Source organism: Leopardus geoffroyi, chromosome C2, assembly GCF_018350155.1.
Source record: "Leopardus geoffroyi isolate Oge1 chromosome C2, O.geoffroyi_Oge1_pat1.0, whole genome shotgun sequence".
In the NCBI taxonomy this organism is placed as follows: domain Eukaryota; kingdom Metazoa; phylum Chordata; class Mammalia; order Carnivora; family Felidae; genus Leopardus; species Leopardus geoffroyi.
This window is the reverse complement of record NC_059333.1, coordinates 81,711,254-81,783,342: the sequence shown is the minus strand read 5'-3', so window position 1 is coordinate 81,783,342 and position 72,089 is coordinate 81,711,254. Positions and strand designations below refer to the sequence as shown.

Genomic DNA, 72,089 nt, shown 5'->3' with positions numbered 1-72,089 from the left:
TCTCTCTCTCTCTCTCTCTCTCTCTCTCTCAAAAATAAATAAACATTAAAAAATTTTTCTTAAAGATTCTTTTTTTTCATTGGTTTCCAGAAATTTGATTATGATGGTTCTTCAGTGTGTTTTCATTAATTTTTATTCTTCTTAGAGTTCTTTGACCTTCTTAGATCTGTGAGTTTTTATTTTGGAAACCTTGAAAAAAAAGGTTTGACCATTATTCAAGTTCCATATTGCAACAAATATTTTTCTGTCTCAGTTTCTCTTGCCTCTTCTTCTGGTCCTTAAATTTCTCATATAGTAGATCTCCTGATATATTGTCCAACAATTGATCCCTGAGACTTTGCTAACAATTTCTAGGCTTTGTTTTCCTCAATGTGCTTCAGTTTGGATTGTCTCTATGATATCTTTAAGTTCACTGATCTTTCTGTGTGTCTCTGTCTGCTTTTAAACCTACTCAATGGAATTTTTAATCCGTATATTTTATTTTTGATTCCTGGATTTTTATTTGATTCTTTGTCGTACTTTCCAATTTTCTATCAAGATTTACTCATTGTTTTTTCATTCTGTTTATTTTTGCCTCAAAATGGTTGAGCCTGTATATAATACTGTTTTTATAATTTTTTTAATTTGAGTATAGTTGGTAAACAATGTTACAGTAATTTCAGTACTTCACCCCTTTTTGTCCATCCCTCCACCCCTCTTCCCTCTGGCAACCACCAGTTTCTTCTCTATATTTATAAGTTCAATTCTGCTTTTTTGTTTGTTTTGTTTTTTAGATTCCACATTTAAGTTAAATTATATGGTATTTGTCTTTTTTTTGGTCTGACTTATTTCACTTAGTTTAATACCTTTTGGGTCCATCCATGTTGTTGCAGATGACAAGATCTCATCATTTTATGGCTGTGCAATATTCCATTGTGTATGTGTATGCCATTCTTCTTTATCCATTAATCTTTCAATGGACACTTGGGTTGCTTCCTTATCTTGGCTGCTGTAAATAATACTGCAATAAACAAACAGAGATGCATACATCTTTTTGAGTCAGTGTTTTCGTTTGCTTTGGGTAAAAACTCAGTAATTTCATCATAGGGTATTTCTATTTTTAATTTTTTGAGGAACCTCTATACTGTTTTTCACAGTGGCTGTATCAATTTACATTTCCACCAACAGTGCACAGGGATTCCTTTCTATCTACATCCTTGTCAACACTTATTATTTCTTGTGTTTTTGTTTTTAGCCATTCTGACAGGTGTAAGGCAATATCTCACTGTGGTTTTAATTTGCATTTCCCTGATGCTTAGTTACGTTCAGCACCTTTTCATGTGTTTATTGGCCAATTGTATGTCTTGCTTGGAAAAATGTCTATTTTTTTGAAGTTAATTTATTTATTTTTAAGTAACCTGTACATTCAACATGGGACTTGAACTCATGACCCTAAGATCAAGAGTCGCATGCTCTTCTGCCTGAGTCAACCAGGTGTCCTGGAAAAATGTCTATTTTAAAGCTTTTGTTGATAATAACATCATTTCCATCATTTGTGGGTATATTTATATTGATTAATTTTTGTCCCAGTTATGAATTATACTTTCTTGCTTTGTCTAGTAATTTTTTTTGTATATGCTGGGCATTATGAATGTACCTCAATGAGTACCTAGGTTGAGATTTTGTTCTGTCATAGAGTTATTGACTTGGCAATTAGCTCAACCTCTTGAGATTTATTTTTAAGATTTGTTAGGGTGGATCTAGAGAAACATTTACTTTTGGTCTAGATTAGTTTTCTCCTAACGTGTGATCTTTCTGAAGCCTCTACTGAGGTATCATCTTTGTAAAGTATTTTCACTCTGGCTAGTTTAAAGTTGAACATTTGCTACCCTGTATGATATTCAGTAGTTATTAGCTCACAGCCTTGTCTTGTACATACAGTTTAATATTTGGCCAGACTCAAGGGGGTCCATATGTACATGTCTGGAGTAGCTTCTTGGTACTGCTCCTTTATCTTTGTTACTTTGCCCACAAATTCCAGATAACTAAGTAGCCTCAGACTCTGCTTCCTATCTGTTAAAGCAAGGAGAATGCTGTGCTCTCTTTAGGTTAGCCTTCCTTAAACCACCATTCAGAAATTGACTCCAGACAGAAAGTCAGGGACTATGAGGCTCACCTCATTTTTTCCCCTCTCTCAAGGATCATGGTACTATATTACCTATTATGTAATATCTGAAAAGTTATTTCATGTATTTTATCCACTTTTATTGCTATAGTGGGAAGACTGGTTGAATATCAATTTCTCTCATGGCTAAAACCATAAGATTTTGCCTCTTGGCTGAATTTATATTCTTGATTTGGGGAGGTGATAGAAATGTTCTAAGTTACGATTTTAGTGTTTGATACATAACCATATACTTGTCAGAACACATTGACCCTTTGGTACACAATTGTGTACGAACAATTGGTAAACTTTATTGTATGTAAATTATACCTCAATAACGCTCATAAAAAGGCAAAATAAAGACTTTTGAAATCAAGTGACATTTTAGATTTTTCAGGCACACATATAAGTGTAGAGAATAGTATAGGAAATGCTGTTATGGTTATCACTCAGATTACAAAATAAGATAATACAGATAGAACCAGAAGCTCCCTGTGTATCCCTCCCTCCCTTGCAGAGTTAACCATTATGCTGAACTCTGTGTTTATTATCCTAATGCTTGTTTTTATCATCTTACTACATGGATATGTATCATCTTACTTTATATGTGTGTATCTTGAAAAATATCTTGTTTTCCCTACTTTTAAATTTGACATAAATGTTTCATCCATCTAGCTATTTTTAAATGCTGTGATAATAAATAGGCATATGCACAAACATAATTATACTTTTATAACTTCTAGCCTTAGGTCTGAAGTTTATACTTGGGTCTGAAATACACAAAGTTTACCAGACTATACATTTTGAAACAACTGCCATTCTTTCAGGAGAGAAAGCCAAGTAAATCACTACCATTTATTCCTCTGCCCAGAGTGGGGAGGAAAAAATTAGTGAACACTCACTCTTGGCAAGTGGCATGAAAGGCAATTTGCAATCCTGGCCATGTTCCAACAGCTGTAGTAAAGACTCATGCGCCCAGGGGTGACAAGGGGTTGGCTGCTCCCATTGCCCTGAGTCAGCAGGCCTGCTGGTGCCTGGTGTCAGCAGTTTCCGGTCAGAGAGTGACTTGCTGGACACCCTCCTACTTTCTGCTAAATGGAAGTAAGTGTCTCAGAAACTTTGATTCCAGCCCTCAGATTCAGGCTGGACCATTAACTCTGTAAATACTATTAATCCCTTAATAAGGGTCAGAAGTATCTGTAATTCCCTCCCCAAGTGACTCTATTTTATGAGGTCTAGCCCCCATGCACTACCCATTCTCCAAGGCACAGGCTCAAAAGGCATCTCCTTCCTCATACCAGGTCTGATTCCCCTAATTCAAAATGATGGCTGCTACTTTCAGCTTTTATCTGTCTCTCTTTTATCATTTTCTACATGTGCCGTATTTCTTTCAGTACCTGTCTTGTTTCCTCTATTAAAGCCGGACACCTACATATGCCAGTTTCTCTTTGTATCCTATCCATTCACTTGCCTCTGCCTCTTACCCTCACTCTCAGTGCCTAGTAAAAGATCTAATAACACAGTACCTGGTTATTGAGTAAATGAATGATTGACTGTAACAGATACTCCTATTTTGTTTCAGTTTATCATACCAAACTTAAAACAACAGAAACCCTTCGCTCACAAAACGACTCTGTTTACAGCATAACATTTGTATTCTCTAGTTTAATCTATAATTCCACACTTTTGGTTCATGTAACTCCTCAAGAGAAGCCAATCACTGCAATCACCAGCAAGACCACAGCTCCTAAACACAGCCAGATCCTCCAGAATAAGTTTTATTTTCTCATAACCTTTGCTTATTCTAAGTAGAGTTTCATTTTCTTTTTCATTGTTCTTTCTAGCTATAACAAGCCCCTCCTTTGTCCATTTCTTGATTTCCCAACAGGTCAGTTTTGATCACTAGCAGGGTGGTTAAGTTTCCTGAAATGCCACACAGCTGAGCCAAAAATTCTCAACAGAAACAAGAGGGACATCAAACAGAGGAGCCTGTTTTCAAAGTTCCCAGACCACATGAAATTTGGAAGCATTAAATAACCTCTTTGTCGGTTAAGGAAAATTTTAATCAGGGAAAGTGATGAAAAGCATGTCTACATTAGCACACATGCACACATTACCACACATACACATGCACTCACTTTTGCATATTTACTTTTCTTTTTGCTTCAAGCCAAACACAATACATTTCTTTATCATTTGCTGAAATCTGTTTCTTCAGTTGGAATGTGTGGAATTCCCATTAATAAGTAAATAAGGGAGGAAGAACATTAACTTGTTTATAATTTATTTTATGAAAGGTATTTTTGTTAAAATATTTTAAAAACCATATTTAATAAATAAAAATTCAGGAAACTCTATCCCTTTCTTCCTCTCTCAGTTCTTGTTCTCAGAGACAGCCACCCACACCCATTTTGCCTTTTTGTTCTAGTATTTCTTCTAGTATCTACCTCTATTTCTAAATATTATGCTTATATTGTTGTTTCTTACTTTCTCAGTTTTAGACATTATCCATTTCTTGTTACAGAAGTTGAGATCTTAGCACCCTTTGCTTGTACATCCATCCTTTTCTTCTTCCCCATCCTCTCAGTATGCAGGCATATCACAATTTTCAGTATATTAATATGCAGTATTTACCTTACTATAATGATGTCAGTATTGTTCACCTCTGAGTCAAGTACTATAATATATTGTGAATGGCTTTTACATTGTCCTGTTTTTTTTTTCCAGCTTTACTGAGGCGTAACTGACAAACGTTGTATGTGTTTAAGATGCACTATGTGATGTTTTGTTGTATGTATTCATCGTAAAATGATTACCACAGTCAAGCTAATTTAGTATATTCAGCGCCTCATAAAGTTTACCTTTCTTTTGTGTGATGAAAACAACTGAGATTTATCCTCTTAGAAAATTTCAAGTATATAGTACATTAATATTAACTATAGTCATCATGCTCTACGCTAGGTCTCCAGAACTTTAAAAAAAAATTTTTTTTAACGTTTATTTATTTTTGAGACAGACAGAGAGAGACAGAGCATGAACGGGGGAGGGGCAGAGAGAGAGGGAGACACAGAATCTGAAGCAGGCTCCAGGCTCCGAGCCATCAGCCCAGAGCCCGATGCGGGGCTCGAACTCACAGTCTGCGAGATCGTGACCTGAGTTGAAGTCGGACACTTAACTGACTGAGCCACCCAGGCGCCCCTCCAGAACTTTTTTAAAATTTAATTTTATTTATTTTGAGAGAGAGAGAGCACTAGCAGGGTAAGGACAGAGAAAAAGGGAGAGAGAGAATCTCAAGCAGGCTCCATGCTGTCAGTGCAGAGCCCGGTGTGGGGCTTCCTCTCACAAACCATGAGATCATTGACCTGAACTAAAATGGAGAGTTGGGTGCTTAAGTGACTGAGCCACCCAGGCAACGCTCCAGAACTTATTCATCTTGTAAGTGAATGTACCCTTTGATCAGCATCTCCCCTTTCCCCCATCCCCAGCCCCTGGTAACCACCATTTCACTCCGTTACTACATTACTATGAGCTTAACATTTTAAGATTCCACACAGGAATGATACCATGTGGTATGTCTTTTTGTGTCTCGCTTATTTCATTTAGCATGTCATTCAGGTTCGTCCATGTTGTCACAAATGGCAGGATTTCCTTCTTTCTCAAGGCTGAATCATATTCCATTATGGGATGCCTGGGTGGCTCAGTTGGTAAAGCATCTGACTCTTGATCTCATCTCAGGGTCATTCATGAGTTCAAGTTCCACATTGGGCTCCATGCTGGGTATGAGGCCTACTTAATATATCTGCCCCTTCCCTGCTGGTTCTTTCTCTCTCAAACTAAATAAATATACTTAAATATTTTAAATATATACGTGTGTGTGTGTGTGTGTGTATACATGTATACACCACGTTTTAAAAAATCTTTCATGTGTTGGACATTTAGATTATTTCTGTATTTTGGCTACTATTAATAATGTTTCAGTGAACATGGAAGTGCAGATATCTCTTTGAGATAGTGATTTCATGTCCTTTGGATATATACCCAAAGATAGCATTGCTGGATCAGATGGTAGTTCTATTTTTACTTGTTTTGAGAAACTTTTATACTGTTTTCCATAGTGGCTGCACCAATTTACATTATTAACAGCAGTGTACAAGTGTTCCCTTTTCTCAACATCCTCACCAAAACTTGTTATTTCTGGACTTTTCCATAACAGCTCTCCTGACAAAAGAGAGGTGATATCTCATTGTGATTTGCATGCTGCTGCTGCTTAGTGTGATGTTAAGTATGTTTTTCATATACATATTGACCATTTAAACATCATCTTTGGAAAAAACACCTTTTCAGAACTTTTGCCCATTTTTTAATTGGGTTATTTGACTTTTTTGCAATTAAGTTGTATGAGTTCTTTATATATTTTGATTATTAACCCCTTATTGGATATATAGTTTGCAAATATTTTAACCTATTCTGTAGATTGTCTTTTCATTTGTTGATTGTTTCCTTTGCTATGCATAAACTTTTTAGTTTGATGTCTTCCCACTTGTTGATTTTTGCTTTTGTTGCTTGTGCTTTTGGTGTCAAATCGAAAAATCATTGCCAAGACCAATGTCATAAATCCTTCCACCCCCCACCCCCAGGAGTGATATAGTCTCAGGTCTTATGTTTAATTAAGCCTTTAATTCATTTTGAGTTGGTTTTGGTGTATGGTGTAAACTGAGGGTCCAATTTCATTTTTCTGTATGCGCATATCCAGTTTTCCCAGCACCATTTTTTAAAGAGACCATTCTTTCTCCGTTGTGCATTCTTGGCACTATTCTTAGTTGACTTGGTATTGTTGTGTATTCTTGGCACCAAGATTAGTTGACTGTATATGTGTGGGCTTATTTCTGGACTCTTTGTTCTGTTCCATTGGCACATATTTCTGGTTTTATACCAGTACCATATTGTTTTGGTTACTGTCATTTTGTAATATGTTTTAAATCAAGAAGAAGTATGATGCTTCCAGCTTTGTTCTTGGTCAAGATTGTTTTAGCTATTTGGGATCCTTTGTGGTTTCATATGAAGCTTAGGTTTTGTTTTTTCTATTTCAGTAGAAAATGCCATTAGAATCTTGGTATAGAGATTGCTTGAAATCTGTCGGCCACTTGGTAGTAATTTGGGTAGTATGGACATTTTAACAATATTAATTCTTTTGATCCATGAACACATGATATCTTTACATTTGTGTCTTTTTCAATTTCTTTCATCACTGTGTTACAGTTTTCAGTATACAAAGCATTCACATCCCTGGATAAACTTGTTTTTTTAATGTTTTTTTATTAAATATAATTTATTGTCAAATTGGTTTCCATGCAACACCCAGTGCTCATCCCAACAGGTGCCCTCCTCAATGCCCATCACCCACTTTCCCCTCTCCCCTACCCCCATCAACCCTCAGTTCTCAGCATTTAAGAGTCTCTTATGGTTTGCCAAACTTGTGTTTTTTTAATGTTTATTTATTTTTGAGAGAGACAGAGAGACAGAGTGCGAGCAGGAGAGGGACAGAGAGAGGGAGACACAGAATCCAAAGGAGTCTCTAGGCTCCAAGCTGTCAGCACAGAGTCCCACATGGGGCTTGAACTCACAAACTGTGAGATTATGATCTGAGCCTAAGTCAGATGCTTAACCGGCTGAGCCACCCAGGCACCCCATGGATAAACTTGTTTTCAAGGATTTATTGATTTTGATGCTATTATGAATAGGATGCTTTTCTTTTCTTTCTTTCTTTCTTTTTTTTTTTTTTTACATAGTTCCTTATTAGTGGATAGAAACACAACAGAGTTTTGTATGTTGATTTTATATCCTGCAACTTTACTGAATTCATTTATTAGTTGTAACACATTTTTGATGAAGTCTTGAGAATTTTCTGTAGAATGCCACATCACCTGCAAACACTAGATGGTGTACTTCTTCCTTTCTGATTTGGATACATTTATTTCTTTTTCTTGCCTAATTTTTTTGGTTAGCATGTCTAGTATATTAAATAGGAACAGAGAGAGTGGGTACCCTTGTCTTGCATTTTTGCATCTATTGAAATGATCATGATTTCTTTTGCTAGGTTTTCAAATGTGACTTTATTTTTTTTTAAATTTTTTTTAATGTTTATTTATTTTTGAGACAATGTGAGAGACAGAGTGCAAGCAGTGGATGGGCAGACAGAGGGAGACACAGAATCCGAACTGGCCTGGCTCTGAGCTATCAGCCCAGAGCCCGACGCGGGGCTCAAACTCACAAACCATGAGATCATAACCTGAGCCAAAGTCGGACACTCAACCAACTGAGCCACTCAGGTGCCCCCAAATTGTGACTTTAAAAAAATTAAGATATAATTGACACATAATATTGTGTGAATTTAAGATGTACAATGCATTGATTTGATACATTTATATATTGCAATGTGATAACCACCATAGCATTAGCTAATCCCTTTATCATGTCACATAATTATTTCTTTTTTGTGGTGAGAAGAATTAAGATCTGCTCTCTTACAAACTTTGAAGTTTATGATACAGTATTGCTATCTATAATCACTATGCTATACATTAGCTCTCCAGAACTTATTTATCTAATAGTTGCAAGTTTGTACCCTTAAACAATATATCCCCAAGTTTCCCCACCCTGCAACCCTGGTAACCACTGGTCTACTGTTTGTTTTTAGGAGTTTAGCTCTTTTAGATTCTACATATAAATGATACTATGCAATATTTGTATTTCTCTGATTTATCTCACTTAGCATAGTGTTTTCAAGTTTCATCCATGTTGTTGCAAATGGCAGGATGTCCTTCTTTTTCATGGCTGAATAACATTCCATTGTATATTTTTACATGATATTCTCTTTATTCATTCATCTGTTGACAGAAGCTTAGGTTGTTTCCATATGTTGCACATTGTGAATACTGTTTTAATATATATGGGAGTGCATATATCGCTTTAATATCCTGTTTTGTTTCCTTTGGGTATATACCCAGAAGTAGGATTGCTGGATCAGGTGGTAGTTCTATTTTTAATTTTTTGAGAAAACTCCGTATTGTTTTCCATAGTGGCTAAACCAATTTACATTCCCACCAATAGTAAACGAGGGTTCCCTTTTCTCCACATCCTTGCCAGAATTTCTTATCTGTTATCTTCTTGATGATAGCCATTCCAACAGATATGAGATGATCTCTCACTGTGGTTTGCATTTCCCTGATGAATACTTGAGCATCTTTTCATGTATAGTTGGCCTTTTAGATGTCTTCCTTTGGGGAAAATGTCTATTAATTCCCCTGTCTATTTTAAAATTAGATTTTTTTGTTTGTTATTGAGTTATAGGAGTTCTTTCTATATTTTGGATGTTATCCCCTTATCACATAGGTGGTTTCCACATATCTTCCCCTACCACAATGTGCCTTTTCATTTTTTTTATTGTTTCCTTTGCTGTGCAGAAGCTTTTTACTTTGATGTAGTCCCATTTGTTGATTTTTGCTTTTGTTGCTTGTGCTTTTGGAGTCATATCCAAAAAATTATTGCCCAGACTAGTGTTTTCTTCTAGGAATTTCATGGTATCAGGTCTTATAGTTAAGTCTTTATTTTGAGTTAATTTGTTTCAGTGGTATAAGATTGAGTTCCAATCTTTCCAAGTTTTTGAATGTTAGCTATCCTGTTTTACCAGCATCATTTGTTGGAGAAGCTATTCTTTCCCCAATGGGTGTTCTTGTCAAATATCAACGAACCATATATGCTGGGGTTTATTCTGAGATCAAGACATGAGCTGAGATCAAGAGTTGAATGCTTAAACAACTGAGCCAACCAAGCCCCCCTAATTACTGTAGCTTTGTAGCATATTTTGAAATCAAGAAGTATGATACCCTCCACTTTGTTCTTCTTTCTTATTGTTGCTTTGGCTATTTAAGTCTTTTATGGTTCCATACAAATTTGAGGATTGTTTTTTATATTTCTGTGAAAAATGCCATTGGAATTTTGGCAGAGATTGTGTTGAATCTATAGTTAGCTTCAGATAGTATATTTTATCAGTGTTAATTTTTCCAATTTTTGAACATGGGACATTTTTTCATTTATTTGTATCTTCTTCAGTTTCTTTCCTCAAGGTCTTGTAGTTTTCATTGTACTCATCTTTCAATTATTTGGTTAAATTTATTCCCAAGTATTTTATTTTCTTTTTGATGCTATTATGAATGAGACAGTTTTCCTATTTCTTTTCCAGATAGTTTATTGTTATTGTTAGTGTATAGAAATACAACTGATATTTATGTGTTGATTTTATATCCTGCAACTTCACTGAATTCCTTGATTACTTCCAGTAGTTTTTTGGTTGAGTCTTTGGGATTTTTTTTAAGTTTGTTTGTTTGTTTGTTTGTTTGTTTAAGTAATCTCTACACCTAATGTGGGGCTTGAACTCATGACTCTGAGACCCAACTGAGCCAGCTAGGGACCCCTAGGATTTCTATACATAAAATCGTGTCATCTACAAATAACAACACTTTTATGTTTTTGGTTTTTATTTAAATACCTTTTATTTCTTTTATTTGCCTAACTGTTCTGGCTAGGACTAACAATATGATGTTGAGTACAAGTGATGACAGTGGGCATCTTTGTTTTGTTCCTGATCTTAGAAGGGAAACTTTCAATTTTTCATTTTTTAGTGTAATATTAACTGTAGATTTGTTGTATGTGGCCTTTATTATGCTGAAGTATATTCCTTCTATACCCAATTTGTTGATTTTTTTATCATGAAAAGATGTTTCATCAAATGCCTTTTCTGCATTTATTGGATAGTTTTATGATTGTTTAAAATGTTTATTTTTGAGAGAGAAAGAGAGACAGAGACAGAGCGTGAGCAGGAAAGGGGCAGAGAGAGAGGGAGACAGAGAATCCAAAGCAGGCTCCAGGCTCTGAGCTGTCAACACAGAGCCCCAAGCGGGGCTCGAACTCGCAAACTGCAAGATCATGACCTGAGCCAAAGTCTGATGCCTAACTCACTGAGCCAGCCAGACACACCTGATAATCATATGATTTTTATCATTCATCCTATTACTATGGTGTATCATATTTATTGATGTGCATATGTTGAGCCATTTTTTGCATCCCAGGGATAAATCTCATTTCATCATAGTGTATAATCATTTCAGTGTATTGTTGAATTCTGTTTGCTAATATTTTGTTGAGAATTTTTGCATCTCTATTCATTAGGAATATTTCCTGTAGTTTCCTTTTCTTCTAGTGTCCTTATCTGGCTTTGCTGTTAAAGTAATTGTGGCTTCATGAAGTCAGTTTGGCAGTGTTTCCTCCTCTTCAGTTTTTTGGAGGGGTTTGAGAAAGATTAACTTTAATTCTTTAAATGTTTGTTATAATTCACCAGTGAAACCATATGTTCCTGGGCTTTTCTTTTGGGGGGAGGTTTTTGTTTCCTGATCCAGTCTCTTTATTCATTATTGGTCTGTTCAGATTTTCTATTTATTCATGGTTCAGTCTTGGTAGGTTGTATGTTTCTAGGAATGTATTCATTTCTTCTAGGCTATCCAATTTGTTGGCCTAGTAGTTTCTTATCCTTTGGATTTATGTGGTATCAGTTGTAGTGTCTCATCTTTCATTTCTGATTTCATTTATTTAAGTCTTCACTCTCTTTTTTTTTCCCTTAGTCTAGGTAAAAGTTTGCCAATTTTATCTTTTCCAAAAGCCATCCTCTTGGTTTTATCAATCTTTTCTATTGTTTTTGTGGTCCCTATTTCATTTATTTCTGCTCTGGCCTTTGTTATTTCCTTCCTTTTGCTTACTTTGGGTTAGTTTGTTCTTCTTTCCTAATTCTTTGAGATGTAAAGTTACATTATATATTTGAGATGTTTCTTCTTTCTTAATGTAGGTGTTTATTGCTAAAAATTCCATCTTAGAACTAATTTTTCTGCATCCCATATCCCATTTTGATATATTGTATTTCCATTTTTGTTTTGAGATATTTTTTATTTTTTTTGTGATTTCTTATTTGACCACGGGCTGTTCAGGAGTGTGCTGTTTAATTTCTGCTTTAAAAAAAATTATTTTAGAGAGATAGTGTGTGAGTAGGGGAGAGGGGCAGAGGGAGAGAATTTTTTTTTTTTAATTTAGATTAAAGTTACTTAATATACAGTGTAGTTTGGTTTCAGAAGTAGAATTTAGTGATTCATCACTTACATATAATACCCAGTGCTACCCAACAAGTGCCCTCCTTAATACCCATCACTCATTTAACCCATTCCCCAGCCCACCTCCCTCTATCAATGCTGTTTGTTCTCTATTTTTAACAGCCTCTTATGGTTTGCCTCCCTCTGTGTTTTTACCTTATTTTATTTCTCCTTCCCTTCCCCTATGTTCATCTGTTTTGTTTCTTAAATTCCACATATGAGTGAAATCATATGATATTTGTCTTTCTCTGATTGAATTATTTCACTTAGCATAATATACTCTAGTTCCATTCAGGTTGTTACAAATGGCAAGATTTCATTCTTATTAATCATCCAGTAATATTCCATTGTATATATATATACCACATCTTCTTTATCCATTCATCAGTCAATGGACATTTGAGCTCTTCTCATAATTTGACTGTTGTTGATAGTGCTGCTATAAACGTTGGGGTACATGTGCTCCTTAAAATCAGCATTTTGGTATTCTCTAAAGAACTCTCTAAAAAATACCTAGTAGGGGCGCCTCGGTGGCGCAGTCGGTTAAGCGTCCGACTTCAGCCAGGTCACCATCTCGCGGTCTGGGAGTTCGAGCCCCGCGTCAGGCTCTGGGCTGATGGCTCAGAGCCTGGAGCCTGTTTCCGATTCTGTGTCTCCCTCTCTCACTGCCCCTCCCCCGTTCATGCTCTGTCTCTCTCTGTCCCAAAAATAAATAAACGTTGAAAAAAAAATTTTTTTTAATAAATAAAATAAATAAATAAATAAATAAATAAATAAATAAATAAATAAAAAATAAAAAATACCTAGTAGTGCAATTGCTGAGTTATAGGGTAGTTCTACTTTTAACCTTTTCAGGAACCTCCATACTGTTTTCCAGAGTGGCTGTACCAGTTTGCATTCTCCCCAACAGAGCAAAAGTGTTCCCCTTTCTTCACATCCTCCCAACATCTGTTGCTTCCTGAGTTGTTAATTCTAGCCATTTTGGCAGGTATAGGTGGTAGAGAGAGAATCTTAAGCAGGCTCCACGCTCAGCACAGAGCCCCGTGCGGGGCTCAATTCCCCGACCCTGGGATCATGACCTGAGCTAAAATCAAGAGTCAGATGCTCAGCCAACTGAGCCACTCAGGGGACCCTAATTTTTACATATTTTTAAAATGTCCACTTTTCCTCCAGTTACTGATTTTTAGTTTCATACCAGTTGTGTTTAGAAAGACACTTGATATGCATTTCAGTCTTTTAAAATTTGTCAAGACTTGGGGTGCCTGGCTAGCTCAGTTAGTAGAACATGCAACTCTCGAATCTCAGCATTGTAAGTTTGAGCCCCACACTGAGTGTAGAGATTACTTAAAATCTTTAGGGGTGCCTGGGTTGCTCAGTCAGTTGAGCATCCAACTCTTGGTTTCAGCTCAGGTCATGATCTCACAGTTCATGAGTTCAACCCTTGCGTTGGGCTCAGTGCTGCTGGTATGAAGCCTGCTTGGGATTCTTTCTGTCTCCCTCTCTCTGCCCCTTCCCTGCTCTCCCCCTCTTTTCTCAAAATAAACAAATAGACTTAAAATAAAAAAAATAAAATCTTCAAATAAATTAATAAATAAGTAAGCAAAATTTGTCAGGATGTGTTTTGTGTCCAGGGGGCCTAGGTGACTCAGTCAGTTAAGCATCTGACTCTTGATTTCAGCCTACATCATGATCTCATGGTTTCATGAGTTTGAGCCGCACATAGGCTCTGCACTGACAGTGCTGAGCCTGCTTGAGATTCTCCCACTGTCTCTGTCCCTCCCCCATTTGCTCTCTCTCTCTCTCTCTCTCTCTCTCAAAATAAACTTAAAAAAAAAGATTTGTTTTGTTTCCTAGCATATGATCTGTACTGGAGAATATTTCATGTGTACTTTAGAGGAATATATATTCTGGGGCACCTGGTGGCTCCGTTGGTTAAGTGTCCAACTTCAGCCCCAGTCATGATGTCACAGTTTGTGAGTTTGAGCCCTGTGTAGGACTCTGTGCTGACAGCTCAGAGCCTGGAGCCTGCTTCAGATTCTTTGTCTCCCTCTCTCTCTCTGCCCCTCCCCCACTTGTATTCCGTATCTCTCTCTCAAAAATAAACATAAAAAAAGGAAGAATATATATTCTGGTGCTATTGCATGGAATGTTCTGTTATATTCATTTGGTTTAAAGTATGGTTCAAGTCCAATGTTTGTTTATTGATTTTCTGTCTGGATGATCTATGCATTGTTAAACATAGATAATTGAACTATTATTGTATTTATTCTCCCTTCAGTTCTATTAATATGTCCTTAATTTAGGTGCTCCGATGTTAGGTGCATATATATGCAATTGTTACATCCTCTTGATGAATGGGTGAATGGCTTTCTTATCTCTTGCAAATTTAGGTTTTTATCATGAAGGTGAAAATCATTTTATCTTTTCATTTTCTAAGGTCTTCGTGTGCATATAATTAAACTTCCTCCAACTATTTGGGAAAATAACGAATCTGTTAAAACTCAATATTTTTCTGAATGTAAAAAACATAATTTAATTTTTCCTATAGAGACTTCTCTCCAATGTAGACTTGGGCATCTCTAGACAGGGCACAGCTGTCATACTGGGCTTCCCTTGTCTGCTTTTCTGGCTGGGATTCTCAGTCTCTTGGATCCTATTCCTTCTGCTTTCCTGAGTTATGCCTAATTTTGCCGAAGTACACCTTCTAGGAGAATCCTTAAAAATCCTGTAGGAAAAATATATTTTTTAAAGAAGGAAAGTCTTTGCATGCTTGAATATATTTTTATTCAATCCTCATATTTAAGTTTGAGTATAGAATTTTAGGTTGAAAATAATTTTTCCTCAGAATAGTAAAGGTATTTCTTCACTCTTTTCTAGCATCCAGTGTCACTTTTGCAAAGACCCATGTTATTCTGATTCTGTTATCTGGTTCTTTGGGGTTTTTTGGCTTTTCAATTATTTTTAAATAATCTCTACACCCAACATGGGTCAAACTCAAGACCCCATGATCAAGAGTCACATGCTCTGGCGGGGGGGGGGGGTGGCAAACCATAAGAGACTTTTAAATACAGAGAACAAACTGAGGGTGGAAAGGAGTGGGGAAAACTGGTGATGGGCAATGAGGAGGGCACTCGTTGGGATGAGCACTGGGTGTTTTATGTAAGAGATGAATCATGGGAACCTACTCCCAAAGCCAAGAACACACCATATACACTGTGTGTTAGCTAACTTGTCAATAAATTATTTAAAAAAAAAAAATCACGTGCTCTACCAATTAAGCAGTGAGGCACCCCTGTTATCTGGTTCATTGAATGAGACCTGTGTTTTCTCTATTTCTGTCTCTATCTCTTCCCCCTCTGCTTCTCTCCTTCCATCTCCTGCCTCACTCCAAGCTTTTTATGATATTTTCTTTAGTATTCTTTAACTTTCATGACATGGATTTGTATGCGGGGTACTTAGCAGACATTTTCAATATAGAGAAGTATCTGTACTTGATCTTAAACAATTTTCTCCCCTCCATATTCTTTGGTCTTTCTTTCTGCAAATTCTATTTTTCCCCATCTCCTAGAATGCTCTTAATTTCTTTTACTCATACTTTCTACCTTTTGGTTTTTGTATTATACTTTCTGGGGATTTTTTTCATCTTTACCTTTCACCCTTTTATTGAACTGTTTACTATTCCACCTGTCATGTTTTTTATATAAATTTTTTAAATTTTATTTATTTTTAGAGACAGAGAAAGAGTGCATGCGTGAGGGGAGAGGCAGAGAGGGAGAGAGAGAGAGAGAGAGAGAGAGAGAGAGAGAGAGAATCCCAAGCAGACTCCATACTGCCAGCGCTGAGTCTGACGTGAGGTTCAAGTCCACAAACCGTGAGATGGTGACCTAAGCTGAAATCTAGAGCTGGATGCTCAACCAGCTGAGCTACCCAGGTGCCTCCAACCCATCATGTTTTTAATTTTGAAGACTTTTGTCTTGTTGTCTAATTGTTCTTGGTTTTAGGTATAATATTCTTATTCATATATGTAATACTTTAATACAACATTAACATGTTAAAGATAATTTTAAAATATTTTCTTCCGTCCCCTGTGTGGTTCATCTTTTATGTAAATCCTCCCTTTTAGTTTAAATTTTTTCTTCTTAATGTTTGTTTATATTTGAGAGAGAGAGACAGAGTGTGAGTGGGGGAGGGTCAGAGAGAAAGGGAGACACAGAATCCAAAGCAGGCTCCAGATGCTGGAGCCCCTCCAGGTGCCCCTGATGCAGGGCTCAAACTCACAAACCGTGAGATCATGACCTGAGCTAAAGTCAGACGCTTACCAGACTGAGCCACCCAGGTGCCCCTAGTTTAACTTCTTAATTGAGGTATAACTTACTGAAATGTATATAGAATTTGATTATACAGCTTGACGAATTTTGCATATGAATACACTCCTGTAATGATACCCAGATCAAGATATAGAATATTCTAGTAACACAAAATCCTCCCTCATGATTCTTCCCAGGCAATATAACCCCCTAAGACGTAATCACTCTTTTGATTTCTATCAACCACAGTTTGTTTTATTTGTTCTTGAACCTCTTCATATCAATGGAATCATCCAGTATGTGCTCTTCTGTGTCTGGGTTATTTCATTCAACAACATTAAGCCTGTTTTGAATCATCCACATAATCAAGGTAGTAGTTGTTAATTTTTTTATTGCTGTATAGTATTCCAAGTATTCCATTGTATAACCAGTATGGTTTATTTTTGTATAACTATATTAGTTTATTTATTAACTCTTGAAAGGCTTTTGAGTTGTTTCCAGTTTGGGTCTATTATGAATAAATCTACTATGAATATTCCTGTACATTTTTTTAAAAGTAGGTTTAATGCCCAGTGTAGAGCCCAATGTGGACCCTAACCTCACAACCCTGAGATCAAGATCTGAGCTGAGATCAAGAGTCAGATGCTTCACCAACTGAGCCACCCAGGCATCCCTCTTGTACATGTTTATTATAGATGTAAGCATACAGTTCTCAGAGGTATATGTTCAGGAGTGAAATTCTTAGGTCATCAGGTTTAAAAATATTTAGCTTTAAAATACATTGCCAAATAGTTTTTCAAAGTGGCTGTACCAATGTAAACTTCTGCCTGCAATATATGAAAGTTCCAGTTGTTCTACATACTCATCAACACTTGTTAATGTCAACTTACAAATGTTAGGTATTCTAGGGGCGCCTGGGTGACTCAGTCAGTTAAGCATCTGACTTCAGCTCAGGTCATGATCTCGCAGTTTGTGAGTTTGAGCCCCATGTCAAGCTCTGTGCTGACAGCTCAGAGCCTGGAGCCTGCTTCAGATTCTGCATCTCCCTTTCTCTGCCCCTCCCCTGCTTCATGCTCTGTCTCTCTCTCTCTCTCTCTCAAATATAAATAACCATTAAAAAAATTTTTTTTTAAAAGTTAGGAATTCTTGTGGGTATATAGTAATATTTCATTGAAGTTTTAATATGAATTTCCCTGCTAAGCTTATTAGCTATTTGCATATCTTTTTTTGTTACATGAAATTTCTGTTCAAGGCTTTGTCCATTTTTTAGAAAATTGTGTTGTATATTATCTATTCTGAGTAATAAATTGCCTCAAGACATACTGGCTTAAAACCCCAGTGAACATTTATTATCTTGGTTTCTGTGGGTCAGGAATTCTGGAGTAGCTTAGATGGATGCTTCTGGCTAGGGTTTCTTAGAAGTTGCGGTCAAGAGGTTAACTAGGACTGGGCACTTAGGTGGCACAGTCAGTTGAGCATCCAACTTCGGCTCAGGTCATGATCTCATGGTTCATGAGTTTGAGCCCTACATTGGGCTCACTGCTGTCAGTGCAGAGCCCACTTCAGATCCTCTGTCCCCCTCTCTCTTTGCCTCTCCCCCACTCATGCGCTTGCGCTCTCTCTCTCTCTCTCTCTCTCAAAAATAAACATTTTTTAAAAAGCCAAAGAGGTTAACTAGGGCTGCAGTCATCTCCAGGCTTGAGTAGGTATGGAGGATCCACTTCCAAGATGGCTTACTTACATGGCTGGCAAGTTGGTGCTGGCGGTTGGCAGGAGACCACAGTTCCTTGGCATGTGGACTCTTCATGGCATGGCTTGAATTTTCTCACAACATTGTTACTGACCTTGCCCAGAGCAAGTGACCCAGGTGAGAGCAAGGCAGAAGCTTCCATGTCTTTTTTGACCTATCATTTGAGGCTACATTTTGTCATGTCTGTAACACTCCTGCTTGCAGCATTCTTTCTAGTTCAATATGGAAGAGGACAAACTAAACAAGGGTGTTTTGCTTCCTGATGCAAAGACCAAAGGGAACTGTTTGGGGAGCTGGCTTCCACAGGTTGTCTGCCCTTTCTACATATTCTGGTTAGAAGTTCTCTATCAGATGTAGCAACTCTGTCACAGTGACTTGCCTTTTCACTCTCTTAATACTGCCTTTTGGTGACTAGAATTTAACAGTTTTATTAAGATAAAATCTGTCCACTTAAATTGCAATTCAATACCTTTAGTATATTCACAAAGTTATACAGCCATCACCACAATCAGTTTTAGAATTTTTTTCATCATCCTCAAAGGACACCTATTACCAGATTCCTTCTGCAAACTCCCAGCCCTAGACAACCACTGATCTACTTTTTCTGTATATAAAATTGCCTGTCCTGCATATTTCATGTAAATTAAATCGTACAACATATGTTCTTTTTTTGACTGGCTTATTTCACTTAGCAAAACGTATAGTAAGTTTATACATATGTAGCATATGATAGTATTTTATTCTTTTTTATTGTCAAATAATATTATGTTATATGAACAATAATATCACATTTATCCATTCAAGAGTTGAAGGGTCATTTGGGTTGTTGGATAGTGCTACTATCAACATTCATGTATAAGTTTTTGTATAAATCTATGTTTTCAGTTACCTTGGGTAAATAGAAATGGAATTGTTGGGTTTTGTATAACTCTATCTTTTTATTTTAAGACCTTATTTTTTAAATGTTTATTTATATACTTTGAGACAGAGATAGAGAGATCATAAATGGGGCAGGGGCAGAGAGGGAGAGGGAGAATCCCAAGCAGGCTCCACGCTGTCAGCCCAGAGCCTGATGCAGGGCTTGAACACACAAATCATAAGATCATGCATGACCTGAGCTGAAATCAAGAGTGGAATGCTCAACCTACTGAGCCATCCAGGTGCCCCAAGACCTTCTTCTTCTTCTTTTTTTTTAAGAGCAGTTTTAGGTTCACAGCAAAATCGAGAGGAAAGTACCAAGATTTCCTATATACACGATGTCTTCACACATGCATAGCCTCTCCCATTATTAACATCCCTTACCTACCAGAGTAGTATATTTGTTACAATTGATAAATCTACATTGAGACATTATTATCACCCAAAGTCCTTAGTTTACATTAGGGTTCACTGTTGGTGTTATACACTCTGTAGGTTTAGAAAAATGTATAAAGTCATGTATTCATTATCTGTCATATAGCATACTTCCTCTGGCCTAAAACTCCTCTGTACTCAGCCTATTCATCCCTCTCCCCCATCCCCAAACCCTGACAATCACTGACATTTTTACTGTCTCCACAGTTTACCTTTCCCAGAATGTCATATAGTTGACATAGTGCAGTATCTAGCCTTTTCAAATTGGCTTCTTTCACTTAGAAATATCCATTTAAGTTTCTTTCATATCTTTTCAAGGCTTGATACCTTGGCTATTTTAGTGCTGAGTAATATTCCATTTTCTGCATATACCCTGGTTTATCCATTCACCCAATGAGGAACATCTTGGTTGATTCTAAGTTTTGGCAATTATGAATAAAGCTGCCATAAACATCTGTGTGCAGGCTTTTGTGTGGACATAAGTTTTCACCTTCTTTGGATAAAGACCAAGGATTGTGATTGCTAGATCATATGGTAAGAATATGTCTACTTTTCTAAGAAGCTGCCAAACTGTTTTACAAAGTGGCTGTTCCATTTTTCATTATCACCAGCAGTGAAGGATACTTTTCTGTTGCTTCACATTCTCATCAGTTTTTGATATTGTCAGTGTTCTGGATTTTGCACAGTCTAATAGGTAATCTCATTTTTGTTTCGATTTGCATATCCTGATGACATATGATGTGGAAATCTTTTCATATGCCTTTTTTTCATACACCCACTTACCTGCTGTTTATCTCTTTGGTGAAAGTGTCTGCTGAAGTCTTTGGCTCATGTTTTAATTGGGTTGTTAATTTTTGTATTGCTGAGTTTTACTAGTTCTTTGCAGGGGTACTTGGCTGGTTCAGTCGGCTGAGCGTCTGACTCTTGGTTTCGGGTCAGGTCATGATCTCATGGTTCTTGAGTGTGAGCCCTGCATTGGGCTCTGCGCTGACAGCGCTGGGCTTGCTAGGACTTTCCCTCTCCCTCTCCTTGCCCTCGCTCTCTCTCTAAAAATAAATAAATAATTTTTAAAAAGGAGTTCTTTGTATACTTTGAATAGCAGTCCTTTATCATATGTCTTTTACAAATATTTTCTCCCAGTCTGTAGCTTGTCTTCTCGTTCTCTTGACATTGTCTTTAATCAAGTAGAAGCTTTTAAATATAATGAAATCTACCTTATCAGTTAGTTTTGTCATGGATTGCTCCTGGGGTGTTAATTCTAAATAATCATCACCATATCTAAGATCATCTAGATTTTCTCCTATGTTATCTTCTAGGGGTTTTATAGTTTTGTATTCTATTTTTATTTATTTATTTATTTTTAAATTTACATCCAAAGTAGTTAGCATATAGTGCAACAATGATTTCAGGAGTAGATTCCTTAATGCCCTTTACCCATGTAGCCTGTCCCCCCTCCCACAATACCTCCAGTAACCTTGTTTGTTCTCAATATTTAAGAGTCTTTTATGTTTTGTCCCCCACCCTGTTTTACTTCCCTTATGTTCATCTGTTCTGTGTCTTAAAGTCCTCATACGAGTGAAGTCATGATGTTTGTCTTTCTCTGACTAATTTCGCTTAGCATAATACCCTCTAGTTCCATCCACGTAGTTGCAAATGGCAAGATTTCATTCTTTTTGATTGCCAAGTAATACTCCATTGTGTGTGTGTATCTATATCTATGTCTATATCTCTATATATCTATATCTATGTATCTATATATATATGGATATATATGGGTATTTATATATTTTATCCATTCATCCATCGATGGACATTTGGGCTCTTTCTATATTTTGGCTATTGTTGATAGTGCTGCTATAAACATTGGGGTGCATGTGTCCCTTCGAAATAGCATACCTGTATCCCTTGGATAAATAAGTAGTAGTGCAATTGCTGGGTTGTAGGGTAGATCTATTTTTAATTTTTTGAGGAAACTCCATACTGTTTTCCAGAGTGGCTGCACCAGCTTGCATTCCCACCAACAATGCTAAAGAGATCCTCTTTCTCCGCATCCTCGCTAACATCTGTTGCTGCCTGAGTTGTTAATGTTAGCCATTCTGACAGGTGTGAGGTGGTATCTCATTGTGGTTTTGATTTGTGTTTCTGATGATGAGTGATGTTGAGCATTTTTTCATGTGTGGGTTGGCCATCTGAATGTCTTCTTTGGAGAAGTGACTATTCATGTCTTTTGCCTATTTCTTCACTGGATTATTTGTTTTTTTGGGTGTTGTTTGATAAGTTCTTTATAGATTTTGGATACTAACCCTTTATCTGATAGGTCATTTGCAAATATCTTCTCCCATTCTGTCGGTTGCCTTTTAATTTTGCTGATTGTTTCCTTCACTGTGCAGAAGATTTTTATTTTGATGAGGTTCCAATAGTTCATTTTTGCTTTTGTTTCCCTTGCCTCTGGAGACATGTTGAGTAAGAAGTTGCTGTGGCCAAGGTCAAGGAGGTTTTTGCCTGCTTTCTCCTCAAGGATTTTGATGGCTTCCTGTCTTATATTTAGGTCTTTCATCCATTTTGAGTTAATTTTTGTGTATGGTGTAAGAAAGAGATCCAGGTTCATTCTTCTCCATGTTGCTGTCCAGTTTTCCCAGCACCACTTGCTGAAGAGACTGTCTTATTCCATTGGATATTCTTTCCTGCTTTGTCAAAGATTAGTTGGCCATATGCTTGTGGGTCCATTTCTGGGTTCTCTATTCTGGTCCATTGTTCTGAGTGTCTGTTCTTGTGCCAGTATCATACTGTCTTGATGATTACAGCTTTGTAGTATAGCTTGAAGTCTGGGATTGTGATGCCTCCTGCTTTGGTTTTCTTTTTCAGGATTGCTTAGGCTATTCTGGATCTTTTCTGGTTCCATACAAATTTTAGGATTATTTGTTCTAGCTCTTTGAAGAATGCTGGTGTTATTTTGATAGGGATTGCATTGAATATGTTGATTGCTTTGGGTAGGTAGTATCGACATTTTAACAATATTTGTTCTTATCCAGGAGCATGGAATCTTTTTCCATTTTTTGGTGTCTTCTTCAATTTCTTTCATAAACTTTCTGTAGTTTTCAGTGTATAGATTTTTCACGTCTTTGGTTAGATTAATTCCCAGGTGTTTTATGTTGTTGGTGTATAGGAATGCAACCGATTTCTGTGCGTTGATTTTATATCCTACAACTTTATTGAATTCATGAATCAGTTCTAGCAGTTTTTTTGGTGGAATCTTTAGGGTTTTCCATATAGAGTATCATGTCATCTGTGAAGAGTGAAAGTTTGACATCCTCCTGGACTATTTGGATGCCTTTTATTGTGTTGTCTGATTGCTGAGGCTAAGACTTCCAATACTATGTCGAATAACAGTGGCGAGAGTGGACATCCCTGTCTTGTTCCTGACCTTAGGGGGAAAGCTCTCAGTTTTTCCCTATTGAGGATGATATTGGCGTTGGGTCTTTCGTATATGGTTTTTATGATCTCAAGGTATGATCCGTCTATCCCTATGTTCTTGAGCGTTTTTATCAAGAAAGGATGCTGTATTTTGTCAAATGCTTTCTCTGCAACTATTGAGAGGATCATTTGGTTCTTGTCCTTTTATTGATGTGATGAATCACATTGATTGTTTTGCAGATATTGAACCAGCCTTGCGTCTCAGGTATAAATCCCTCTTGGTCGTGGTGAATAATTTTTTTTAATGTATTGTTGGCTAATATCTTGTTGAGGATTTTTGCATCCATGTTCATCAGGGAAATTTGTCTATAGTTCTCTTTTTTAGTGGGGTCTCTGGTTTTGGAATCAAGGTAATGCTGGCTTCATAGAAAGAGTTTGGAAGTTTTCCTTCCATTTCTATTTTTTGGAACAGCTTCAAGAGACTAGGTGTTAACTGTTCCTTAAATGTTTGGTAGAATTCCCCTGGAAAGTCATCTGACCCTGGATTCTTGTTTTTTGGGAGATTTTTTATTACTAATTCGATTTCCTTACTGGTTATGCGTCTGTTCAAATCTTCTATTTCTTCCTGTTTCAGTTTTGTTAGTGTATGTTTCTAGGAATTTGTCCATTTCTTCCAGATTGCCCATTTTGTTGTCATATAATTGCTCATAATATTCTCTTATTATTGTTTTTATTTCTACTATATTAGTTGTCATCTCTCCGCTTTCATTCTTGATTTTATTTATTTGGGTCCTTTCCTTTTTCTTTTTGATCAAACTGGCTAGTGGTTTATCAACTTTGTTAATTCTTTCAAAGAACCAGCTTCTGGTTTCATTGATCTGTTCTACTGTTTTTTTGGTTTCAATAGCATTAATTTCGGCTCTAATCTTGTTATTTCCTGTCTCCTGCTGGTTTGGGGTTTTATTTGCTGTTCTTTTTCCAGCTCTTTAAGGCGTAAGGTTAGGTTATGTATCTGAGATCTTTCTTCCTTCTTTAGGAAGGCCTGGATTGCTATATAATTTACTCTTATGAGTGCCTTTGCTGCGTCCCAGAGGTTTTGGATTGTGGTGTTATCATTTTCGTTGGCTTCCATATACTTTTTAATTTCCTCTTTAACTTCTTGGTTAGCCCGTTTATTCTTTAGTAGGATGTTCTTCAGTCTCCAAGTATTTGTTACCTTTCCAAATTTTTTCGTGTGGTTGATTTCGAGTTTCATAGTGTTGTGGTCTGAAAATATGCATGATATGATCTCGATCTTTTTGTATTTGTTGAGGGCTGATTTGTGTCCCAGTATGTGATCTTTTCTGAAGAACATTCCATGTGCACAGGAGAAGAATGTATAATCCACTGCTTTAGGATGAAATGTTCTGAATATATCTGTTAGGTCCGTCTGGTCCAGTGTGTCATCCAAAGTCATTATTTCCTTATTGATTTTGTTTAGATGATCTGTCCATTGCTGTAAGTGGGGTGTTGAAGTCCCCTACTCTTACGGTATTATTATCAATGAGTTTCTTTTATTGAGTTATATATTTGGGTGTTTCCACAATTCGAGCATAAGTATTTACAATTGTTAAGTTTTCTTGGTGGATAGACCCCTTAATTGTGATAGAATGCCCTTCTGCATCTCTTAATACAGTCTTTATTAAAGTCTAGATTGTCTGATATAAATATGGCTACTCCGGCTTTCTTTTGTTGACCATTAGCATGATAGATGGTTCTCCATCCCCTTACTTTCAATCTGAAAGTGTCTTTAGGTCTAAAGTGGGTCTTTTGTAAACAGCATATAGATAGATCTTATTTTCTTATCCATTCTGTTGCCCTATGTCTTTTGATTGGAGCATTGAGTCCATTGACGTTTAGAGTGAGTACTGAAAGATATGAATTTATTGCCATTATGTTGCTTGTAGAGTTGAAGTTTCTGGTGGTGTTTTCTGGTCCTTTCTAGTCTTTGTTGCTTTTGGTATGTATGTATGTATGTATGTATGTATGTATGTATGTATGTTTTCATCTTTTCTCCCTTCAGAGAGTCTCCCTTAAAATTTCTTGCAGGCCTGGTTTAGTGGTCACAAACTCCTTTAAGTTTTGTTTGTCTGGGAAACATTTTTTATCTCTCCATTTTGAATGACAGCCTTGCTGGATAAAGAATTCTTGGCTGCATATTTTTCTGATTCAGCACATTGAATATATCCTGCCACTCCTTTCTGTCCTGCCAAGTTTCTGTGGATAGGTCTGCTGCAAATCTGATCTGTCTTTCCTTGTAGGTTAAGGACTTTTTTCCCTGTTGCTTTCATGATTCTCTCCTTGCCTGAGTATTTTGTGAATTTGACTACAATATGCCTTGTTGATGGTCGGGTTTTGTTGAATCTAATGGGAGTCCTCTGTGCTTCCTGGATTTTGATGTCTGTGTCTTTCCCCAGGTTAGGAAAGTTTTCTGCTATGATTTGCTCACATAACCCTTCTACCCCTATTTCTCTCTTTTCCTCTTCTGGGACCCCTAAGATTCTGATGTTGTTCCTTTTTAATGAGTCACTGATTTCTCTAATTCTTAAATCGTGCTCTTTTGCCTTCATCTCCCTCTTTTTTTTCTGCTTCATTATTCTCTATAAGTTTGTCCTCTATATCGCTGATTCTCTGTTCTGCCTCATCCATCCTTGCCGTTGCGGCATCCATTCGTGTTTGCAGCTCAGTTATAGCATTTTTTATTTCATCCTGACTAGTTTTTACTTCTTTTATCTCCACCGACTTGAGCATTTCTTAAGCTCAGAGATTCTTTCCTCAGCTATGTCCTATGAATAAGTTCATTAAAGAAATTCATTTCTGTTGGTGTTTTTGATCTCTAGCATTTTTTCCTTAAAAAAAATTTTTTTTTAATTTTTAAAAATTTACATCCAAGTGCAATAATGACTTCAGGAGTAGAATCCAGTGACTCAGCCCCTACATATAACACCTAGTGCTCATCCCAACAAGTGTCTCCCTTAATGCCCCTTGCCCATTTAGCCCATCCCCCACCCACAAGCCCTCCAGCAACCCTCACTTTGTTTTCTATATTTAAGAGTCTCATGTTTTGTCTCACTTCCTGTTTTTATATTATTTTTGCTTGCTTTCCCTTACGTATGTTTTTTATCTTAAACTCCACATGAGTGAAGTCATATATTTGTCTTTTCCTGACTAATTTCACTTAGCAGAATACTCTAGTTCCATCCATGTTGTTACAAATGGCAAGATTTCATTCCTTTTGATTGCCGAGTAATACTCCATTGTGTATACATACCACATCTTCTTCATTCATCTGTGAATGGACATTTCGGTCTTTTCCATAATTTGGCTATTTAATGCCAATAACGCTGCTATAAACATTGGGGTGCATGTGCACCTTTGAAACAGCACAGCTGCATCCTTTGGATTAATACCTAGTAGTGCAATTGCTGGGTAATAGGGCAGTTGTTTTTTGAGGAACCTCCATACTGTTTTCCAGAGTGACTGCACCAGTTTGCATTCCCACCAGCAGTGCAAAGGGGTTCCTCTTTCTTTGCATCCTTGTTAACTTCTGTTGTTGCCTGAGTTAATTTTAGCCATTCTGACTGGTGTGAGGTTGTATCTCACTGTTTTTTTAAATAATTTTAACTTTTAAATTTTGTATTTTTTTTTAATTTACACCTAAATTAGCATAAAGTGCAACAAAGATTTCAGGAATAGATTCCTTTGTGCCCCTTACCCATTTAGCCCATCCCCCTCCTGTAACCCTGTTTGTTCTCCATATCTATGAGTCTCTTCTGTTTTGTCCCCCTCCCTGTTTTTATATTATTTTTGTTTCCCTTCCCTTATGTTCATCTGTTTTGTTTCTTAAAGTCCTCATATGAGTGAAGTCACATGATTTTTGTCTTTCTCTAATTTCACTTAGCATAATACCCTCCAGTTCCATCCACGTAGTTGCAAATGGCAAGATTTCATTCTTTTTGATTGCCGAGTAATACTGCATTATATATATATACCACATCCTCTTTATCCATTCATCCATTGATGGACATTTGGGCTCTTTCCATACTTTGGCTATTCTATAGTGATGCTATAAACATGGGGGTGCATGTGTCCCTTCGAAACAGCACACCTGTATCCCTAGGATAAATGCCTAGTAGTGCAACTGCTGGGTCGTAGGGTAGTTCTATTTTGTTTTTTGAGGAACCTCCATACTGTTTTCCAGAGTGGCTGCACCAACTTGCATTAATGTCACTGTGGTTTTGATTTGTATTTCCCTGATGAGTGATGTTGAGCATCTTTTATGTGTCTGTTAGCCATCTGGATGTCTTCTTTGGAAAAGTGTCTGTTCATGTCCTATGCCCATTTCTTTACCGGATTATGGTTTTTTTGGATGTTGAGTTTGCTAAGTTCTTTATTTTTGGATACTAGCCCTTTATCTGATACCTGATTTGCAAATATCTTCTCCCATTCTGTCATTTGCCTTTTAGTTTTGTTGTTTCCTTTGCTGTTCAGAAGCTTTGAGTCTTGATGAGGTCGCAATAGTTGTTTTGCTTGTTTCCTTTGCCTTGCCTATCTTGTGTTTAGGTCTTTCATCCATTTTGAGTTTATTTTTGTGTATGGTATAAGAAAGTGCTCCAGGTTCGATCTTCTGTGTGTCGCTGTCCAGTTTTCCCAACACCATTTGCTGAAAAGACTGTCTTTATTCCATTACATATTCTTTTCTGCTTTGTCAAAGATTAGTTGGCCATACATCTGTTGGTCCAGTTCTGGGTTCTCTATTCTGTTCCATCGATCTAAGTGTCTGTTTTTGTGCCAGTACCATACTGTCTTGATGATTACAGCTTGAAGTACAGGACTGTGATGCCTCCAGCTTTGGTTTTCTTTTTCAGGCTTGCTTTAGCTATTTGGGGTCTTTCCTGGTTCCATACAGATTGTAGGATTGTTTGTTCTGGCTCTGTGAAGAATCTAGCATTTCTTTTTGATTCTTAGAAGTTCTGTCTCTCTTTACATTGCCTATCTCTTCCTATATGCGATCTATTTTGTCCATTATAGCTCTTAGTATATTAATCATAATTGTTTTAGTTCAATCTGTTCATTCTACATACCTGCCATATCTGAATCTGGTTCTAATGCTTACTATCTCTTTAAACTGTGCATTTGGCCTTGTAATTTTTCCTTGATAGACATGATGTACTGGGTAAAAGGATTGCTGTAGGCCTTTAGTAATATGGTGGTAAGATGTGGGTGGAGGAAAGGTGGTCTCTAGTCCTGTGACCAGGTTTCAGTCTTTTAGCATGTCTGTGCCTCTGCACCGGAAGTTTCACAAATGCTTGTGTCCCCATTCCCCACAAGCCTCTCCCCCACTACCTGAGACCCTTTAGGGTGGGCTAGGATGGTTAGAGGGGGCTGGAGTTGGGTTATTTCCCTTACCCAGGTCATTAGGCTCTGATAAAACCCCAGCAGGTTAAGGTCTGGTTAGTTTTTCCTGGGGGAAAACCTTGTCAAGAAGTACCGAATGCTCTGGCAAACTTCATAGTGGTTTCTTTTCCCCTCCCCACTGACAGAAGCACAAAGGGACTTCTAACATTCACTGTGAAAAAACTAGTTGAGCCTTTGGAGGCAAAAGTCAACAGAACTGTGAGGATTCCCCTATGGTCTGGTCCCCTTAAGAGTTTTTGAATCTTAGACTTTGTTTGCATCAAGCCTCCAGCAATCCAGCACTTACAGTCTAGGGTTTCCTACCCTGACACTGGCTCTTTTGGAGATTTCTGTGATTCTCTGTATCTGCTTGCCTGTTCTCAATTTTGGGAGCAGTGGTTTGCCCTGTGACCTTACCTGTTAAGGGATCTAAAATAGGCTAATTTTTCAGTTTGTTCAGCTTTTTTACTTGTTAGGATGGAGTGGTGGCTTCCAAGCTCCTGTATACCTGGTCTGGAAGCCCTAAGTCCTTTGATAACTTTTCATTCAAATAACACACAGACTAAAGCAGAGAATTTTCATAATAACACAAACACTGTTGCAATTCTCTTTATATTATTTAATGAGATGATGTTCTTTGGTGGAGGGAGAAGATAGTATTTGATTATGAGTCCATTAACATTTTGGATTTAATAGAAAATATATCCACTACATTGAGATAATAATTTAAACAAGATAATCCTTGGGGTGCCTGGGTGGCTGAGTCAGTTGAGCAGCCAACTCTTGATTTTGGCTCAGGCCATGCTCCCAAGGTCCTGGGATTGAGCCCTGCATGGGGCTCTCTGCAGGGAGCATGGTGCCTGCTTTTAAGATTCTCTGTCACTCTGCCCATCTCCCCTGCTAGTGTTCTAAAAAACAAGTAAACATAATCAAGAAGACCATAGGCCTTTACTGCTTGGGAAAATTAAGTTAATTGCAAAGGCCAAGCAGGTGGTAAGCAAAATAAGCATTAGGGAAATAATAGTTTCAAGCCGAAGTACCATTGTGAGGCACCCAGTTCCAAGAGGTCTCCATCTTACCTTATTTTTCTCTCTTCCCAAGTGGCTTGGCTCCATGTTACTAGAACTGAGGAAGTTTCGGCTTCTAGTATTCAAAGGACAGTTGCAAGATGAGGTTGGAGACCTGGTTGGTTGGTTAGGGGGCTGGCTAAATAATGTTCTTGCAGGCTTCTAAGAGTTTGGATTTATGTCTAAATGCAACAGGAAGCCATTAAAGGATTTTCTTTCATTATTTTTTTTTCTTTTTACATCAGACAGGCAATGTACTGAGTTCGTAACAAGGTTTGAGAGAGGAGCATGTCTCAAAGTAAAGGAGTGTTATGATCTGATTTACATTTATATTTTAAGATCTTCACTGCTAAGTGAAGAATGGATTAGATTAGAAGGGCTAGGAATGAAGACTAGAGATGGCTACCAATTAGGTGTCACAATGGAGTATTAGTGAAAATTCTTGGCTGTAAAAAATAGAAAATGATGCCAGTTGAATTAAGCAGAAAAGGATATATATATATATAATTTAAATAAGACCATTTGGTAGTTTGTGGACTCTGCAGGGAGAGGGGAGAACCAGTCTTGGAAGGAAGTTTAACAGCCAAAGTTAGACCATTTAGTTAAGTGTGGTCATCACCACTGCAAAACCCTGGTCACTACAGCTTGCCCCACTGCTGACAGACAAGCAGTCTGCCTATTAAAGCTAGAAGCACCTCACCCCCAGCTTCACTCCTCCTCCTCCCTACCTTTGTGAGGAACTCGTACCCACTTGAATAGATTTTCTAGTGTCCCTACTTCTTGGGGCTATTGGATACTGATTTGAAATTTGGATACATCTGATTGACCAAGCCTAGGTCACACACATAGGCTTTAGAATCAAGAGGCTGGGGTAAAGAGTATCTAGGATTTTCTCCATCTTTGGTGTTAGGTAGGCCTCCAGCAAAACGCACTGGGGAGTATCTGACAGGTCTACACACTAGGAAGGTGAGGAAATGACATTCAATACCAGCAGTGGGAAACCTGGTATTGATTTTACTGACCCTTCTGTGTCTATGCTCTTTGCCATGTGTGCCATCTGTGATCTCCCCAACTAACTACAGGTAGTGTATTTCCTCACCCTGTGTTTCTTTTTTTTCCCTTGGCCACGTGACTTGCTTTTACCTATGGAATGTTAATAGACAAGCAGAAGCTTGAAATGTACTTGGGCAATTGAGTGTTTCTGCCACCATGATAAAAGGAACATGTGCTGGCCTGACCACTCTTCCAAGGAGGCTGAGACATGGAGAGCAGACCCACACACCTGCAGTGTGAAGTCAACTGGTCTCTGCCAGTGCAGTCTAGGTTAAGACACCACCTGTCTTGCAGATGCGAGCCTAGTTGACATCAGCAGCTAAATACTTACTGTATGCCTCTGAGTTTTTATGGTTTATTACACAGCAATAGTTGACCAATTTCCCTTGGAAGTATCTGGAGGAGCTCTATAAGGTTGAAAAGGTTGGCAAATAAAAAAGCTTTAATTATGGGAACAAGAAATGTTAGAGATTGTGGGTTAGTTAAGAGACCTGTCTGTACTAAAGTCTGCTGAGTGACCATTCAGCCTCCATATTTATGGATGGTTTTCAAAATTCTCTTCATTTATATGGTTTTATGGCTTATAAAGCACTTTTGCAAACATGATCATTAACCCCCCAGTACTGTGGTCATTTGACCCAAGTCTTGCCCAGAGCCCCTCCACTAGGATTTCAATAGCACCCCAAGTCTAACAGTTCTTCCATTTTATAATGAAAATCACCTCTACATATGCTGGTCCTTCCAAATGGAGAGCTCATTTTATTCATTACACATTGCTTGGCACTCCATAGTTGAGCTTTTGTGAACATCTCACTCTTCCAGTGAACACCTAATGTTTCCCCATGCCATCACAAGTAAAAGCCAAATTTTCCTCATTGTCTACAAAAACCATTAATTGATATGGTTCTTTACTTATCCATGTGATCTTATTCCTTTTTTTATCCACACTGGCCTCCCTGGTGTTAGATTTGAACAAGCCAAGGAACTTACTAGTCCACCAATATTCCTTCCCCAAACATCCATGACTTTCATCTCTCTACTCAAATGTCATATTAAATGTGGTCTTCCCTGACCTTTATAAAATTGAACGCATAAACTGAATATAAGGTTAAAAAAGATGGCACCTGTGATCACTGCTTAGGGCTCTAAACCGATTCTAGCCCAACAATCGTTTTCCTACGAAACGCCAAGATTTAGGGTGTAATTCCATCATCACATCTCATAGTGGGGAATTAAGCAGCAACGAATGGAATGAGTAATGGAAGACCCTTGTGCTCTATCCCCAATGTCACTTGTCCTTGGAGGCAGTGAAAGAATTAAAAAGGCACAAAGGACTCTTTTCCTCTCCAAGTTATTCACATTGGAGCCGAGTTGGATTATTACCGGCAAGACAGGCTCTTGGAAGTGATGTTTAGCCTACATGAATAGATACTCAAATTTGATAATTTGATAAAGCATTTGCTTTATTACTAACCCTCCTATTCCGCTACTGCCAAGCAAGCAGTCACCCACAAACTGTTTTAGACCAACACAGTCGAGATACACACTACTCTTAGTTCTCACTGGGAAAACTGCTGTTCATCAGAATCACCTGAGTGGGTCTTGAATTAGTCTGATTCTGGTATAGAAGTGAGGGAGCCACCTCTACAAACCAGGCTCAGTAGGATGGGGAGGTGATGGGTACCTGTGGGCTAAAATTAGTTATCAGCAAGCTTTTCTTAGAAGAGCTCAGTAATTATTTGTAAATTTTGTGGGTCATGTAGTCTGTCACAAATACTTGATGCTGCCATTAAAATAGGAAGGCAGTCCTATACGATGCGTAAATGGTCAACCCTGTAAAAACTAGAAATAGGTCACTAGCCGGATTTAGTCCAGAGGTGGTGTAGCTTGCCTACCTTTAGGAATTCAAAAACTGTTAAGATGCACACATAGGAAGATTGCTTCAAAAATGTTCACTGTAATAATAAAACCTTTTTAAATTTCAGGTACAAAGTGCCTAATTAGCATGTGTGTTTAAAACCACCACTTAACATGCTCATGTCTCCACACTGGCAGAATTAAGTGACAGAAAATCATGTCTGCATTCTCTATTTCCAGAGCAACTACTCCTCTGCAATCCTGAGACAGGTATGACTTTTATTATGCAGTCCTAAATGACTTCCATTTGGCCTTTATCCCAAAGAGGATCCCTCCTAGTAAATCCCCACAAAAACAAACAGAATCCTATTCCTCACCTAGCTGCAAGCCCCAGTTTTGACTTTTGATCACAAGTGTCTATCCTTGGTTCCCAAGTAGTTTAACTGCAAACTAGTATCCAATATTTCTGGTAAGTTTGGTTTTTTTCCAGTACAGTGTACAAAAGATTGTACAACCCCTTGGCCAAACTGAGAAGGTTCATATGCACAGGTGGTTATTTCAGATTTCTGGCCTCTTCTTCAAAGAGTTTATTTAGTGTCTTACCTAAGACTTCAGTCTGTTGTCTGAAGCAAAACTGCTAGTGTGCATACTCTTATAGCAAACAATCTCTGTAAAACTTATCAAATCCTGATACTGTAAATAAAATCCTGGGTGAAATTTTTTTTCCTAGTCTAATTCACTGTTTCTCCCCTTGAGCCTTCGCAGAGTTGAAATACTCAGCAGGAAATGAAGGTTGAGAATTGTTAGTTTAATCCTGAAGCATACTCAAAAAAGTTTTTTAATGTTTATTTTGAGAGAGAACGTGAGCGGGGGAAGGGCAGAGACCGTGAGGGAGACACAGAATCCAAAGCAGGCTCCAGGCTTAGAAATGTCAGCACAGAGCCTGATGCAGGGCTTGAACTCACAAATGGCAAGATCCTGACCTGGGCCAAAGTTGGGAGGCTTAATTGAGAAGCCCAGGCACCCCTGAGGCGTACTTTCCTTATGTAAGGGAATCAACTTAACATTTTGGAGGGCTTGGAGGTTCTCAAAGGCCTCCAAATAAACACAACAAAACCCAAAAACTTATGCCAATTGTTGGGATCTGACTTATTTCCTGAGTAATGTTTGCTTTCACAAGACCCTAGCAGGATTATGAACTTTAACTGTTTTAATTCAGCAGTCCTCCAAATTGACTTTACATTTGGTTTCAATCATCTCAGGCCTACAGCTGTAAACAATATATTATTAGTACTGGCATATAAAAACCTGGGTTATTTTTGCTTAAAGGCAAGAATTTCAAGACATTGACTTATCCTATCCCTAAATTATCCAATGTCTCTCCTATGGTTCTAGATTTGGTCTTTAAATTGGTGTATGGCAACAGTTAACCCAAAGGACTGACCAGATGACCACCATCACAGCACATGATGAACAGATGTGTTTTGTATCCCAGAATACAAAAGGAGTCTCCACTCTTTAGCCCATCAAACCTGGTAAGTTCTAAATTTTCAAGTTCTGCTGCCTGCTGGTAGCAATTTATTATAGTCAAAATGCTTCCAGATCCAAAGGTCCAACTGATCACTAGGTTTAAAAAAACATCTTATTGGCAGGATAATGGGTGGTTTAGATGAATTAATTGCAAGCCAACACCTTCTGGGATGCATCAATTAGGCCTGGTTGCATTCCAAAGTTGCTCTAGACCTGGGGCTAGAGAGCTGGGAAATCTTTTTATTTCTTACCCCACATTCTGTAACAAGAGGTAAGAGTACAATACAAGACTTAAGAGTTTGAGTAGGGCAGCTCAGTCAGTGAGCCCTGCACTAGATAACCACTATTCTCACACCGTTTTGGTGCTGGCCTACCTACCCTTCCACCTAGGAAGACAGCTGGAAGTGGTACCATGCATGTTCCTTCATATACATTCTATCACTACAGAACTATATAATCCAACCCTTTCTGGACCACATTCTACATCTCAGGGACCAACTGTTAGTCTAAAACTGGTTGAGAATAGATTTGAAACAATGTAGGAGGTACAAAGTCAGTGCCAGATGCTTATGAGAAACACAAGCATGAAGGGCGCTTTGGTGGCTCAGTTGGTAGCATCCGACTTCAGCTCAGGGTCATGATCTTGTGGGGTTCATGAGTTTAAGCCCCACACTGGGCTCTGTGCTGTCAGCTCGGAGGCTGGAGCTTGCTTCAGATTTTGTGTCTCCCTCTCTCTCTGCCCCTTTCCTGCTCACACACTGTCCTCTCTCTCAAAAAAAAAAAAAACAAAAAACCCACCGACAAAAACCCCACAAACATGGAGTAATATTCTATGCATTTGACAGTTTCCAAAGTATGAGAGAGGCATGCAGGTGTGACAGCACCCTGTGTAACAAATTAAGGCCTGCAAATACTGCCTGTGCACATTAGCTATAGTTTTTAAGCAGGCTCCATGCCCAACATGGAGCTTGAACTTACAACCCTGAGATTGAGTCACATGTTCTACCAACTGAGCCAGCCAGGCACCCTTATCACCATTACCAGTATCTTGAATTATCTGGTTACCCCAGCTGGCAGCAGAATGGCATCATGACTGAGTACAGACTGAGGATTGCAATCTGCCCACATTCAGTTCTTGGCATTGCCATTTTAATAGCTGTTAAGTTCTATCTGATAACTGCTACAGACTGAAGGAACTGATATATGTAAAGTGCTTTACAAAGTACTGGGACATACTAATTTCAATAAATTACCTGTAACAATTTCCCTTGAATTTGTCACCCTCAGGGTAAGTATGGAGACTAGACTAATATAAACACCATCCAAATGAAGATGACCACTCATGTACCTACTCCCCTCTTAAACTGGTTTCCCAGGAAATGTACTATTAAAAAAAAAAAAAAATAAAAAAATAAAAAAAAAACAGTTAAGAATACATTTTAGCCCAAGGGATACTGTACAAGGGACTAAAAATTATTCTTTAAAAAAACCCTCTATAAGTAACAAGGTTAAAATAAAATCTTTTCTGTAAACTGAGTTGTACCAGCCTTTTACTCTTTTCATTTGCATTTATTTAAACACAGTTCTCAAAACATTTGAGTGAAATTGGACTTCCTTTGGTAAGCAAAGGACCTGAAAATAATATTTAAAAAATGAACAGGCAGTCTTCAGTTCATCCACAACACAGGTGTAGTGTTCCCTTCTCTTTTCCAGAACTCTGAAGCACTCAGTTTTTTCCATAGTCTAAAAGCTAGAAGAACAAGAGTACATTTGTGGTGGAATGTATTGTCACTTGCTGATAACTAGTTGAAATACCATTATCCCCTTGTAACAGCTTTAAGAAATAGCCTTTTAAAGGCATACATTATGTACCTTTTTTCTTATTCCCTGCTTTATATAATACAGATTACATAAAGGCTGACAAATCCACATTTATATAAGCATTAAGCATTTGCTGTATTGAAAGTTCCTTAGTTCTAATACTAGCAGTACAGGGTTACAGAGCATAATTTTTAACACTTAGTTGCAGGTATATTAAGTATAGTATGTTTCATGGATTGGAGGAAAATGGGTATTTTTGTCTTGAAATTTGCTACTGACAACCTAATCTGAACAGTTCTGCTAAGCATTAATGTTAGAAAGAAAAGTAAAAACCAAACTTTATTGTTGCTTTTTACCATATGGTAGCATTTTACACACAGGCTTCGATCTTCAGAATACCCTGGATTCAGTAGAAAAACCTTTTAAATGAAGTTTTGTACAATAGAAACTTCTCAGCAGTCAAAATTTAGACTGTAAAAAAATACATGCAAAACATACTTTTCTGAAAACACTTAACTTTGAACAAAGCACCGAACTACACAAATGCAGAATGAAAACAGCATTTCAACTCCACCAAAAGTAGTCATCATAAAAGGTGTAAAAGTCACCTAACTTCACTAGGCACTGTTCACTTTTTAAACAGGAGACAATAAAAATATTGTCCACAAACAATATCCCAACTCTAGGGTAAATTTCAGAAAGTCTTCAACTTCATGCTTTAATAGCGACCTAGGAAGAAATAATAGTGTTTCAGTAATGAAGTACATTTATCAAACATATTTTAATGTTGAGACTTTTAGACTATTCTACCATTAGAAAATTCTATGCACCAGATTCTCTACAGGGAAACTAGAGAAAGACCCCTTTCATACAAGGGTTACATTAGAAATCAAAGAACAAATGTTAAACAATAGAAATAGCTGGGAAGTCTAACTCAAGAGCTAAGGTTTTAAAGTCACTCAAATTTTCCTCGCTATACAAAATTTGCAAGCACTCCTAGAAAAAAAAGCTACAAATGGTGACCAGAATATATGTTTATATTTCAATTAGTAACAAGAATGAGAGATTCCAAGGATTGTTTGCATATACTTTCTTGAACCCTCACACAACTGAGGGGCAGGAGAGACTATAAATACAGATAAAACTACTTGAATTAACCCATTATCTGCTGCGGTTTGATAAACAAAAAATCAAGTTAAAAACTTACGAGGTGAGTATGATCGAGACCTAGATCGTGATCTGTATCCTCCACGACTATAGTAAGGAGAAGGTGACCGCCTTCTGTAAACAAATGTCAAGACCGTCTAAGACTCACTCCACAAAGTTAGACTAGATGACATATACAACTTTCAACAGTCATGGTATTTCAAAGTCCGTTTTAGTCCTGATAATAAAACCACTATTCCTAACCACACCATCATGAACCAACACCCAAATAAATTTTACTAGTACTTCAAAGTGGTTTTGTTTTGTCAAAGACAGAGTGACTTGAATATTCACTTGCTTATCCTGAGATGGTCATTAAAAGCTAACAAAACCTCAACAGTACAAGAAGATACAGTAATAAAGAGAGATGAAAGATACTATGGACCCTTATAAGTGACCTTAATTTAAGCTCTCGATAAGGTACAAAAAGGTACCACTGAGTTCATTACCTAGTGTAAGCCTAATTCACATCTGTAAACACACACGAGTCATATACAGTCACTGGTTTCAGTTACAGTATTTTTGTATTTCATACAATCTAATTTGTGTGACGCAACTTATAATCAACCATCAAAATACTTGTAACTAAATCTTTTATGTGAGCCATCTTACTGTTGTGTAGATTTAAAATCCTCTCCTGCCATACCTGTAAATCTGATCCCTGTCTTGAGCAGCTCTCCATCCTCCTCCTCCTCCACCTCCTCCTCTGTGAAGGCAGAAAAGTAACACATACTCATTTTTTAAGTTTTAAAAACAATGTATTACTAATGTAGTAAAGTTAGAACTCCCACAGAGAAGTGAAAGGTAGTTTTCTGGAAGTAATTAAGGGGCTACATTTGCCACCCTTTTAACAAACTGACATAGAGCTCTCTCTGGTGGCTAAACTGAGTATCGGAACAAACAACATTTCTAAAGTAAATGCTCATCTGAATAAAAATCAAACCTAAGACCTTAATCTTCCCATCCTCTGCAATCAATCTCTTAAAGTCCCATATAATTGGGCGCCTAGGTGGCCGAGTCAGTTAAGCGTTGGACTTTGGCTCAGGTGATGACTTCATTTTGTGGGTTCAAGCCCCGTGTCTGGCACTGCACTGACAATGTGGAGCATGCTTGAGACTCTCTCTGCCCCTCCTTGCCTTGCGCTCTCTCTCTCAAAATAAACTAAAAATATGTTCTTTCCAAAAGAGATTTTGCCAGGGATAAAATGCCGGACAATTGCACGCTTTAGGACTCACTTCCACATTCAACTTCTTTAAATATTCCAAACAGCATACAAAAAAAAGAAAAAAAAAAAAAGACATTTACATCTCAATACCACACCCCAAAATAAGGTTAAGGAATCATGGTTAACTGTTGTGGTCAATACTTATTGCACAATTTCTATTTTCACAAGCAATACAGGGTCTAAATTACCTGGTGCTGCTAAACCGAAGAATTTTACTTCATTTTTATCCTCAAAAGTATTCTCAGTATGATAGGTATTTCCCTAACCCCCTAAAAAAAGTCACCAATATTTAATAATAAACTCCAGGGGGGTTCCTGTGTGGCTCAGTCAGTTATGCATCTGATTCCCTGATCTTAGCTCAGGTTGGGATCTCACTGTTCCTGGGATCAAGCCCCCCACTGGACTCTGGGCTGACAGTGCAGAGCCTGCTTGGGATTTTCTTTCTGCCTCTCCTCGTGCTCACTCACTCTCAAACTTAAAAACAAAACCCACCACCACCTATCTAAGGGGTGCCTGGGTGGCTCAGTCAGTTAAGCATCTTGGTTTCCACTAAGGTCATCATGATCTCACAGTTTTTGAGTTTGAGCTCTGCGTCAGGCTCCACACTATCAGAGAATCCCTCCTCTACCTCTCCCCAGTTTGTGCAGGCTCTCAAAATAAATAAAACTTACACACATACATACACCAACCATTGTTACACTATTGTCCTTCAGTAGTTACTTCTTTGGATTCTTCTAAGACTTAGTTTTCCCTGTCTCCCTAGTGCATCACACATTATAGACACCAAAAAAAAAACCAAACAAAAAACAAAAAAAAAAACAAAAACAAAAACCCAAAGAAAAAAACCACTTTCTAAAGGAGTAACTTTAAAAATGTAGCATATGGGGGCGCCTCGGTGGCTGTCGGTTAAAGCGTCCGACTTCGGCTCAGGTCATGATGGTTCGTTGAGTTCGAGCCCCGCATCGGGCTCTGTGCTGACAGCTCAGAGCCTGGAGCCTGCTTCGGATTCTGTGTTTCCCTCTCTCTCTGCCCCTCCCCTGTTCATGCTCTGTCTCTGTCTCAAAAATAAATAAAACATTAAAAAAAGTTTAAAAAAAAAAATGTAGCATATGGAACTTGTCTTAAAAACAAAACAAGTACACAAAAGTGGAAAATCTAAACTATGGTCTAAAATTTTGATTCTATTGTCATGTTCAAACCAGGGATTTGGTTGGTTTACAACTTGACGTTTAAAAAGAAATATACATGTTAAGTTAAATTAACAAGACACATAACCTTAAAATCTAGTTTAAACTCTAGTCCTAGATTTCTTAGTATAAAAAGTGATTTTATCAAAGACTAAAATTTACATATAGCACTGCCTTAAATTATGTTGCAACTGATTCAGGAGAGGAGAGAATACATATTTCCTTCAAAATTTTAACAACTTAAACCTCGTATTGTGGTAAACTTACCTGTATGATCTGCTATAGTAGTCTCGGTCATCATAGCCTCGATCGTATCCTCGGTCATAGTAATCCCGACGGCGTGAACTTCCACTATGAATAAATGATATAGCTTCATAAAATACCATGTGGTCTTATCTTCGTACAGATGACTTTTATTGTTTAAACTGTTCAGACAATAGCAGCAGCATGGCTTATTTGGGTCTTGTGAGCCACACAGCTGAGCTCTAAGGACATTAACTGGGCAAATGCTTCGAGTTACAACCTCTTTACTCTCGTCTATTGGGCAAAAATGAAGGTATCTACTCATTCCCTAATTATTAATTCACAGACAGGCCTTTTCTAACAGAGAAGTTAACTAGGCAAGTAGCATTATTCCTGTTTAAATTTTCACAGATATTGGATAAACACTGTCCTTTCTCTGCCCTTACAATATACATAAATGTATTTTAAAAATCTTTTGATTAAGGAATACACATTCTGCTAACTTGCTTCCAACTAAAAGTCATTTGCTAATAAAACCCATATATTTCCCTAGAGGAAGGGAAAGTAAAATCATTATTTGGAGAATGTGATTTGAGGGGGAAATTTAAAATAAATAAAGCGGAGGGGGGAGACCAACACAGATTTTTGTCAATTTAAACACCGAGGAGGACAAGACAGAAGCAGCCTATCATAGTCCAATGCATAAACTGAAGTCCCCTGTTTTCCACTGTTTAACAAAGCTAAAAAATGCACTTGAGTAGGATTTGTTCCATACCTGACTTTACATAGAATACTTAAGATTTCCTTATGGGAAAAATGGTCTAATCAAGAACATTAATTACCAAGCAAAGCCAGATATATGGCATTTCTGTATGATATGGTGGGATGTCCTCTCTCAGTCTGCAGCACAAACACAATGTTTCCACTGAATATGTTCTATTGAATACACTTTTAGCTAGTTAAAACAAAACACACAAGATGGGGTGCCTGGGTGACTCAGTTAGGCGTATGCTGATTTTGGCTCAGGTCATGATTTCACCATTTGTGGGGCAGGCTCTGTGCTGACAGCATGGATGCTGTTTGGGATTCTCTCTCCCCCCACTCTCTCAAGATATAAACTTAAAAACACAGGGAAAATGATTTATACTGTGTCAGGACTGGATGAAATGCCAAAGATTCCCCCCAGTACATGTAGTTTTTAGAGGAAACGAACTCAGCTATCAAACTTACTAGGTAGGTCTTCCCATGTAAATTCCTGGTGTTGGGGTATGTGGTCTTTTTGTTATAGAGAAATCAACTCTGATCCTACGTCCATCAAGCTCCATTCCATTGGCACGCTCCTTTGCCTTCGAAAGATATATTGAAAGTTATTATATACACCCTGGACAAAGCCACAAACTGTCCAATAACAGTAAGATATACTTTTATGAATACTCAGAAATAAGATTTATAAAGAACTATAAATATACCGTATTTACAATGTAAAAGCAAAAATTATCCTTATTCAAGTTCATTGGTAGTTGGAAGTTAACAACAGGACTTATTTTACAAGGATACAGGTAAATTTTTACTTACTTCCTTGGCATCATCTACATTTTCAAAATACACAAAGGCAAATCCTCTTGACCGTCTAGACTGCTGGTCATATACAATAGACACGTCTGCAATGGGGCCATATTTCGAGAACACTTCTCTTAGATCTCTTTCTGTAGTGTACAAGCTCAATCCAAACACTCCAAGACAACAGTTGGGATCAGGATTTGCCTAGAAATGGAAAGATGAATTTTAAACTTTAAAACTTATCATAAACCAAAGCTAAGAAATGTCACCAACAGTGAAAGTAGGGAATAAGTAATTGAAATTAATAACTAGTATATTATAGCAATAGCCACAAGCATTAAGAATGGGCAGAAAAAGACTCCAAAAACAACTTCAACCTCAGAATTAAACAAGGGGGGCGGGAACAGTGACTTCTACTTGTGTATACCAAACTGGCAGTTTTGTGAGGGAATATTAAAGGGCAAGTAGCCCAAGGGAGTCACCTAAGATTTATTCTACACATAAGAATAATTAAAATAGCATTATCTCTATAAGCCAGAGGAAAAAAAAGTCAGGGAAGATAAGCCTTAGCACCCGAAATAAACTCACCTAAAATTAAATGGAATAACCAAGAGAGTGTTTTGATGAGGTGAGTTACACCATCCCAATATTTTGCTTACCTGTGACTGACAGCCTTAACATAGAAAACACCTTTTAAAAAGACATTACTCAGAACACAAGGAGACCTCTAAGGAACTCATGTGTTCACTGCTAAAAGTCCAGTGTCAAATATAATCAGTTCTGATTTCAAAACAGAAGAGACAAAGTCCACTGCTTTAACAACAATTTTGTCATCTTACCCGATTCCCAACATGACGCCTGCGAGTAGACATGGGAGAATGACTGTGGCTATGCCGTCTTCGATAATCTCGACTATAAGACCTGCTACGGGATCGTCTATGGGAGCGGGACCGAGATCTTGATCTTGTGTAATGCCTTCGTGAACTTCTTCTGGATCTAGACCTGTTAAGACAAAGGTTTCAAGAGTATAACTAATTAGCTGACAATAAGATACAGTTTCCAATTCTTCTAATAATCTATTCTAGGGTTAAAGTCCAAAAGGCGAAACATAATCCAGACATGGGATCAAGACTTTTCTGCTGTATCTACAGTCATCTCCACTCTACTAGGAAGAGCTCCAAAACCACTACTTGCTCTCTTCCATTTCTTAAAATAATTAAGATAAAGGAGATCAAAATTACATACTCAAGATCAATTAACATACTCAAAAAAACCCTTGATAATCATAAAACATGCAGCACTTCACACTAGCTTAATTTGTGCCCACCTCCCCCCTCAGAATACCACCCTGTTTTTTTTCAGCTTCTCCCACTTATGCCCACCATTCACTTAAGATAAAATCACCATCACCGTAAGTTTTCTCCAGCAGTGTTTTAAAACCAATCAATTGCTCCTAACTGGAGTGATCATATGAACTGTCATCTAAACCAGACAGGACACATTGTAAGAGAGAAAAGAGGTGCAGTTAATTATGCCTGACAATAGGCATAAACTGGGGCTGTCCTGGGCAAACAAGGATGTATAGCCTACTCTTGACCAACATTAAAAAAAAAAAAAAGTGCGCTGTGTTAAGGTATTATTTTTTTTATACACATGTATATAATATTAGACTACACCTACTTATCAAGAATTAGTTATGAAAGCCAATGTCCTGCAGTCTGTCATACTTAAACTCCTAGTGAATCCTCACAATTCTCAAGAACTAGTATTACTAACTTGCCTTTTAAAGATAAGGAAGCTAAGGTGGAAAAAGGTTAAGTAATCTGCCCAAGCCAGAAAAAATAGAGGTAAGATTTGAACCCTAACGCCAAAAGCCCAGGTTCTTAACCACTTAGTCTTCTATCCCAGAACTTATGATTAAGTTCATTACTAGTACCAATATTAAATAAGCCAACAAATGATCCAACCCTCTCTATCTTCCTAATTTACAAAGCACACACCAATTTCAAAGCTAAGAGTAACAGAAGAAAATCCCAAGACAGTCTTTCTTACCTAGATTCAGATCTGGACCTGGACTTTGATCTGGAACGCCTGGAATCTTCCTTGGAGCGAGACCTTGCAGGGGTATGCCTTGCAGATTTCCCAGATCCATGAGCACTTCCACTTCTGGAAGCAGAACGGGATTCCTACACGTAGATGTCAAAAGTTTAATTTGTATACTTTCTGGGCAACTTTAAAAACAAATAAGCTGCTGTGAGATAAATGGTGAGGGAAAGCAATCCCCTTCCAAGATAAGAAAACATAGGTAAGGGCAGGAACTGAATATACCTCATATATTTACATTGCTCCAACTGACATAAGCCAATTTATTTGAACTTCCACCTTTCCTGGAGCAGGGATAAGAATTAACTGACCCCACTCTCCTCAGAAAGGGGTGCCAAAGCCAAGCAGTTAAGGGAACTGTCCAAGGATTGTGTTTTGGGATTGTTACTCCATAAAGACTAGGGTAAGAAAGAATCTTATTAACTATGACACCTATATCTTATACCTATTTTCAATCAAGTTGCCATCAATAAAACAAAACCCTATGAAAATCATATAACTTACTTTAAAATGCTTTTGATTTTTTTCAGAAGACCTCACTTCTCAAGTTATATTTATTGAGTGGGAAAAGAGGCAAGGACGATCAGTTTCAAGTCCTAGCAAAAGGTAGAAACCTAGTAGAAAGGACCAGCTTGAAGGATACTAGACCCTAATTCCACCTAACCATGGTAGGATGCCCTTAAGAAGCTCAAATAAAGCAACCAGATGGAGCCACAGCAGGAAAGGCAGTGAACTGTGCAGAAGGAAGAGTAGACAGTGCCAGAGATCTAGAGCCTCCTCAGCTAAATGGAGATGAACCATGGCAAACTGATGGGGATTAGGGAGTAAGTAGCTAGGAAAGTTAACAGATTAAATCAGGGGCTCCTATCTAGGCTAAGGAAGGGAGAGTTCAGAATTGTATGTGAAAAAACCAAAGTCTAAGTAAGTATATATACTGTATAGCCATAGTGTTCCCAATCAAAACTAGACCAGCTGATAGTTAAGTGACACAGTAAGGAAGATCTCTAAAGAAACCAGCAAAGAGAATGGATAAAAAGGGTTGACTAGCTCATCAATGAGCAAAAGCACAGCCAACTTATCAGTATAAAAAGCATACATTTAAAGTAACTGAACCAAGGAGATGTTCTACCAACGCACCAAAACAGACCAAAAAACCCAGTGGATTCAGAGGAGGGAGAACAAAGCCACTCAGTCTGATAGCTAACTAAGGTAGCAGCAGCTAGCAAGACAACCCTCATTTTAGGTTATCCAATTTAATGCAAATTAAAAGGCATAAAGTCTGGTGAGTCTTTCCACCCAAGACAGAGCAGAAATGGCCAGATTCAAGAGGACCCAACATTATTATAGGGGTAATAATCTATGTCGAAGCTACTGGATAAAAATGATCACAGGAGACCTCCCTGTGTGGTAGACTTTCAGAATATTCTGGCCATTCTTGAAAGGATAGAATAGGATTATTTTAAGTTACAGTTCATCAAACCTTTTTGGAATATGTTCTGTGGTCTACAGCATAATGGGAAAAATTTATATGCAATACAGAAGAAACGGAGTTTGAAGTTTAGAACAGGAAAGAGTAACTCTGCCAGTAAAAGGAGTTCTGGTCGTTAGGCCTGAAACAACTCTAGAAACTTCCCCAGTAAGATTTTAGTCATTATAAAACATGGAAGGGACATGGAATGTGACAGCCTCCTCTCCTTCCCCTGGAGTGACTATAAAGAGATTCAAGGAAAAAGAGGATACTGTTATTAATGAGAACAGCTGCCTTTAACAAGGAATGGTTAAAGGGTGCACTGCATCTTAGGGGACCCCAATTAATCTCTTGGGGTTCTCCGGCAGAGACATTTAATACTCTGCACAGAGACATTTAAAAGCACACTCCACCTCCCTCCTCTTCTTGGACAAAGTTCTCAAAAACAGTGGTGTGATTTCTGACATCTTTACCACAGGCAAAAACTAACCTAGAAGCAAAGAGATAAATTGAGACCCCCTAAATTAACTGTCTTTGTTTATCTCAATGCTAGAAAAATTACTTCATGGAATGATTATATAGCTTTTAGTGGAAACCAAAAGAAACAATTTACCCTGGAAAGGAGAGCAGAGTGCTCAAATAACTCACAGTAACAGTTAAAAGATTATCAATCAAGTAGTTAAATCCATCAGCCTAGGAATCAAAATACAAAGGAAAAAAGGGTAGAAAGTCAAGATCTCTTAAGAGACAGCACTTTTAGCCTAGGTCATAAGCCTTATGAAGCTTCTCATGAATTTCTAGTAATCTCTAGGGTCAAAGATACAGTATTTACGAAATTATGAGCTTTTTCTCTCAACCTCTAAAATTAACTATCTGCAGACATATTTTGTAAGCAATCGTTTCTTAGACCAGGAATAGGGGAAACACCAGCCAGAATACAAAAATTTCCCCTTCTACACATTTGGTTAGGCTAACACCTAAATAATGCCTCCTCCTCCCTTTCTGGTCAGGAATATTTCTTAAAGAATTTAAACCCCTTTATGGTTATGTTAGCCATTAGCTATTTTGGAAATACACATTCAAGGAAATTTAGCTCGAGAAAAAAAAAAAAGAGACCTAAAATTATTAGCCAAATCTAAAAACAAAGTTAACTTTAAACCTTAATCCACAGGCAAATCTGCAAACCCAGCTGGGAAAACCTCCACACAAGGAAAACTTGAAGTCCACTCTTAGGGCTAAAAAGTTTTAAGCGTCAGCACATTAAAACCGTACCAAAAACACTTCTCTGGACATCAATACCTCAAGAAAAAGGATCATGAACTTACAATTAGCATAAATAACAAAGCCAAAAAATTCCCTGAATTTCTGCTCAGGGAATCATTTCTATAGACTGGATCTTAAGTGATATTCTAATATACAACTTAAAGGGAACATGTCACAAAAACTAACTCAGCCTTTCAACAAAATACCTTTTTCTGCATCTTCCTATTCTGAGCATGACAGTATCTTAGAAAAACCTTTTGAAAGAGATGAAGGAAACCAAAAGATCTGGAACCATCAAATCATTAGGTTTCTCCTGTATTAGAAACTGGATGCAGTAAATTAGATTTTGAACAGTGGCTCTTAGAGGTATACAGTAAACCTACACAGCATTTAAAAATACAAGTCCCTAAACTAGAGCTTATTCTAATAACTCTGGAGTTCATCTTCTACATTTGTTAAAAGCACCATACATGTTTATAATGCCAAGTCTCATTGATTTACTCAATTTCAGAAATTTTAGGCTTCCTACCTACTGATTTTTCTTGGTGAAAGTATCTTCGTGGAACCTTGTTTCTCTAGTTTTCTCTGCTCCACCTGCCCCAGGACGAGAGGCCTGTCTCCCTCTTACTTCCCCAATAGGCAGAGCAGGGCTGAGAGGAGGCACTGTCAGACTCAAAGATGCCTTGGTCAAGGGGGGGGAGGGGTGGGGTGGGAAGAGAAGAAAACCCTGAATGGATGCAATGGTCTATGGGCATCAACGTTTATTTTTGCCATACATCTATCCAAGCTTAGGCCATATAATCAAATTCCAAAGTACTTTCTTTCCATTTAGAGGATTAATAGGTTTTTCCTCTTTTAGACCCCAAGGGCCTTTCAGGAATTCATGGACTTGAACACAAAGTATCAATTCACCTCTTTTTTACCTCAGCTCTCTGCCTAATCTGTAAGTAATTCAGAGTGCAAAATTAACATTATTAGTTTATACGTGGCAAAATTTACAAACTAGTAATTGGGGCAAAGCAAATGCTGGAAACTACTATGAATTGAGAATAATTTTCTTCTCCTTGCAAGGCAGAAATAATTATAAAAAGCACAAATTTCTTATTGACAACTGGCCCTAAAATGCTAGAAGATAGATCCTTTCAGATATGTAATTTAAACCACTTTTTCCAAGAGCTAGAAGACCTGATAACTGTTTTTTTAGGTTGTCTTCATTTCAGGAAGAAGTGATACCCTTGGCTTTCCCAACAGAGAACAACTACTGGTTAGCTATCACTGGGTATTATTTTGACAGTTCACTTGTCCTATCCAACAGAAAGTAACATTTCACTAACCATCGTATTCTTTTATTCAACTAAAACAAAACACGCGGAAGGGGAAAGGACAGACCTTTAGGGTTTATTTTTCACAGTAAGTGGTCGGAGTGAGGAACCAAAACTAAGTTACTTTATAATCTATACCTCTCACGTCATTGTAACAGTTAAATTTTAACAGCAGCAAATGAGAAAAAGGGAATAGAGCAGTTTTCTGAACTACCGCTATTGCCACTTTGAGTTAGAGATCCTGTTCACTTATGTGACCCACCTCATTGTAAGGGAAGCTAATATATTTTTAGCAGTAATCCTAGTCATTCAACTGGAACAGGCATTAAACAGAAGAAAAGAATCATCCTTGTGAATTTAGAACCTGCATCTTAAAGTTAGGGCCTAATTGGTCATAGGTTTCCCCTATGCCATCTAGAAAGAATTTTCATAAATGCCAAAAGGAACTATCCTCTTCACTGGTTTGCTTCTATAACCATCCTGGTGACATTCTTTGGGAAAACTACGACAAACTTAGAAAACATTCTACTATATATTGCTTAGTACTAAAAGATAGGGGTCAATGAATTTTAAGAGTCCATGGAGGTGGCACAGACCACCAATCCCAACTCTGGAGGTACTCACTCATGGCCCAGGACCAGCAGCATTATACAAAAAAATCTAGAGAGACAACATGAAGCCAACTGTTACCCATGCTGGAGAGCTCATTCCTGCCTCATATTTGACTACAAAGGGTTATTTTTTAAAATTGCATTTCAATCATTTGACTAAGAAGTTAAAATTAGAATTACCTAATTTAAACGTTTCCCCTGGAAGGCACTTCTTTGCCCTGTATATATTTTCTTCTATTAAACAAATAATGCATGCATGTTTAGCAAAATATACAGGGACACATAAACAGACTAGTAATTACTTAGCGTAGTGCTTTCTGATTCCAGATTACTTCTTATCTTAACTTCATTTTTATTTCTTTTCTTCATTCTTCCGTTTCAAATTCTGACTTCTTTCATCTTCCCCACTTCACACAAATTGCTCAATATTCTACAAGTGGGACTTCTGGTCTGATAATTAGCATGCATTCTTTCTTTTATTTTTTCAAATTTCAGCTTCACTTATTCCTGAGCTTCAAATACTCATTTATAAAACTTGTCAAATGACGACTTCCGCATTTTCCTTCTTCAACATTAACCTTAATAGAAAAAGAACAGGATGAAGAATATTTTAAAACTCCAGGATAAAATCCAGTGCCAAAACTGAAACTAGAAAAAAAAAATCCCTCTTTTTGGATTAAAAAAAAAACAAAAACAAAAAAAACCCTAGAATATGCAGCTCAAAAAACTGAAACTAGCTTCCTGTTGGTTCTAAAATATACTAGGTAACCAACCTCATTCTCATTGTCTACTTCAAATAGATTTATCATGCTTAAGTTGAATGCGAAGTGCGCAACTGAACATTTGCTGTTCATCTAACATTTAAGAACTTTAATTACATTTCACACTTCTTATTGTATTCATCAAGAAAATGTTAAGTGTCAAAAGCACAACTCTAGTCAAAAAGTGACACATTAATACAAAAGTGCAAGAAAGGAAAGCACGGACAATTCATTTGTACAATGATGACAAAGCTCAGGGCTGGACAGGTTTACAAATTGTGACTTGTCTAGATAATAGATAAGGTAAAGATATGTAACGTCACACATTTTTGTACTGCATATTTAAAGAGCTCCGTAGAAGACAATGTCAGGGAATCAGAAAATTTGGACTAAAGTGCTCAAAACCCACCCCTAGAATGCTGCTCTAGTGAAATTTTAAATATGAATGGTCCGACTACTAAATTTAGCACTAGAACCATAAAAAGACAAAATCAGATCAACCAACTACTATATCCAAGTAGTTACGACAGAAAGCAAACGAACTTGAATCTAACAGTGAGGTTTTCAAAGAATTTTTTGTAAATTCCCCCTCAATGAACAAACGTATTAAAATCTTATGCAGTCCAAAGGAGAAATCCTACTTTTTAAGGTGGCAATGTTGGGAAAAAATTATAGCTCACCTCCCAAAATTATTAAAAAACAAAACAAAACCCAAAAACCAAAAAACTCAATCATCCCTTAACAGATCAATAAAATGTAATAGTGTCTGTTCAACACCCTAAACAAAATAAATACTGCCTCACAAAACATTCTAGTTCTCCCTGTTATCCTGTACCTCACCTGTACCTCATTTGTCAACAATTTACTAGTTTATTTTCTTTGGGGGTGATTGGGGCTAAAGCTTCCTTTAAAAAAAAAAAAAAAAAGAGAGAGAGAGAGAGAGAGAAAAAGTCTTTATAACTTATGTGGGCATGAAGACAACCATGGCTATAGTGGCAAGTGTTGTGATGCCTTTCCTGAGAAAGTAAGCATAATTTTCAGTCTCGTTTTTTTGTCGTTGAAAGTCAATTATTGTTTAACCCAGGAAAAATTTTAAATAGCTTTTTAAGGGAATCACAGTAATTGATTTCCTTTTAATATCCATCACTAAAATGTAATGGGATATGTTTGCTGGCAGCACAAAGGTAATCGTGGAATCAGAATGCCCAAGCAGGTTTCCTCTTGGGGCCTCCTAAAGATAACATACAGAAACAGGGCTTTAGATGCACGAAATACTGGAATGGAGGCCAAAGCTCTATGTATTGGAACTTTTCAATATGGATGCCTTCCTGCTTTTATATTTTATTACCTCTTCCAAACCATCTTCCTCCTTTTATATTCAAAGACCAAAAAACATGTTGCTAGATAATGTAAATATTAGGTTTATTTTAACTCAACTACTGAGCTCAAGTGGCCACTTTAATAAAACCAGACGACCAACTACTGGGCTTAATGTTATTGCCCATTTGGTGAAGAAATAAGCAGAAACTTCCATCATCAACATAATTTTTTGTTAGAACGACTCTAGGGACTACAACTGAATTCAAATAACATTAAAAACATGTACAAATTCAGTAGGTTGCTAACAAGGTAATATTTAAAAAATTGGGATGAGACAAAGAAAAATTGGTTGATCCTGCTATATAAAGGTTAATGCTCATACTAATGGACTGTTTTTATTTTTCTGTAAACTCTACCAGAAGGTTGGGTGGAGAAAAATACTCCAAAGACAGAGTATTTTCTGGAAGGGGGGGAAAAAAATCTGACTTACCTATATCAGTTTTAAGCCCATCTCTGCATCAATAATATTGACTCTAAGAAGGGGCTCATGCATTCTGCAGTATTGGGCAGTCTATATTAATCAAAGTAGCAATCTGAAAATAACCTCCACACCCAATCCAAAAAGATTTTTGAGAATTTAGAAACTCAAATTTGCTATAGTGAACTTTTTTTGGCTTGCTTAAAAACAAGACTAAATGAAAACAAGATCTAAAATTCGATGTAACCCATAACCCAAAAAACTAAATTGGATAAAACACTTAAAATTCCTAAACACTACTCACTATCCCTTCTAGAAAAAATTAAATACAATTATGTATGAAAACTGAACATAACACAGAATGTGAAGGCTCTAAAAATACTTCTCTTGGGCAAAATGTTAATATTTATCAATTAGGTTTTGGGCTTTGTTGGAGATAAAGGGGAAAGGTGAATGCTATTAATTAACATCTCACCATCTGAATTCCTCTTTAAAAAAACCGTAGTACTTACCTTGTTATCACTTGTAATTTCAGTTTGAAAATGCCACCTTCTAGTTCCAAACAACATTAAAACATTCTTAGTTAAAACCAAGAAAAATATTCTTCAACCTGGTTTTTTCAAGAGACTCATACCTAACCAGACTCACAGTGAAACAATGCAAACTATTTCCTTTCACTTGACATTAATTCAATCCTTTATTAAAGGAATGTGGTGCAATGGCTGCAATTCTTTAGAAAGAAATAGATTCAGATGGTTCAGTTTTTGGAAATCAGAATTCAGAGTTAGGGGCCAAAAACAAAGACTACAGAAAGACAACCCAAGATTAAGCAGAAGAGAAAAACTGCAGAAAGCTGAAAGGCAGTTTGATGGGATGGCATCCGGATACTACTCATCTCCACAAAGAGTAAGACTAGATAATGTACCTACAGTGCAAACATTATTTCTACAATAACTATAGCCAATATTCTACCAAAATATGTTCTTGAACTGCTTGCTATTGTAATCTTGACAGCAAGGCAGAAATTAAAACCACCTGTTCATATAATAGTGTTTCCTTATTTAGTTTCTGGATTCTCTAAGTATAGACTTATTTGTAGAAACTAAAGAAATTACATTCATTAGAAAGGCAGAGCATTAAACCAGTGTCAAGACCAAACACACAAACATCGCATACTCTAAATAGAATACTATGACCATTACCAGGCCTTAAAGATTACCCCCCTCAATATTGCTATGCACCTACAAACTAGCCACCAACAACTCTTTTTATGTTATTTGTCCATATTATGACATAACTGCTAAGACTTTTTGCAAAGGGGCTGACTGGTCAACCCTTTTCCCAAAAATATTTGCCAGCAACTTTTGGAAAGTACTGGAAGAGAAGTGAATTTGGAGATGAAAAGTATTTTATTTTGCACGGGTTTGCCTACATCAAATAAGTTAACTCTAGATAGAAACAGACTTTGAGTTAAATCGATCACATGAAAAAAATCTCACAATAAAGGTAAAAGCCACTCTGCTATAATAGTGTGACATGAACCACAAAAATTCTGCAACTTATCCTAACTATGCATTTAAAAGAAGATAAAAGGACACACTGAACAACAGTTCTGTTCGTATATTCATTCACTCAAGAAGTAAAACCCTATGGGTGACCAGATGGAGGACAATTTATCACACACCTACAGTCTGTTTAGGAAAGAAACTTCTGAAGTCTAAAGGACAGGGGGAAAAAAAAACTTCCAGAATTATGCTGGGGATATGGGAGTGTCTGGATTCTGGATAGCCAAATGAAGGGACAGGCTGGGGATGGGTGGGGTTCCAGCCAAACTAAAGAGATTTGTATTTTAAGTGATTACATTAACAATACAGATTAGGCTTGTTTTAATGATTTACATTAACAGTTTGAAATGTTTGAGGGCCTAGAGCTGAATTAATTTTTCAGGCTTCAGAGAAGCTATTCATACCAAACATGTCCAAGATTATTACCCTGAATGCAACTTTTTCACTGCTTTCAGGCACTGTCAAAAGAAGGTGTTTTTTTTTTTTTTTAATAGCCAGTCAGACCTATTATATACATCATCATTTTTACAGCATTATATCTAATCTGTTCCATTAAGCTTCAGGGTTTTTGCCAGGCACTCTTTAGGAATCCAAACTTTTTTTTTTAGGCCTATTCTAACCTCTTCAGTTTCCAATTCACCAATTGCAAAGCAATCTACACACAAAATAAATGCCAAACAAAACAACATAGAAGTATGCCACAACTTGAAAGTTTAGAAACCTTTCCAGGATCCAAGACTCTTACGTAAGAAATACATCAATTTCTAATATACAGCTTGAAATTATTTTGTAACTTTCCTTCCATAAGATTTTGGTGAATAAATCTACATAAACAAGATTATGGAAGAAAACAGATGTTCAAAAATGTCAAATTATTTGGATGACAACCTCTCTTGAACAGTCTCAAGCCAGGAACCTACTTCCAACAATTGTTTCCTCCCATATGTAAAATATGCCCAAATATTATTTTGGGGCAAGTTTCGTCTTCACAAGCACATGATTACAAGTAACATTAAGGTATGTTCTACTGAAAGCTTTTCTCAGAAACCGGCCATTTTGCATCCTCTCAACAGTGCAAATAGTACCCAATAATTGTTCAGAAAACAAAAGACTTAAAGTCATCATTTGCTTTCCAGTCCAAATACAGTTCAACAGTGTAGTCAACCGGCAGAAATCAGAAATCACAGCTTTAACCATTTGTGCGCTCACTCCAAACTTTCTAACCATAAGAAAGCAAAGGTATAAAAATAATCGTACACGTTTTGGTAATATTGGGATCAAAAGCCTTAGGAAAAAATGAAAAAAAGCTAATATTCCTCTGAACAGGGGGTCAAGCCTGATTATCTCAGACCAAAATCAATCAGATTTAGCTCCCAAGTTAAACAGTAATTTCGACAATGTTCCAGGAGCTATGATAGAGGTTTCTAAAAATGCCTTTCTAATGAAAGGCCCCAAATCTTTTTATAAGAGTTTGCTAAGATACTTGAATAGATTTACCTGACGACTGTTACGGAGATCTTACGATGGCCCTAGAAGAAAAGGAAAACCTACCGAACTGTAAAAGCACCCCCACGTATTCCTACCAAGTAAAAAATCAACTTCCTTCTTCAATAAAGTTCTCCACAACCTCGAATGTTAAGATTCTGGCAAGTTTTCTATTTTTGCATCATTGTTAGTACCCACAGCCTCGCAACAAGCTTTACATCACGTTTTTTAAGCCCGGAAACGGTCTTACTCCTCCAGTTAACATTCACCCAACTCCACAGGAGAGGTGGAGGCTTTAAAAAAAAAAAAAGAAAAAAAGTGTACCAACAGAGTAGTGGTTCACAGATTTAGAATGCCTCAAAACAAAAGGAAATAACGGCGCCAGAAGTTGCCCGCCAGTTCCTGCTACACAATCCCGTGAAAAATACCTACTCCATGAAAGAAGAAAATCTCAGCGGCCTCGGGATCTAGTCTATTCGGACACCCCGATAATGACTTTTCGTTTGAAAGCATTTTCGGTATCAAAGAGAAACACTCCATTTAGGCCGAACACAAAGCGCGCGCGAAACCACCTCTACCGGGCCCAGAACTTGACTACCTCGGATTAGTTTCCCCCACCGTAAAGAACTTCCTAGATTCCATCACTTCGGGGTCCACAGACGATCCTTTCTTAACCTAAACGCCGGGCGAAAACCCTCTGAGTAGGTTGCCTCTCTTTCTCCCCCCCAACACGGCCCACTGAGGCGCGGGCCCGCCTTGGACGCGCGGCTTCTCCGCCATTTTGTGCCTCTGGCAGCCCGCCCGGCCCGCCAGCCCAAGATGGCGGCAGCGAGGCTTCGCAGGAGAGCAACGGCGAAATGAGATACCGCTCCCCTCCCCCAACACCGAGGGGACGCAGCGGCCATTTTTAAGCTTTCCCCCTCTCGTAACGGAAAAAAAACCGCCGTCTTGGGTAGGGAACTACATAACCCCCCACGGCGGCCTCCTTCACGACTAAAGACACTCTCCGCAAGGGTTTTTTAGACCCAACTCCCCTCCTTCCCAGCCTCAGACTTCGGAGCCTAAATCGCCTCTGTCTCCAGGTCTGAGGCCGACGGGCCTGGAAGAGAAGCAAGCTGGGACCACACAGCCGCCCCCTGCACCATCTCTACGTACCCGCTCGCCGTAATTCTGCTCGCCGCTGTCGCTCATGACTCCTAGCTGCTATCGCCGCTCGACGTGCTTCAATCGAAGCTGCCAACCTCTTGCGCCTTCTATATAGAGGCTCCGCCGCAGCCTCGTAGAACGCACAAGTTCCCGAGCCGCTGAGTACCGAAGCGCTCCGCACCGCCTCCGCACGGGCTCTAAGTCTGCCGGACGTGACGCGGCGCTCCTTAACCCGGCCCCTCCCCCTTTCAGAACGCGCGCTTTCTTGGCTCCGCCCCTCCGCGCTCTGGCTCCTCTTTCTAGCGTGCCGCGTCCGGAACCGGACGTGACGTAAGTCCCGCACCTCGCGCGGCCCTACCCCTATCTTTGGGTCTCAAAGAGGCGGGAAAGTGAGAGCGCTGGATGGTCTGACCAAGAGGTGGTCGCCAAGGGGCGCAGTGACACCAGCCACGCCTGAATGTTCTGGAACCTACCAGGGAAACTGTCGTGGCGGTGGGAGGGAGGAGATGCCCTCCTTTTCGCCCATCCTTGAGTCCTTTCTTCTGCTTTATGAGTTTTTGTCTTTTATTCTGTCTTCCTTTGGTTGGAGAGGGTGGATATCCGTATGCTAGGTTCCTTGCTTTACTTTGCATTTATTTAGCTTCAATTGTAGATGTTTTCTTCCTGAGTAAACTTTCATTTGAGCACTTATTAAATGCTAAAGAACTTTATCAGATCTTGATGTGATGAAATCAGGCACAATCTCTATTCTGCAGAAGTTAGTGGTCTAGTGAGGGAGAACCGTTAAACACGTTTGTAAACTATGATTTTAAGTGCTAGAAGCATGTACTGCTATAATGATGTAACAGGAAGGAAGATTAATTCTGCTACCCTCCAACAGCATGATCTACAGTTGATTTTTTTTTTTTTTTAAAGTTTATTCGTCTTAGGGTGCCTGGGTGGCTCAATGGTTTAAGTGACTCTTGGTTTCAGCTCAGGTCATGAGCTCATGTTTCATGAGTTCCAGCAGGCATTGAGCTCCATGCTGACAGTGCGGAGCCTGCTTGGGATTCTCTCTCTGCCCCTCCCCCACTTGCTCTCTCTGTCTCAAAATGAATAAACTTTAAAAAAAAAACCCTAAGTTTATTTGTTTTGAGAGAGAGGGAGCAGAGGAGGGGCAGAGAGAGAGACAGAGAATCCCAAGCAGGCTCTGTGCTGCTAGTGAAGAGTCAGATGTGGGCCTTGAATTCTCAAACCATGAGACCATGACCTGAGCTGAGACCAAGAGACCTACGATTAACTGACTGAGCCACCCGGTGCTCAGCTAATTCCTATAGTTAATTCTTGAACAACATGGGTTTGAACTGCTCAGGTGCACTCATAACTGGGATTTTGTTTTTAAAATTTTTTAAATATTCTTTTTTGAGAGAGAGAGACAGAGCATGAACAGGGGAGGGGCAGAGAGAGAGAGAGACAGAATCCAGAGCAGGCTCCAGGCTCTGAGCTGTCAGCACAGAGCCCTAAGCAGGGCTGGAACCCATGAACCATGAGATTATCACCTGAGCTATGGTCCAACGCTTAACTGAGCCACCCAAGTGCATATAAATATAAATAAGTATAAGTATAAATATAAACAGTACTGTACTGTCCAGACCTTACCCAGTGCACCTGTCATTTCCCCACCCATTAAAAAAGAAGTATGGTACCTGGATGGTGATGCATTTTGATACCTGTAAGACCTGTGCACAATTCAAATGTTTTTTATTGTATTTACAGAACTGTGCAATCATCACCACAATTTTAGAACAGTTTCATCACCCCTGGAAAGAAAACCTGTACTCACTAATAGTCATTGCACATCTTCCTCTCCACCCTCCTCCTGCATCCCTCCCAGCTCTAAGGAATCTGAAATCTATTTTGTCTCTATACTTTTGTTTATTCTGGACATTTCATATAAATAGAACCATATAATATGAAGTCCTTTGTGACTGGCTTCCTTAGTGTAATGTTTTCAAGGTTCACCCATGTTGTAGCATATCAGTATTTCATTCCTTTTTATTAGTGAATAATATTTTATTATATAGACATAATCATGTTTTTTTATCCATTCATCATTTGATAGACTTTTGCACCCAAAAGTGCACTTTTCCACTTTTTAGCCAATGTGAATAGTAATAGCTGCTGCTATGAATATTCATGTACAAGTTTTGTCCGAACATAATTTTCAATTATTTGGGGAATACACCTAGGGGTGGAATTGCTACATTGTATGGTAACTCTGTGTTTAACTTTTTGAGCTACAACATGGATGAACCTTGAAAACATTACACTAAGTTAAGGAAGCCACTCACAAAAGACTTCATATTATATGGTTCTATTTATATGAAGTGTCCAGAATAAGCAAAAGTATAGAGACAAAGTAGATTTCAGATTCCTTAGAGCTGGGAGGGATGCAGGAGGAGGGTGGAGAGGAAGATGCCATTTAATTCTAGCCACTCTAATGAGTGTGAAATGGTATCTCTTTATGGTTTCGATTCGCATTTCCCTAATAATGATGTTAAGCATCTTTTCATGTGTTTATCAATCATGTGTAGATCTTCTCTGGAGAAATGTCTATTCATATACCTTGCCCGTTTTTTTAGTTGGATTATTAATATTTTTATTATTGAGTTGTAAGAATTGGCAATTTGATTCTTGCTTGGTACAGCATCAGTATTTAAGGCACCTGAGACCCAGGGGTTTGGTGATGACTCAAGGTGACAGTTGTCCTCTTTTTACATAATCTCCAGGGCCACCCTCATCTGCTTTCATAGTTTCAATTGGCGACCTACATGCTGATGGTTTCCGATTTTAAATTTACACCTTTGAACGCCCTCCTCAGTCTTGTGCTTAAATTCTTGTTGCCTGCTTGAATTTTTACCTGGATATTTCAGAAGTTTATAAAAATTACCATGCCCAAAACGAATTATTTTAATAATCTGTTCCTCCTCTGCCATCTAAATGTCCCTGCTAAAACTTTCTTCTCTCTTCCCCTCCTTATTTAGTTAACATAGTTTGTCAATTCTACTTCCTGTATAATTTAAAAAATTTTCTTTTCTTCTCCAGGTCCCTTGCCACCATTTATCAGGGCCTCATCAACTCAGTTAGCTAGAGAATTTGTTTTTTTTTTAATTTTTTTAAATGTTTATTTTTTTTTTTTTAATTTTTTTTTTCAACGTTTATTTATTTTTGGGACAGAGAGAGACAGAGCATGAACAGGGGAGGGGCAGAGAGAGAGGGAGACACAGAATCGGAAACAGGCTCCAGGCTCTGAGCCATCAGCCCAGAGCCCGACGCGGGGCTCGAACTCACAGACCGCGAGATCGTGACCTGGCTGAAGTCGGACGCTTAACCGACTGCGCCACCCAGGCGCCCCATAAATGTTTATTTATTTTTAAGAGAGACAGAGACAGAGCGTGAGTAGGGGAGGGGCAGAGAGAGAGGGAGACACAGAATCTGAAACAGGCTCCAGGCTCTGAGCTGTCAGCACAGAGACTGACGCGGGGCTCAAACTCACAGACCGTGAGATCATGACTTGAGCTGAAGTCGGACGCCCAACCAAATGAGCCACTCAAGAGCCCAGAGAATTTCTAATTATCTTAAAAGTGAGTTAGTGTTTGGGCGTTTTCACAGCTTTAAACACTTTATTTCTAGTTCTAATAAGAGAAAAGAGTTACAAAAAGATTCCAACCATTACCTTGGAGCTGGAGTCATAGTTCACAAATGTGAAATGATATAGGGTGTACCTGAGAAAAAAATTCTAGTACATTTTCCCCCAATAATTATTTCAAATTTAGCAGATAGCCCTTGTGTTTTTGTGCAGTTATTAATTTCTAGTCATTTTATTGGCTAGCCTATACCATTTGTAAACTTCCTGTATCCTCCCTGGGAGGAAGAGGTTAAATTTCTTTCTCCCTTTTTTAACACCTAGATACTTGTCACTGTGATGTGACTTAAAAATTAGGTCAGGAGCAAAATGTTATAAGTGTTCATTGTACAATTCTCTTCACTATGTTTGAACATTTTCATAATAAAATGTTGAGGGAAAAAAAGTAAGTCAGGTCATGGTAACCACATGTTCTGGAACTATCAATGGATTCTCTTAACTTCCAAAAACCTTAATACAAGTTGCAATTCTCTCAAGATCTGTTCCTTATCTGCCACTCTCCCCCTTGTTTGCTATGCTGTAGACACAGTTTCTCACACTCTTTGTATTCTCAATCTTAGGCCTTTGAATGTCCTTCCTGGGACATTCAACAACAGCTCTTTCTCCCAACACTCACCTAAAGCTGGGCTCCTACTCAGATCTCAGACCTTGCCTTGCTTCCTGGTTTAGATTAGATTAGATCTCTTGTTTACATACCCTTATAAGCACCCCTCATATCATTCATAGCAGTTGCAATTAAACAATAATTATATAATTACTTTTGTGATTTTGGCTTTTATATCTCTTCTTCATTAGACTAGATTCCTTGAGGACGAGGCCTATGCCTATATTATCCCCTGCTTTATACCTAGTACCAGCACTTGGCATGTAGTAAGCCTTTAGTAACCCTTGTTGAGTGAATGAAAGACAGCAAAGTGTGAATTTAGAAATGATTGGGAAGGCAACGAGTATCTTTTTAGGTCCCTGAGCATGGGACTGACTTACTGAAAGGGGGGAATATTGTCCTGGCAAAGACATTGAGGTCAGTCAATGGAGGGCTTATGTGCCATTCATGTCTATATCTCCAGCATCTAGTAAAGGGCCAGGCTGTTGAATGAGGGGCCCTGTGGGATATGGTTCCTGTACTGCAAATACAAGGTGGAGAGGACTGGACTCCAGTGACAGAAAGAACAGAGAGGAAACAGTAAGTGAGTAGACTGAGACGGTAGACCTGACTGGTCTTGATGATGGAAATATGTGGATAAAAGACAAAGAGATGGGGAAAATGACCATAAAAACTTTGTCTCGGTAGGGGAAGTACATGCAAGAGGAAATAATGTGCCTGCTTGGGGGTGCCCTCTTAACCGAGGCTTAATCTCATAGCATAGAGAAAAGCAAGAAGCTGCCCCCAAATTTGATTATTGTTTCTCCTTAGAGACTAGACCCTCTTCCTCAACATATTTTTTTGTTGTTGTTGATATTAAACTTCTGTCCTGGAATTCATGCATTCATTCTTTCTTTGATTTATTGTTTTGTTTTTATTCGTTTAGTCATTCAGTAAACTAGAGAAGAAAGCAAGGGGCAGATCCCACAGGACCTTGTATGCCTTTTAAAGGAGTTTAGATTTTATTTAGTAGGGAATAGGGAAGTATTGAAGTGTTAAAAGGTGAGTTATATTGTCATGTTTAGGTTCTAGAAAAATGTTGGCGGTTTGGAGCATGGATTTGAGGAGTGATGTGGCCAAGAAAGACTGGAGTCTAGGGACAGATGAGGAACAAGATCTCTGTTGTCAGCTGTGCAGGGCATACCTAGCAAGGGTCTGTGAAAGCTGAGACCCAGGCAGTGTGCTTTGTACACCCAAAGGAAGGCCCTACTTTTGCAAATTCACACAACATCATCATTTTGGCCAGTGGCAGCCAAGCCAGGAGACCAGTTTCTAGACTCTTCCAATGTTCCAGACGAGGAATAAAAAGAGTGAGCAAGTGAGGAAGCCTGAACCAAAGCGGTGGCAATGGTGTTAGAGAAGAATGAATGGACATGCCTTCCTGTACTAGTTGCCCCAAATTCATCCTTCTTGCCTGCTCCTGTGAAAATAGATATGGGCCCTTTAAATATATATATTCTTTTTGCCAGCTGGCACTGAAGCTTTGTCAGTATAAGGCATTATGCAGGTATTATAGGAGGAAAGGGTTTACTATGTTCTAGAGTGTTCCGCAGGCTCCTGCAGCACATGAAGCTTCCCTGGTGACCAGCTCCTACAGACATTCAGCTCTCTTCAGCCCTGAATTTCTGCAGTGTGTTGGCAGCATCTCCAGATCCTAGCTCCTGCCGTGCATGGCTTTAAGCAGCTCGTAGCAGCCAGCAGCTTCCTTTCAAGCACTCACTCCCACCCCTAAGCAGGTCTTGTAGCAGAGGCCTCTGGCTCCTGCAGCATTTGCAGCTTCTCCAGTGCACTGCCTCCATAGTACATAGCACACAGCAGCACCCAGAGGCTTCCAGAAGCTGGTGGCTTGCCCTGGCACCACGATCAGGTGGTTTTGTGGGTGAGACACTGTCCCCTGAACAGCTTTCCCTGGCATCAGAGAGCCAATTTCTGAAAAATTCTAGAGGGTAAATTCTGTTAAGTTCTGCCAGGATGGCACCTCAGCAATTTCTCTGACATCCAGTGAGCCACAGCTGTGCTCTCTATGAAACAGTCTGGACTTCAGCTCTTAAGGGAGAAGAGGGTCTTTTGAGGGGACTCTGACAGACCTAGGGGTAAGGCTTCTCTTTATATCTGCTGTTCCTATGTTCTTCAGAGATCCCTTTACTTCTTACTGGTTATTTTCTCATTGCCTCTATCCCCAGTTATAGTTAATAATTATTTATATTAAAAGTTTGAGATCAGAGTGAAATGGTGTCAGAAGATGTCATCCTGCTGGCTTTGTAGATGGAGGAAGGGGCCATAAGCCAAGGAATGTGAGTGGCCTCTAGAACTGGAAAAGAATCTTCCTGAACAAATAGAAAGTTCAAATAGGAAGTGGCTGCTGGAGAATTCAGTGCTGGGTAGAATGGCACAGTCAGGCTTGCTGCTTTCCTACCTCAAACCCCATGGTTTCAGGGCTCGGCGTGACTCAGGGGCACAAACTCTGGAAAGTCTGCCCTGGAGTGTGACTCAGGAATTCTTACTGGTCTCACTTGCATGTATCTGAAACTGGGAAGTTTACAAAACCCAAAAGCTTTTATAATCAGAAAAGATATATTCCCTATAAAGAAGAAAAACACAGCATACAATTCCATGGGAAATATTTGAAATTGCCTTATTCTTGTGTCAGGAAGAAGGTCAGATGTAGCCAGATGGATATCATGGCTGTATTGCTGGACAAAGCCTGTCCTTCTAGGAAATGAACGCCTACTAGAGAGTGCCTCTGGTCATTAAAAGTTGTTTGAGAACCACACACAAACAAAAAATTCCCTGTTCATGTTACCATGTGGTTTATATCTCCTCATTAGACCCTGACTGATTCAAAAGTGCTCCCAGGAGTGGTCCCCTAAAATTCTGCTGGGGCGTGGAAGTGAAGGCAAGAGAAAAGCTACACCAACTTCTAGGTTTAGCTTGGGTGACAAGGTGGAAGGACAATGGTGTCATTAGGAAGGAAAATAAGGTCAAGTGGGCAGAATGATGAGTTCAGTTTGAGACATGTAGAAAATGAGGTATTGCTGGGATATCCAAACAAAGATGCCCAGTGAGTGCTGGTTATAGTAACCTGGGACTCAGAGGAGATCTGGGTAGAATATACAGACTTGGAATTACCAGTATAGCGATGGTCACAGAAACCTTACATTGAATAAGCAAGATCCTTAAAGGAGTGATGTGGGGATGTCCTCAGAGAACTAATAGTAGATTAAATGACTCAACGCCTGTCTGTTGCTTAGAAACATGAATGTGCAAGTCAAAACTTGGAGACTTAGTTAAGGCAGATTTTCATGAACCAGTTTAGAACTGAGTGTTTCGTAATTACGAAACACTTACTGTGATGACTATGGCTGTATAATATAAATAACTGTGGTGAAGTAACCAATCACTTTGGAGTGTCCTGAGCACTAAAGAAAAACTCAGCTTAAAAAATAAAATAATTAGAGACCTTCTCCAGCTATCTAGAGAAATCTGGGGAAGAAATAAAGGTAGCAAAAATTAGAATACCAAAATAACAAAATTTAGAACTCAGGCATTTAACATACAAAGAAAATGTTTGTATTAGAATTCTTTTTTTTAATGTGTATTTTTTATTTTTGAGAGAGAGTAAGAGAGCACACGTGTGTGAGTAGTGGAGGGACAGACGGAGAGGGAGAGAGAGAATCCCAAGCTCGAACTCATGAACCATGAGATCATGACCTGAGTGGAAGTTGGGTGCTTAACTGACTGAACCATGCAGGCGCCTCTGTCTTAGAATTCTTATTATATAAACAATACAGGCTGGAGATTAAAAAAAAAACCCTCGGGGCGCCTGGGTGGCTCAGTGGGTTAGGCATCCGACTTCGGCTCAGGTCACGATCTCACGGTCCGTGAGTTCGAGCCCCGTGTCGGGCTCTGTGCTGACAGCTCAGAGCCTGGAGCCCATTTCAGATTCTGTGTCTCCCTCTCTCTCTGCCCTTCCCCTGTTCATGCTCTGTCTCTCTCTGTCTCAAAAATAAATAAAGGTTAAAAAAAATAAAAAAAAACCCTCAAATCATAAGTGTGCAATGTAAAAAGTGAAAATTCCGGTTTCCCCTTCCCCTTTCTTTCCCAGTTTCACGCCTCACTCTCTCCCACTTAAAAATTTAGCATATAAACATTTAGACCTTTGATAATTTTTTTTGTTACAAAACACATGGAATCATGCTATCCATATTCTTTTAACATGATATTCTGCAACTTGCTTTTTTTTCACTTAGCAATCTAAAATACACTGAATATTTTTCCATATTGGTAAATATAGATTTAGCTCATATTTTAAAAACAGTTGCATGGTATTCCATTGTAAATATATGCCATGATCTTTATACCATGCTCTTTTTATAAAGATGAGAAGCCAGCTGTTTATTTTTAGTTTTTATTTTTTTTATTTTATAGAGAGAGAAAGAGAGCACATAGGGAAGAGAGACAGAGGGAGAGAGAGAGAATCTTAAGTAGACTTCACACTCAGCATGGAGCCAGATGCAGGGCTCAGTTCCATAGCCACGAGATCATGACCTGGGGAGAAATCAAGGGCTGGATGGATGCTTAACCAACTGAGCCACCATGGGATCCCAAGAAGCCAGCTGTTTTAAAGAGCAAGAAACTTGGTTATGCATCCAATTTTTTATTTCAGCTCAGGTTGTGATCTCACATCGGTGAGACTGAGCCCCACATCCACATCAGGCTCTGCGCTGGCAGCACAGATCATACTTGGGATTCTCTCTTTCCCTCTGTCTCTGTCTTTCTCTCAAAATAAATAAATAAATAAATAAACGTTAAGAAAAAGGTGGGGCGGGGGGGGGGAGGCAAGAAAGCAGTGTTCCTAGGAAGGAATCAGCCAGGGCACAGAGGCATTGAGGTGAGAATGTTTGGCAGGTTCTAGGAGCCTAGAGACCAGACCATGGGATGTCAGTGACTACGTCAGAGTACGAAGAGGGCTTGGTGCCCAGAGCAGATCTACCACATGAAGTAGAATCCTGTCTCCTTCATGACTGACTGAGAGACCCTGGACAAGTTTAACCTCTGTACTTCATTTGCTTCATCTATAAATTAGGAATTATAAGGATACCTACCTCACAGACTTGTTGTTAGGATTCCATGAGTTAGTAAATATAAAACATTTAGAACAACTGTCTAGTCCGTAAGTTAGCAAGTATTATGTAGGTCATAGAAAGGATGTCAGATGTTATTTATATGCAGTGTGGAACGCTGCAGGGGAATGGCTTGACTCAATTTTTATTTTTATAAGATCCCATTCCCTGTTGGGTGGAGAATGGGATAGAAGGGGGGGAAAACTAGACCAGTTAGGGAGCTGTCATGCTGGTCCAGGAGAGAGACCATTGTAATAGGGTGGTAACAAAGGAGATGGGAGAAATGGACAGATTTTAGATCTATTTTGGAGACAGAATTGAGTTGCCTTGGAGGGTATGGGGATAGGGATGTCAAGAAGGACTCAAGAAGGGTGGTGGTCCTCCAGACAGAGGAGGAAACCTGGGAGACAAGGAGTTTAAAGGGGGTGAAGAGAAGGGATAAGGGTTGAATTTTGAACTGAGTATGTTAGAGATGCTATGAAACAGAGTGGAAGCCTGTCAAGTAGGCAGTTGCATATAGTACAAATTGGACACACATTAAAATCTTATAATACATCTGGTATTTATAAATCATATTTGTTTTCAATCAGGAATTTTTATTCAGCAAGTTGTAAGTAAACAACAAATTATGCACTGAATACTAAAATATCTTGTTGGCAGCTGGAACATTTTAATTGGATTCTTTTCTCTGATTATAAAAGTGATGTTACAGCTTGCACGTATACCTACTGGCTGTATAATATTCTACCATATGGCTGTACTGTATATAATTTTTTGAACAACTTTCTATGTTTTTCCCTAATTTTTCAACATTTCAAATAATTCTTCAGTGAATAGTTTTGTTAATAAATCTACATCTGAATTTAAAATTTTTTTCTTTTGCTTGCTTAAGATAGAGTCCTGGGAGGAGAAATACTTTGTCAACAAGTATGATCTTTTTTTAGGACTTTTATTTTTTGAATAGTACAGTATCATTGTCTATATTCATTTACTCTACATTAGATCCCTTTTCCAAGACTTTTGAAACATAATGTCAACTTGCTTTCCAGAGTTGAATTACTTTTCATTCCTAGTTCCAATCTACAAATGTTCACCATACCATTGCAACCCCAATGAAGAACTCTGTTAATCTAATAAGTGAAACAGGACATCTGGAAGCCATTTAATTTAATTTGCATTTCTTTAACAACCAGTGATAGAAATTATCTCTGCTAATCTGTTGCTTTTTTTTTCCCCACGTTTTATTTTTGAGCAAGTGCAAGTCGGGGAGGGGCAGAGAGTGGGGGGACAGAGGATCTAAAGCAGGCTCTGCACTGACAGCAGAGAGCCCCATGTGGGGCTTGAATTAATGAACTGTGAGATCATTACCAAAGTAGGACGCTCAACCCACTGGGCCACCCAGGTGCCCCTAATCTGTTGCTTTTACCACTGACTGATGGCTGTGGTTCTCCTGGCCTACAGCGCTTTCTCTGCCCCACCGTCCCTTTCACCTGGTTAATTCCTACCCAGTTCTTCCCTCCACCCTACCACGCCTCCCAGTGACTGACCTCCTCCTCCTTCTTGCTGCTAATATATGTCTATTTTCTTTGAAATATGTTCTCAGACTCAAGTTCCTCTCCTTCAGAGAACTTATTTCTGTTTGTAATTATATATTAGTGGAGGCAGTTTATCAATGCGTTGACTAAAATGCTAAGCTTCAAGAAGACAGGAATATTTTGCTCATTGCTGAATCCCCACTCAATTAATAGTTATGGAATGAATGGAGAAAAAAATGAATAGGAAGTGAGAGGAGAGAGGTGCTATGATTGGCTAGCTTGGGTCATGTGCCTGTCCCTTTCCCGGGATGCAGCTCTGTTACTGGAAAAAGAAATAATGGAACAAACATGGTCAATAGGAAATCACTGTTAGCTCAGCAGCTATCTCCATGTGCGTGGACCACAAGAAATTGTAAATTTTCATGTAATCAGAGCTACACATTTTCTTTGTTAGGAATTTTTTTTAATTATATTTAAGCTGAGAAAATTCTTTCTCGCCTTAAGATAAATGTACCCTTACATGTCCCTCTAGGTTTTTCTTCTCATGGTTTCTGTTAAACATTTGACAGCAGTTGTAGTTTTCTTATGAAAACACAGGAGGAGGGGCACCTGGGTGGCTCAGTCCATTAAGCGTTTGATCTTGATTTTGGTTCAGGTCGTAATCTTATCCTTTGTGCTGACAGCACAGAGCCTGCTTGGGATTCTCTTTCTCTGCCCCTTCCCGCCCCTCTAAAAATAAATAAATAAACCTTAAAAAAATGAAAACATATGATGAAATATAGAAAACAGGGCGTGGCATGCAGGAAAAATTTTCTGAACAGGACAGAAGTGAGAGAGAGGGTTAAAACTCTCTTTGTCTTCTGATGTTTGTCTATTAGACAAATCTGATATGAGAGATTCTCTTTTGCTGATTTGCTGTGGAGAAGATGAGTGTCTTAATGTTAATAACACCCTCATCAGAATATTTATAGGGCCAATACCATTAAAATTGAGCAGATAGAGTTTTTTAAAAAATTTAACACAAATCTTCCCAGACCACATCAGTATGGCATGGTGAGAGGTCGAGTGATCAGTTACAACACACTATAAATCTCCAGCTAAATCTCTGGAACCTTCCCTTCCATCCCCAGTCACTCCTGATTTAGTCCAAGAAGGCTCTAAGAGGGTGTCTGTCACTTGCTTCCTCCTTGTGGCATTTCTCTACCACTCCTATCCAGGACCATGGGTATTCAGGGCTCTGATTTAGGCTGCATGGCTTGTCCCTCAGCATCTGATGGAGATTCTGGTGCTATAGCTCTTTCATTTGATATGATCCCTGTTATGGTCTTAAACTGGCTACCAGTGTACTGAGAAATTTTATTTATGAAGCCTTTCCTTGATCATAAATTATAAAGACATTCTATACTTTGTTCTATTTACTGTTTTCATTTATCACATTTAGGTTAAATTCCATGTACAGTCTACTTTTGTGTATGGTGTGAGACATAGATCATTTTACTTTTGCCCATATAGGTACCTCCTGCTTCCCCAATACTGGGGGAAGCACATTAAATAGTGTGTCCTTTCCTATGTGGTGCTTCCATTGTAAATTAAGTTCCCATTTGTATACAGTTTTATCTTGGAGCTGCCATTGTCCCCCATCCAGGGTCAGCAGTATGGGTGGCTCTAAGCTATGGTGGCTGTGCTCAGGGACAGTAGCCCTTGTATCTTTGCCAGCTCTATAGCATCATTTTGAGGCATGTTCTGACCATTCAGCTTCTGAGTTTGTTCTCAGAGTTTCTGAAGAGTCTAAAATTCACTGATATCTTTTATTTTTATTAAATATAATTTATTGTCAAATTGGTTTCCATACAACACCCAGTGCTCATCCCAACAGGTGCCCTCCTCAATGCCCATGACTGATATCTTTTGAATAATTTCCATAATCAGTGTCTATGGTTTGCAAATGAGAGTCCTGACAAATAAAATCCTGAATATACTAACATGTTTTTATTAGATTTTATTTATCTTTATTTTTGTTCATCTTTATTTTACTCCTTAATAGCTGTCAAACTGTATGTAAAGAATTATCTCAACTATATAGAGAAGAAAATGAATAAAAGATATGGGACCAAATATGTCAAATGTGGCTCCCTCAAGGAAGGTAGTGATAGTTGGGGGAAAGTGTTCCTAATTTATACTTACTAGAATTATCCAAATCCTCTTCAGGGGAATGCACTATTTGATAAACAGGAAAAAAAACATTAAAATCTGAGAAAAAAAAACAAAAGCAAAGAGCTTCATCTAAACTTTTTCATGCTTAAAGTAGTCATGGGCCTCTAAAGCTTTTTCTTTTAGCAGGAGTATCTTTCGTAGCTAGTTCTGCAGTCCTAATTCCTATCTAAACTAGCATACCATGCCTTTCATAAGTATTTCCCTTGTTTTTTCCCTTTAACCAGCTTCTCTCCAAGTGATAAGTAATTTTTTCCCTTTTGAAGAGTCCAGCAATTTAGCTTAAATTTACTGTAATATTGAGAAATTCTTGAACAGTTATCATGTCCTGCTTTTAAAAAACATATATTTTATTTACTTTTGAGAGAGAGAGAGAGAGAGAGAGAGTAAGAGCAGGGGAGGGGCAGAGAGAGAGGGAGATACAGAATCTGAAGCAGGCTCCAGGCTCTGAGCCATCAGCACAGAGCCCGACGCGGGGCTCGAACTCACGGACCATGAGATCATGACCTGAGCCGAAGTCGGCCGCTTAACCGACTGAGCCACCCAGGTGCCCCTATCATGTCCTTCATATATAGAAAGGGAGGCAGTGTATTTATTGAAAAGAGTGCGGGCTTTGCAGCTAGACAGAAAGAAGAACTGAATTCTAATCTTGGCTCTGCCAATTACTAGTTCTGTGGATTTAGACGAATCCCTGGAATGTCTTTGTAAACTCACTTTCCTCATCTGAAAAGTGAAGGCAGTGATACCTAAATGACAGGGCTAGTGTAAGGGGCAGATATTTTGTTAATACCTAACATAGTGACTGAGATGGAGTAGGTATACAATCTGTGACAGCACTGAATAAAGATGTCTACAGTCTCAGCTGTGTAGACTGTAAGTAGATACTTACCCAAGTTAGGCCAATCAGATTCTCTCCCCTGAGAATCTGTCCCCATTGTCAGGGGTGAGGACAGACACACACACACACATGCGCGCGCGCACACACACACACACACACACATGCACACACACACTCGAGGCCAGTCTGGGAAATGCAGGACACCGAGGCTAGTCTGCTCCAAAGGGAACCTGCAGAATGAAGGATCCTAGGCCAGGCTCCTACACAAAGGGAATCAACTAGTTTAAAAGAAAATGACACAAACGTGCTTTTTACTAGAGAACAGTGGCTGCCTTGTGTAAAATGTGAGAATTTAAGATGCCCTGGCATCCTATACTTGCTAAGGAGACTTGGCCTCACTTGCCTCACCCTAATCCTGGCCTTATTGGATCCTGTCTTTATTGAACGTTTTGATATATTTTCATCATGGATTTGGGGGATTTTTTTTTATTTTTAAAAGTTATCTATCTTTGGAGCACGTAGATGGCTCAGTCTGTTGAGTGTCCAACTCTTGATTTCAGCTCAGGTTGTAATCTCATGGTTCATGGGATCGAGCCCCATGTTGGGCTTCACGCTGAGCAAGGAGCCTGCCTAAGATTCTCTCTTTCCCTCTCTGTCTGCCCCTTTCCCCACTTGTGCATTTTAAACATTAAAAAAAAAAGTTTTTTAATTAGAAAAAAATTATTTAAATTCCCCTAAGCTTCAATGTCCTCCTTTATCAAATGGGGGTTATAATAGTGTCTGCCATATATAGGTGTCGTGAGGATTAAATGAAATCAAGCTGCTTAATCTATGCAGTACAGTCGGAAGAAATTAACTGTGTTTCTCTCTCAACTGGTGTCTCACCATCAGGATAGTTGCTTCCCCACAACCTGCTCCCTACTGCAGTTCACCTTCCCCACTGCACTAAACGGATACGCACTCAAAGAGCAGCAATTGGCTTATCAAAAAGGAAAGTATGGAAATACATCTGCCTGGGGGTGGAAAGGTATGAAGCACATTCCAATCCCAATGGAAAAGATTGAGCGGTTAGCCCAGTCTGGGGGCTCCATTTCCCCACTCCCCACCGCAGTTTCTCTGGAAGTCTGAGTGGCACCTGGACTCTACCCTTTTCCTCAAGTCTTAATAACACCATCCAAGGAAACAGAAGCTTGGGGTTCTGGAGAGGGTGTCTTGACCAGGGTGAGGCAAGTGAGGTACTCACCTCGGTACAAAATTTAAGGGATTGCCAAAACTCCAGGATGAAGATATTTATCTTTTTTTTTTTTATTTTTAGAGAGAAAGAGAGAGACAGAGAGAGAGAGAGAGAGAGCAAGGAGGGGAGGAGCAGACAGAGAAGGAGACACAGAATCCCACTTTACAAATGAGGACTTCAAAGCTCAGAAAAATTAAACAACTTGCCTAAAGTCATACAGTTTACAAATAAAGGATCAAGAGACTTAAAAAAAAAAAAAAAAAAAAAAAAAAAGAATCCAAAGCAGGCTCCAGGCTCTGAGCTGTCAGCACAGAGCCTGATGTGGGGCTCAAACCCACGAACCTGTGAGATCATGACCTGAGTTAAAGTTGGATCTTAACCGACTGAGCCACGTAGGCGCCCCAATGCATAGAGGAATTTTGAAACTTGTCTAAGCTCACACAGTTAAGAAGGGGTAGAATTGGGTGTTAAACCTAGTCATAGTCCACAGCTTTAATCACGTTATGGAACCTTCTAGCTGACAGTTGACTGGGTTCAGTTAATTACACTTGCAAGTAAGAGACAAACATAGGCAAGAGAGTGTAGAGCTGAACATTAGGAACAGAGAACTCTGCCCATTCTCTTCACTGGGTGGACCAAAAAAAAAAAAAAAAAACAAAAAAACAAAAAACAAACCCAGGCTCCTTTCATCAAGGGAATCCTAAATAAATGCTTTGACATCAGCTCAGGATGCGTTCAAACCACAAGAAAAAGGCATCATTGACTACTCTCCATGAGAACATAGTCTTTTCTTTTTTAAGTTTTATTTTGAGAGAGAGTGAGCAAGCAGGAGCGGGGCAGAGAGAGAGAGAGAGAGAGAGGGAGAGAGAGAGAGAGAGAGAGAAAATCCCAAGCAGGCTCCAAGCTGCCATCGCAGAGCCTAATGCAGGGCCCAAACCTTGGAAGATGTGAGGTCATGACCTGAGCCAAAACCAAGAGTCGAATGCTTAACCAACTGAGCCACCTGGGTACCCCACACATAGTCTTCTTAATGGGTCACTACTTGCCCTGGCGGGGATTAGCTTAGTTACAAAGCCACAGGTTTTTGTTTCCAGCCAGTATAAATGTTTATAGGCTGGTATCTGCCCATTTTAGCTTTTCCTGTTCAGTCACTCTAAACTTATTTTTCCTTAAAACGTATTTTTAAAGTAAACTTTCTAATGAAGTATAAGATATATACAGGAAGGTACATGGTACACAAATCTTAAGTGTATAGCTTGATAAATTTTCACACAATGAACATTATCAGCCCTGCAGAAGCCTTTTAACCTTCTTTCAATCACTATCCCCAAAAGCAACCACTATTCTGATGCCTATCACCATAGATTAGTTTTTTTCTTTTGCATTTTATATAAACTGAATCATATGCTAGGCATTCCTTTTCTCTCTCTCTTTTTAAATGTTTATTTCTGAGAGACAGAGCATGAGTGGGGAAGGGGCAGAGAGAGAGAGGGCTCCGAAGCAGGCTCCAGGCCCTGAGCTGTCAGCACAGAGCCCGAGGTGGGGCTTAAACCCACGAACTGTGAGATCATGACCTGGGCTGAAGTTGGACGCTCAACCACTCAACCAGCTGAGCCACCCAGGCACCCCAGTGTATATGCAAATGTGGCAGTACCACAAAGACACTGAAAGCCCAGGGGGAGGGGCCAGTTTTTCCTGACTATTCCCACCAGGTTGCCTCTCAGCTTCTCATGGGTCCCTGGAATGCTTTCTTCTCTGCCCCTTCCCCTCTTTCCTCTTCTACTCCCCGCCACTTCCCAGTGTCCCAAAGTCTATGGCCCTAGTGAGAGCAGGCTGAGGGCTTCGGTATTTTGACATGGTGGAGCTTCTGCTTGCTAATATTGGTGGCCTCTCATATGACACCTTAAATATATTTTGATGCTGGGAGAGCACCCTGACCAAGGGGAACAG

The 72,089-nt window shown here is 38.6% G+C and overlaps 1 protein-coding gene and 1 long non-coding RNA gene across 6 annotated transcripts; one reads left to right on the top strand and one right to left on the bottom strand.

The window, feature by feature from the left end:
- Nucleotides 1–36,234: 36,234 nt before the first annotated feature.
- Nucleotides 36,235–55,142, bottom strand: TRA2B (transformer 2 beta homolog). Of its 5 annotated transcripts, none has more exons than XM_045502673.1 (9): nt 54,880–55,142; nt 43,401–43,534; nt 42,188–42,350; nt 41,364–41,552; nt 41,019–41,134; nt 39,813–39,896; nt 37,780–37,839; nt 37,135–37,208; nt 36,235–36,656 (listed from the first exon to the last, which is right to left on the bottom strand). In XM_045502673.1, exons 1-9 carry the CDS (start codon nt 54,913–54,915, stop codon nt 36,646–36,648), a joined length of 867 nt encoding a protein of 288 aa, XP_045358629.1. In that variant the 5' UTR covers nt 54,916–55,142; the 3' UTR covers nt 36,235–36,645. The 5 variants fall into 5 exon arrangements, with proteins under 5 accessions (XP_045358629.1, XP_045358630.1, XP_045358632.1 ...); XM_045502674.1 differs by having other exon boundaries at nt 37,135–37,205; nt 54,880–55,104; XM_045502676.1 differs by lacking the exon at nt 54,880–55,142 and adding an exon at nt 48,418–48,693.
- Nucleotides 51,895–62,832, top strand: LOC123611141. The gene is made up of 3 exons (XR_006718467.1): nt 51,895–52,002; nt 61,417–61,422; nt 62,822–62,832. It is a non-coding gene; the product is annotated as an uncharacterized LOC123611141 (long non-coding RNA).
- Nucleotides 62,833–72,089: the final 9,257 nt, after the last annotated feature.

Coding starts and splice junctions, on each gene's coding strand:
- TRA2B (XM_045502673.1), bottom strand. CDS start 54,915: ATGAGCGACAGCGGCGAGCAGAATTACGGCGAGCGG. Junction 41,135..41,363: donor ATGTAGATGATGCCAAGGAA/GTAAGTAAAAAT, acceptor TATCTTTCGAAG/GCAAAGGAGCGTGCCAATGG. Junction 39,897..41,018: donor TACATGGGAAGACCTACCTA/GTAAGTTTGATA, acceptor ATTTATTCATAG/TGGAAGTTCACGCCGTCGGG.